This window comes from Helianthus annuus, chromosome 2, assembly GCF_002127325.2.
Source record: "Helianthus annuus cultivar XRQ/B chromosome 2, HanXRQr2.0-SUNRISE, whole genome shotgun sequence".
Taxonomy (NCBI): Eukaryota; Viridiplantae; Streptophyta; class Magnoliopsida; order Asterales; family Asteraceae; genus Helianthus; species Helianthus annuus.
Genome location: NC_035434.2, coordinates 30,250,761 through 30,322,849, shown reverse-complemented (window position 1 = coordinate 30,322,849; position 72,089 = coordinate 30,250,761).

Genomic DNA, 72,089 nt, shown 5'->3' with positions numbered 1-72,089 from the left:
CCGCCAATATGGATTCACATTTGGAATTCCAAATTCGAATCCTTCAGGAGGTAACACTTTGAATAACTTTTATAATACTAACCATGGGTCAATGCAGGATACATGTATCAACCAAGCTATAGCTAGGGAGTTACAGAAACTGAAGGATATGATATCCAGTGTACCAGGAGTGGTGAAACCCATTCCTGAAATCCCAGATGGAAGTCACAAGATATCTCGTTTTGCACCACCTATTTATGATGCAAAAATTCCAAAGAGGTTCCAAATACCAACCATGAAGCTATATGATGGTTCAACAGATCCAGAAGAACATGTAGCTCAATACAGAGAGAGGATGGAGATCAATCCCATCCTGGAGAGGTTAAAAGAAGCAAGTCTATGCAAGGGTTTCGGATCCACATTAACAGGATCAGCTCTTAAATGGCTGCTAAGTCTTCCCCCTTACTGTATTACTTCATTTGCTAATTTAGTTAATCTGTTTAATAGTCAATTCTCAGGTAGCAGAAAATTTGAATGATTAACTAGTGATCTATATAGGGTAACACAAGGTCAAAATGAATGACTTAGAGATTATATCACTAAGTTTAGTAAAGAATCCTTTTATATTCCTAATTTGGATATTGCTACGGCTGTAGAAGCCTTCAAAATGGGTTTACTTAGGGATTCATTGTTCTATGATGATCTTGTCATGACCCCTTGCAGGAATCTTGATGAAGTAAGAACCAGGGCCCTTAGATTCATCCGATTAGAGGATGATAAAAGGATCCAGGAAAGACTGGCAGGATCCTCGAAGCAGGAAAAGCAAGGATCCTACTTCAGGAACAACAAGTCCAAGTCTTACAACAAGTCTGATAATCAGAACGTGCATGCAGTAGAACAGGAAGAGGATGATGAGGATTATCCTCCAATTTATGAATATTGTTTTTCTGTTGATAACAATGAACTAATCCTTGCAATGCAGAACTTAGGTGAAAAAGCAAGATGACCTAGAAAAAGTGACAAGCCAGCTGCAACAAAAGACAAATCCAAATGGTGTGCATATCATGAAGATTTCGGTCGTCTCACTGAAGAATGTATTGCACTAAGAAAAGAGATTGGTTACTTGTTGAGCAAAGGGCACTTGAAGGAACTGTTGGGAAGAAAAAAGTCAAGGGTTCAGGATCCTGAAAAAGTTCCAGAGAGAGCTCCTGCTCCCCCCGCTAATGCACAAGTTATCAACTTTATATCCGGAGGATCAGATATATGTGGCACTTCCTTTTCAGCAGCTAAGAGGCATGCAAAGGAGACCAAGATGGATAATGGGGATAGACCCATCCGAACCTCTACAGTTACACAGGAAAAAGTTATAACCTTTGATGAGGATGATCGAGTTAATGTCCAGGATCCTCATCATGATGGTCTGGTTATTACCCTGTTTATATCTGACCATTTTGTTCGCAGGGTCTTGATAGATGGTGGAAGCTCTGCAAACATCATTCAGCTTGATGTCCTCAAGAAGATGAACATTCCTGAATCGGACATTGTCCCAAGATCCTCGGTTCTTGTCGGATTCAGTGGAGAAACCAAGAACACATTGGGGGACATCAAACTTCCCATTTACATAGAGGGTCTTCATTCTTATCAAAAATTTTGTGTTATAGATTGCTTATCCTGTTGTAATGTTATCCTTGGCAGGCCATGGATACATGACATGAAGGCAGTCCCATCTACATATCATCAATGTGTAAAGCTTCCTAGTCCATGGGGGGTGGTGAAGATTGAGAGTGATCAACAAGAAGCGAAGAATTGCTACACCTCATCAATGAAGCCAACCTCAAGACCAAGGGAGCAATAGTAATTAAAGCATCCTCCAAGAGATGTCTTGGAGGCAAGGGAACAGGATATGAAAGATATCCTTATGGATCCTTAGGATCCTGAATCCAAGATCTTCATAGGATCAGGGATCCTCAACAACATTGAACAGGATCTAATATCCTTCCTAAGGAAAAGAAAGACTACCTTTGCCTGGAAGCATGAAGACATGACAGGTATCTCTAAAGATATAATTACTCATAAACTTGGCATTGACAGGTCATTCAAACCAATAGATCAAAAGAGGAGGAAGTTTGCACCTGAGAGGAATGCCATTATCTAGGAGGAGGTAGGTAAACTGCTCCGAGCAGGTATAATAAGGGAGGTTAAGTATCCAAGGTGGTTAGCCAATGTGGTCGTTGTTCAAAAGAAAAATGGAAAGTGGAGGGTATGTGTCGATTTTACTGATTTAAACAAGGCATGTCCCAAGGATCCTTTCCCATTACCCCACATTGACTCCACGGTGGATGCTACCGCGGGTCATGAGTTGTTGACTTTTATGGATGCTTCATCTGGATTTCAGCAAATTCAGATGGAACCATTTGATCAAGAGGATACAGCCTTCATGACCCCAACTGGTATATATTGTTATATTGCTATGCCATTTGGACTAAGAAATGCAGGTGCTACTTATCAATGGCTAGTCAATATGATGTTTAAGGAACAAATTGGACACACTATGGAAGTCTATATAGACGACATGGTGGTTAAGTGTCACACCCTGGCTTTGCGGAAGCATGGGTTATTTGGTGTGACTTCTTAATACCATTGCAACAATCATAACAATACTATATGATAAAAACATGAGATATTCATCCGTTAATAAAGTTAAGAAAAATCCCATTTTATACTTGTCTTAAAACCACAACCACAAAATAAGTTACAACCCCTGACTTGATTTAAATGAGTTCATAAAACTCAGCAAAAGACTTTAAACAATACTAGATTTAGAGATATGTAACCCGTCTAGGAAGAGGTTACACCTTCTAAACCCGGGATGACTTCTTTATTCAAACGCAGCTTGAAATATATATGCATACCGTGCCAGATCTGTTAGTTTCCTAGTTTCCTGAGATACATGTAGTTTTGAAAAGTCAACATAAAGTTGAGCGAGTTCATGTGTAAGTGAGTAGGTATAAATCGTTTGAACGTGTCTGTATAGATGTATGTTCTTGGTATGTAGCAATAAGGAAAACGAGATCGATTAATGTGTAGCTAATACATTAATAAGTGACATGGCCTAGGAAGCACTCAAACCTGTAATGCGTATTTCATACCGGTCCTTCCGGCGGAACGACATAGTCACCACATGCAGCCACATGCTGGCCCATGTGTGGGGCTCGCAACACCCGATAGATCTATCACTCATGCCTCTCGGTCCTTATACAAGGATTAATGGTCTTACAATAATAGCCTATCCATTCACGTGATCTAGCAACAAATTCCTTAGCTAATCATACCATGTATAAAAGCATTTGTAAACAGTACGTAACATGTATTTCACCCCCGAAGTTGTAAAACTGAAAATAGTTAAAAGAAAAGGGGGGACATGAACTCACAGTATTGCGTCTTCGTACTCGTAACCCAAATCTCCGCGGCAAACACGACTACCTACAATGGTCTAATGCCTATTAGACGAACGGGTAGTGTCTTGTCTTAGTATGTATGATTCTGAGTTACGATTCTGATATTATTCCAAGTTATAATAATTGTATTTAGTTCTGGAATAATAGTTAGACAACTATTTTATAGTTATACTTCTCAAGTATTGTATATGCGTATTTCCTTCCCAAGGATGGGGGTATTTATACATGTATGCTTTATAATTCCGAAAATTTACTTTAAGTCCCACTTATCTAAAATATTCTGTCTCCAAAAGATACGTATTTTTCCCAAAAATATTATATTTTACTTCACATAATTTCCCCAAAATAATACTTTGTCAAAATACACCATTAAGAGTATTTTCCGAAAACACGCGCGTTACATTTTAGAGTTCGCGTTGTAAAAACAATACCGATGTAACTTAAATATTTATTGTGAAGGCGTTGGTATTATTTTGGAGTCGTTACTTCTCAGTGTATTCGGGTTATATTATTTTTACTCTAAAAATAATATACATAGTTCACAGAATAATCATAAACTCGCACAAGCGTTTTATTATGAAATATATATTCTCAATATATATTTAATAAGTTTCATTTATGAAAATCCACCTCCGACACTTGGTTATTTTGTAATAAAATCATGGCGAAATTTATTTGGAAAAACAAGTTAAAAAGGTATTTTTAACCACTTGTCATGAAAATACTCTAAGTGTTATTTTATGGAAAAATTTCGCCAGGGTTTCCTCTGTAAATGGAGGTGTCCACGCTTACAAGCGTATCATTTTCTTTTCTAAAATCATGTTAGGTCGTTCTCAAATAACCATCCCGACATTTAGACATGCTAAATACTACTTATATCGTTACAGTTTTAATATACAAAACTGGGCTGTTTTCTGTTATTTTAATAAAATAGTTACCTTATTCCATAAATTCCAAATTTTGATAGAATGTCTGCTATGACCTGAGTATTACTGTGTAAAAATATCGTGGTCCAACTCACCATCAATATTTTGTAGAAATTCATTTTCCGGACTGCATTCAGATTTACCTTTTTCTGACTGCAGTTCACGGAATATTTTATTTAAAATTCACCGAGAGTCCGAATTCAAGTTGGAGGATCACGGCGACAACAGTGACCATCTACAGTATAAATTTTATGATCTAACTCTACACAGAATTCAAGTTATGACTGAAAATATGACTCTCATTTACTGCTGTAAAAATGCAGCTTTAGCTGCTGTTACAAATCGACGCTTTAAAAATAGTAAACGAAGTCCAAAAATTATGATTCCGGTGCCATTAGAACCGTATTTCACAGTACATAAATCCAGACTTCAGAAAACACATTTTTGTTAAGTTATGACTTGTTTACAGCCAGTTAAAGTCGGCTGAATGTGCAAATCAGCATGCTGTTTCATGGTTAAATGTTACTTAAACGCACACATACGATTACCATTTATTCTAATATGATTAACATCAGACCCTAAGTCATTTACAACAGATTTTGTTCATTTAAATCAGATTTATCATGTATTATCACATTTCATCTCATGACCTTCATGTAAAGTTCTTATGTTCGTGATCTTGTTCATGTTTTTTTTTTTAGAGTTTCTTATGTTGTTGATCTCTAAATATCTTTAACCACTTAAATAACAAGTAAAATGCAAGGATCTAGTGCTTACCACTAGCACAAGGCTTGGAGAGTTCAAGTGAAGGAATGTGGTGGTTAAAAGAAAATGAGAGAGGTCCTTGAGCTTCCGAACACACCACGCTTCATTGTATGATCCCTTGCACCTTTGTGTATGTAGAAAATGGTTGAACAAGACTTTGATGGTGGTGATATGGTGGTGGTATGATGGCAGCCGAATGGTGGTGTAGAGGGAGAGAAAAACTGTGTGGATGTTGTGAATGGACAATTAGAAATGAAGAACTAGAGGTTATATTTATAATCCTCCACCAATGCTTTAACCCTTAGGTCTTGTGTCTCATTAGTACCATACAAGTTAACTAAATAATTTAAGATAATCAAGGGTGGGGTACCACCCTTGTTACCGGTTTTGGGGGGTATAGGGTTGGTTTCCAATGGATGGTTACTAGTTTGGTTAGTGATCTAGTTAAGTTCTAAAGATCTTTAGTTAGGAAATTCACGTGTTATGAAATATAAAGGGTGTTAGGGTGTTCGGGGACCCTAACTGGCTCAGAAAAGTATAAACAACGTCATTGACAATATTTATATGTTCCGGGTAAAGTCCGGTTGTTCGGTTGGATTTCGATCCGTTAAAGTGCATAATAAGCATTTAGAGTGCTTTAATATCATTTTTAGTGACACAATGAATTCCTGACACTTTGGAAAGTGTCTAGTATTACTTTCCCATGTTTTTGCACTTTTACTAGTTAGATTAAATGCTGAAGTTTGTTTTAAAGTGCAGAATTTTGTACTTAGAGCATGTTTTAGGCACATCCGGTCACTATAACTAGCACCTAGTGACGCAGTTTTACAATCCTCACCTCCCTACACTCACTACTAGTGTAGTAATCTATTCCCGGCTCATAATGGCCTCAGAGACAGTATCTGTCTAGTGCTGGTAATGTCAGCATGTTTACGGGTTATCCATTCATTGTGCTACTGTGCTTTTATGCATCAAGGTTGTCACTATAGTTTTGTGTGTAGTAAGTGGAGTGACAATAAATAAGTATGATGTAGGAACATGTATGTATCAGAAATCAAATAGCAGTTTAACCACAATTTAAGCAAGCACAGTAATTAAGCATTAGTTAAATATTAATTAACTTGTACGGATACCTGCTTTGGTGAGGGTTGTCACATTCTCCCCCGTTAGAAAAATTTCGTCATCGAAATTTGTACTACCTCAACCCCCTTATGGTTTCGTCACACGTGTATGTATATGAATAATATCAAGGTAGATAATCTTCAATCCGAATCAAACCTTGCTCACATTTGGTGAGTCCAAGAATATATATCAACCCGAATCCCAGGGTTAAAAAGGTGGGTGCTCATAGCAGTTGATGTCATGGGTACAAGACGTACCTGACATATAGCCTAGTGTAATCCAGCTAGCAGGGGGTCCACAAAAGAGGAGTTTGACTAATAAGATCCTCATACGGTCGATTGCAATATGCAAGCGAGTTTTCATGAAACATAGCACCCGCTATATGAATTCAAAATCAACAACTCAAATGAAGTAGTAAAATGATCTGTCAACTCCCGAGTAAAAGAATGGTAAGATTCACTATGTTGAACATTTTGAATTGCGAGAATACGCCGAGTGAACACAAGCGAATCTGGTGTATCCTTGCCTTGATTTGTAGTTGCATCAGAAATGTTTAAATGACAAGTCAACAAAAGTTGATGCAGTTTTGGTGAAAGGGTTGACCATGATTAGCATAAGCTACAAGTTTGTAATGACACCACAAGGTGTCGCAATAGCATAATTCCATAATAGCGGTGACTGAACAAGTTCACCGTGTTTGAGACCAGATGAAGGTGTACCGAAACAAACCGGAAGATTTGATTTACTCAATGTCATACAGTTTTTTTTTTGGTTGAATACGGAATCATCAAAGGGTCGTCGTTTATATTTGAAGGTGAGAAAGCACTAAGTGCCGCACGGCATTCGATTGACTACAAAAGAATCGTTAGGAGGTACACCGTGATATGAAATGAATTTATGTACCTTTGATTCAGCACGCAATTGTGTCGAGAGTGATTTAATTGTGATAAACAAAACTGATTTAGGGCAAGTTGCCAATTAATTAAATCCGTGTACGAAGTGAGTAACCAAATAAGTGCAAGCTTCAATTCTGTGAAAGTATCACTGCATGGTATCGAAATCTATCAACGATTTAATGGAGTCATTGACCAAACAAGTCTACTACGACTTGAAACCAAAGAATCTGTGCCAAAGTATTAGAATATGATGCTCTCAATACATCATATGGCGTCTCAAATCAAACATGTGAACTGGATAAGTTTAAGCAATCGAACTTAGTTTCAGCGTAACCCGACAATAAACGTACATATCAACAAGGGAATCTTGGCATGATAGCAAACATGTAACTTGAAAGAAAGCGGTTTCAAGAACGTGTGTTGACTTGATAACAAAAGAGTCAACAATGACAATACGTAGGTCATTCGAATCACAAACCAGTAATTACATTTAGCCACGTAACTTTTGAACTTTAATGAAGCGTTTATTCGAAATGAAACCGCATGCGTAGCAAAAGGTGCATGGGTTATGTATAAGTTTTCAAGTGATGAAGCGATGTGTTTCCACCAAAAGGGAGAAGTGACCGAGTATACGAAGCAAACGTGTGTTCGCTCTCAGCGAATGAAATCAGCGTGATGCAACTACTTTGAGGGGAGTAGAGATGCAAATATCTACTTGTTAGAAGTAAAAGTGAAGACTTCCACGGAAGCAAATTTAAGTACTTTCGGTTTTGCTAACTGAAGTGACAAGTTTGTCAAGTTGATGTCGTTTGATTGAGTTGACAGATATGGTTTCTAAGTAAAACCCTCACGAGTTTGGTCCTGGGTTCCCAAAGGTCCTAGATATAAGTTTTCTAGATTCTCCGGATTTTGTATCCCGTGTAGATCCGGTTTGTACCTTGTGTAGGAAACACCGTTTTGTCTACGTCTAAGATCAAGCCATTGTCCCACAATTTCGCCCTGGTATACTTTCTTCCTGGAGTCACAGCTAATCACACTCGATCATCGGCCAGTAGTGAAATAGTAGTTGAATCCTCACAGTAAGTTAAATAATTCGTTACTTCTTAGCAAGAGTTATCAACCCCAGTTGGTTAGGTCGTTCGGCTCCTGGTAGTTTGATGTCAGTTCAGAAGGTATCGTCCTCCCTATTGACGAGTAGAATTAGGATTACCCAAAAGGGAATCTTGGTCTGTTATCTTCCTTCTTTAGCAACCACTGAGGTTACACTGGCAATCCTTGCATCTCCGAAGGTGTATGTCGCTAAAGTGCATCAACAGCAGACGCTACGTCTGGAATTAAATTGATGCGAAATTCAACTTGTCGTTGCGGAGATAATTCTGGTTAGTCTTCGAGGAAGACTTCAGGATATTCTCCGATCACGGGGGTATCTTCGAGTTTTGGTTCTTCGGCTCCCTTGTCCCCGACATGAGCTGAAGAACAACACATCCTTCCCACAACAACTTTCATGCCTTCAAACAATTCGTGATCTGTGGAGGTGTATCCTACTTCGTGAGTCCCGATCATTTCTTCGTTCGTCATTTGGATGCGAATATCAATCTTTGATCGATCGCTTGGCAACTAACCCATCTAGTTACCACGTTGCAGCTTCCCAGCTCAACTGGCAATAGATCTAGCGTAAACCTACGCTCTCCAAGTTCTATCTTGCCAATTCCACCTACTTCGTTGGCTTCCACTAGCTTCCCGTTAGCTAGTACTATCGTGTGCGGGTTATCTAACTTACTTGCTACTAAACCAAGTATACTCTTACTCTAGAGATACGCAGCTAAAATTTACAGCAGTATCAAGTAGCGCAAATGCATAGCATTAAGTAATATGGGACGTACCGATATCCATGCTTGGATTCCTGGCGTGCTTCCCTAGCTCTGATGTTAGATATCTTTTCCATGATTTTGTTTAATCTCCCTTAGGCAATCTTTCCTATAGTGCCTCATATCCCCGCAGTTATAACATCCCTTATCTTTCCCTTTTCCTTTCTTTCCACGCTTCGTCTCATGCCAACACGTTTCCCTGTTGTGTTCCACTTTGCCACAGTTGTCACACTTCCAATTTTTACATCGTCCGGTATGATGACGTCGGCACCTGTCACATTTAGGTAGTTTACCCATGTACTATTTCTCTTTTTGGCCTTGTTGTTGCTACTCGTCTGGGTACCCTGTTTGAAATTTGCTAACTTTCTCTTGTTATCCCTATATGACTCTACATGAGTCTCCTTCTTCTCCTCAGAGGTTGAAAATTTGTTCATCCTAATTGCCTCTTCAGTCAAGGCCACACTTAGATTGATGGCCTCAGCGATCGTTGCAGGTTTAGATGTCGTCACCATGCTCATGATTTGAGGTGCCAATCCCTAAATGAAACTCTCAATCTTCTTAAACTCTGGATCTACCATGTATGGAACAATACGCGACAGAACTTGGAACTTCTCCACGTACTCAGCTATTTTTGGACCTTCCATCTTCAAGTTCCAAAACTCAGTTTCCACCTTCTGGCTTTTGGTTCTCGAACAGTACTTTTTATGCATTAGCTCTTTCAGTTCGTCCCATGATAAGGCATACGCAGCAGCCTCACCCATCGTCTGAACCTGAAGTTTCCACAATGACAGAGCCCCATCTCGGAACAGCCCGGAAATGTACGTGACCTGATCCTCTGGGGCGCATTTGCTCGCACGCAAATCAGAATCCGTCTTCTCAACCCAGCGCACGAAGGCTACGGCACCCCCAGTGCCGTCGAAATGTAGGGGCTGGCAGCCCAAGAACTGCTTGTAGGTGCAGCGTGCGATATAAGCAGCATTATTCGCATAAGGTTTTAGCAAAGCACTCGTGGAAATGTCCAAACATTTGGTAATGTGTCTTAAAGGACTAAACATTACCGTTGGGTGGTTTATTTCCTGAGGTACCTCCGCAGCGCTCGGAGCGAAGGGCCTCGTACTGTGCGATGAACTGTAAGAGGCGTTCTTGAAATTCCGCCTCTGTCGTCGGCAGAGGGTTGTTGGTATCGGTGTTCTCTCGAGTCGACATCTTCCTAGAAGAAAGTCGGTTAGGTCGGGTCTTGGTAAGGACACGAACACACAAGTCTCTATTTAACGAATAAGACCTCAGAGGTATATTACATTTACGTAAATACGCAGTTGTTTAACAATTAATCACATATCATCACAGTTATAGCACAACTTGTGAATAGGAACGTAGCAAGTAAACATGTGGAATTATAGTTACAGCACAAATATGTAGATCATCAACGTGCCTAGTGAGAGCATAGCGACGATGTTTTTCGTCAGTCATTAGTCATAAGTATTGTCGCGTGTTTAAAGATGATCGGGCTTTCATTATCCTCCGGCCACAATCACTGTGTCTTACAAAATGCATCACATCAGAAGGGACACAGGGTCACCCTACCCTTGTCCAACAAGTATATTAGTGCATCAAAATTACGTGGTCAGAAGTGGTTCTCAAGAGTCTCCGCAATCCCAGCTTATCATTAGCGTCTTTTCCCAAGCGTAATGCAATCCGCATAATCCAGAAATCAACCATACTGGTGACTGAGGTGGAGGAGGAAAGAAAAGTAAGTTGTTAACATGCGTGAGTCCCTCCTCGAGCTTGTATATATGTTGAAGTAATTATCTGCTCTGCCGCTCGATTGTATAGAAATGAGCATCAGGATCCCGGGAATGGCGAAAGGACAAAGGTCAAGAGCACAAAGAAGTCTTGATGTATGCGGCGGATCAAAGCATGCTGGTGATAGACAGGGTGGAGAACGTGGTATTTTGCATAAACTTTTCAGACAATATGCTGTCTTGTGATGTAGACACTCAAATCATGTTTTCGGTTAGGTAATGTTTTGCATTTGAAGTTGCCAATTGTGGCGTCAGCTCAAGCTCCAACATTTTGCGACTCATATCCTTAAACTGTAGTTGATGTTACAGGAGCAACTCATCTCGTATATGGCTTCCATAACGTGAGGGATGGTAAAGGTCTAAAGTTAGCATAGTGTATTATAGGAACCATCGAATCGGCTCGTCCAGCGATGTCAAAGCAAACGTAGTACACGGTGCAACCTGTAACGTCGTAGAAAATGCTGCAGTAGCAAGAGGGTCGTTACGCGGGTACTGACCTGGAGTACCTTTTCGGGGTGCAGGTATCTCTTGAAGGGAAGCGATAGGCACGAAGGCGCAATGGAAGTCGGTCTTCATAGGGAAAGGAGCAATGTCAGCGGTTGCGGATGTAAAAACAAACGTCTCAACAAATGAGGAGATTGCCCGATGCAGGTGGACATAAGGGGTGCAATGTCTGGCAGACCAAAAGAAGCAGGATCGTGATCACGTGAAGGTGTAGGTTCAACAAGCGCAACATCAAGTTGACCCAAAAGGTGTAGAAGCTAGCTCAAGAGCAGACTCTAGGCCGTGTAACGGTGTGGTGTCTCGAGCAGGTGATAGGGCATCAGCCATGTCATCGTCGTCTTATGTCAGTAGTAGAATGCCGTAATCCAGCTGTTTGTAAGGTTGCAGGTATCACAGACTCAAAGGAGTCTGAATGCATGCTAGAATCGGAGGATGGCTTGTTAACAGGGGTCTTAAGAAGTGAGGTTAGTAACAGTGTTCTTGTCTAATTTTCTATTGTTATGGGCGTTGGCAGGAGGACCATAGATAAGCATGCCAACGTAGTCATATATCATTTGTCGAGTAGCCAACCTTCAGTAGAAATATCCTCAGGAGGCGCATCATCGAGGATTGGAGCCATGGTGTGTCCATCATCAGGATGACCAGTGATGGTGTGGTCATGGATTGAAACAAGAGTGGCAGAAAGATCCTTGTCAGAGAAGCCATCAGCAAGGGTAAAGTATCACCAGAATCTGGTAGCGCGGACTGTTGGAAGTCGTCCTCGTCCTTGGTCGGCATATCAGGATCACTCTCAGTGTCTGCCGTAAATATCTCTGGCGCAGATGCTGCCTCCTTATCCGTGGCAGTGGCCATAGGGTTATTAATGCCTGATAACTCGCCTTCTAAATAGTGTGACATGTGTGCCGGTACATAATAGTCATAGCATGTATATCCGTAGAAATTATTAACAATTAGTGTATGCAAATACTCACCTCATATGCACGTATATCAATAATCAGCAATTAAGCGTGTAAGTAATAACAATGTAGGCATGTAATCATCCTAGTCTTCCCCAGAATATCCTACCCAGTCTCTCAGACTAAACTCCCTAGTCTCTCAGACTAACTTCCTCAGTCTCCCCGACTGAACTCCCTCAGTCTCCCCGACTGAACTCCCTCAGTCTCCCCGACTGAACTCCCTCAGTCTCCCCGACTGAACTCCCTCAGTCCCCGACAAAACTCCCTCAGTCTCCCCGACTGAATTATAAATTTTTGAAAAGTGTACTTGTGCCTTTTTGTTTTTAAAAAAGTTTGTTCCCTGGATCTGGACGTTTTGTGTATGCAATGAAAACATGTTGTGAAAACATTTTCGTGAGAGCCCTGATGATCATAGTCTAGACTCGAGAAAGAATCCTAGTCCGCTATGATCGAGGCTGTGATACCAAGCTGTCACACCCTGGCTTTGCGGAAGCGTGGGTTATTTGGTGTGACTTCTTAATACCATTGCAACAATCATAACAATACTATATGATAAAAAACATGAGATATTCATCCGTTAATAAAGTTTAGAAAAATCCCATTTTATACTTGTCTTAAAACCACAACCACAAAATAAGTTACAACCCTTGACTTGATTTAAATGAGTTCATAGAACTCAGCAAAAGACTTTAAATAATACTAGATTTAGAGATATGTAACCCGTCCAGGAAGAGGTTACACCTTCTAAACCCGGGATGACTTCTTTATTCAAACGCAGCTTGAAATATATATGCATACCGTGCCAGATCCGTTAGTTTCCTGAAATACATGTAGTTTTGAAAAGTCAACATAAAGTTGAGCGAGTTCATGTGTAAGTGAGTAGGTATAAATCGTTAGAACGTGTCTGTATAGATGTATGTTCTTGGTATGTAGCAATAAGGAAAACGAGATCGATTAATGTGTAGCTAATACATTAATAAGTGACATGGCCTAGGAAGCACTCAAACCTGTAACGCGTATTTCATACCGGTCCTTCCGGCAGATCGACATAGTCACCACATGCAGCCACACGCTGGCCCATGTGTGGGGCTCGCAACACCCGATAGATCTATCACTCATGCCTCTCGGTCCTTATACAAGGATTAATGGTCTTACGATAATAGCCTATCCATTCACGTGATCTAGCAGTAAATTCCTTAGCTAATCATACCATGTATAAAAGCATTTGTAAACAGTACGTAACATGTATTTCACCCCCGAAGTTGTAAAACTGAAAACAGTTAAAAGAAAAGGGGGGGACATGAACTCACAGTATTGCGTCTTCGTACTCGTAACCCAAATCTCTGCGGCAAACACGGCTACCTACAATGGTCTAATGCCTATTAGACGAATGGGTAGTGCCTTGTCTTAGTATGTATGATTTGAAGTTACGATTCTGATATTATTCCAAGTTATAATAATTGTATTTAGTTCTGGAATAATAGTTAGACAACTATTTAATAGTTATACTTCTCAAGTATTGTATATGCGTATTTCATTCCCAAGGATGGGGTATTTATACATGTGTGCTTTATAATTCCGAAAATTTACTTTAAGTCCCACTTATCTAAAATATTCTGTCTCCAAAAGATACGTATTTTTCCCAAAAATATTATATTTTACTTCACACAATTTCCCCAAAACAATACTTTGTCAAAATACACCATTAAGAGTATTTTCCGAAAACACGCGCGTTACATTTTAGAGTTCGCGTTGTAAAAACAATACCGATGTAACTTAAATATTTATTGTGAAGGCGTTGTTTTTTTTTATTTCGGAGTCGTTACTTCTCAGTGTATTCGGGTTATATTATTTTTACTCTAAAAATAATATACATAGTTCACAGAATAATCATAAACTCACACAAGCGTTTTATTATGAAATATATATTCTCAATATATATTTAACAAGTTTCGTTTATGAAAATCCACCTTCGACACTTGGTTATTTTTTAATAAAAATCATGGCGAAATTTATTTGGAAAAACAAGTTAAAAAGGTATTTTTAACCACTTGTCATGTAAATACTCTAAGTGTTATTTTCTGGAAAAATTTCGCCAGAGTTTCCTCTGTAACTGGAGGTGTCCACACTTACAAGCGTATCATTTTCTTTTCTAAAATCATGTTAGCTCGTTCTCAAATAACCATCCCGACATTTAGACATGCTAAATACTACTTATATCGTTACAGTTTTAATATACAAAACTGGGCTGTATTCGGTTATTTTAATTAAGTAGTTACCTTATTCCGTAAATTCCCAAATTTTGACAGAATGTCTGCTATGACCCAAATATTATTGTGTAAAAATATCGTGCTCCAAAACATCACCAATATTTTGTAGAAATTCATTTTCCGGACTGCATTCAGATTTACCTTTTTCTGACTGCAGTTCACGGAATATTTTATTTAAAAATCACCGAGAGTCCGAATTACGAAATTCCAGTTGGAGGATCACGGCGACAACAGTCACCATCTACAGTATAAATTTTATGATCTAACTCTACACAGAATTCAAGTTATGACTGAAAATATGACTCTCATTTACTGCTGTAAAAATGCAGCTTTAGCTGCTGTTACAAATCGACGCTTTAAAAATAGTAAAGAAGTCCAAAAATTATGATTCCGGTGCCATTAGAACCGTATTTCATAGTACATAAATCCAAACTTCAGAAAACACATTTTTCAAAGTCGGCTGAATGTGCAAATCAGCATGCTGTTTCATGGTTAAATGTTACTTAAACGCACACATACAATTACCATTTATTCTAATATGATTAACATCAGACCCTAAGTCATTTACAGCAGATTTTGTTCATTTAAATCAGATTTATCATGTATTATCACATTACATCTCATGACCTTTATGTAAAGTTCTTATGTTCATGATCTTGTTCATGTTTTTTTTAGAGTTTCTTATGTTGTTGATCTCTAAACATCTTTAACCACTTAAATAACAAGTAAAATGCAAGGGTCTAGTGCTTACCACTAGCACAAGGCTAGGAGAGTTCAAGTGAAGGAATGTGGTGGTTAAAAGAAAACGAGAGAGGTCCTTGAGCTTCCGAACACACCACGCTTCATTGTATGATCCCTTGCACCTTTGTGTATGTAGAAAATGGTTTAACAAGACTTTGATGGTGGTGATATGGTGGTGGTATGATGGCAGCTGAATGGTGGTGTAGAGGGAGAGAAAAACTGTGTGGATCTTGTGAATGGACAATTAGAAATGAAGAACTAGAGGTTATATTTATCATCCTCCACCAATGCTTTAACCCTTAGGTCTTGTGTCTCATTAGTACCATACAAGTTAATTAAATAATTTAAGATAATCAAGGGTGGGGTACCACCCTTGTAACCGGTTTTGGGGGGTATAGGGTTGGTTTCCAATGGATGGTTACTAGTTTGGTTAGTGATCTAGTTAAGTTCTAAAGATATTTAGTTAGGATATTCATGTGTTATGAAATATAAAGGGTGTTAGGGTGTTCGGGGACCCTAACTGGCTCAGAAAAGTATAAACAATGTCATTGACAATATTTTTATGTTCCGGGTAAAGTCCGGTTGTTCGGTTGGAATTTGATCGGTTAAAGTGCTAAATAAGCATTTAGAGTGCTTTAATATTACTTTTAGCGACACAATGAATTCCCGACACTTTGGAAAGTGTCTAGTATTACTTTCCCATGTTTTTGCACTTTTACTAGTTAGATTAAATGCTGAATTTTGTTTTAAAGTGCAGAATTTTGTACTTAGAGCGTGTTTTAGGCACATCCGGTCACTATAACTATCACCTAGTGACGCAGTTTAACAATCCTCACCTACCTACACTCACTACTAGTGTAGTAATCTATTCCCGGCTCATAATGGCCTCAGAGACAATATCTGTCTAGTGCTGGTAGTGTTAGCAAGTTTATTGGTTATCCGTTCATTGTGCTATTGTGCTTTTGTGCGTCAAGGTTGTCACTATTGTTTTGTGTGTAGTAAGTGGAGTGACATTAAATAAGTATGATGCAGGAACATGTATGTATCAGAAATCAAGTAGCAATTTAACCACAATTTAAGCAAGCACAGTAATTAAGCATTAGTTAAATATTAATTAACTTGTACGGATACCTGCTTTGGTGAGGTTTGTCACATTAAGTCCAAGAGAGCTAAGGATCACCTACGAGACTTGGAGGAAGCATTCGATATCCTTGATAAATTTAACATGAAACTGAATCCTTCAAAGTGTCATTTTGGTGTTAAAGCAGGCAAATTCTTAGGCTATATGGTGACAAAAAGAGGCATTGAAGCAAGTCCAGAGCAAATCAAGGCAATTGTGAATATAAAATCTCCTGCCAATGCCAAGGATGTGCAAAGGTTGACAGGGAGGATCGCAGCCTTGAAGAGGTTCATATTAAAGTCATCAGAAAAGTGCAAGGAATTCTATGACATTTTGAGAATGAACAAGAAATTTGAGTGGACTGATAAGCATGAGAATGCTCTCAAAGCCCTTAAGGATTACCTATCCTCAGCTCCTGCCTTAATGAAACCAGAAAAGGGGATATATTATCCTTATATTTGGCAGTCTCTCCCAAAGCAGTAAGTGCAGTCCTTGTTAAGGATCATGAAGGTACACAACACCCTGTCTATTATGTAAGTAAGAGTTTGCTTGATGCTGAATCCAGGTATTCACATTTAGAAAAACTTATTCTTGCTTTAATTATGGCATCTACTAAATTAAGACATTATTTTGAAACTCATGCCATTATTGTTAGAACTAATTTCCCAATTAAGAATGTTCTCAGGAAACCTGAGATGTCAGGAAGGATAGCCAAATGGGCAGTGAAGGTCAGTGCTTATGATATAAGATATGAGCCAAGAACTACCATTAAATCTCAAGCCTTAGCTGACTTTGTGGCAGATTTCAGTAGTGATTTACAAAGGGAAGCTGAGTTAGAAGTTCAGCAGCTTGAGGAGACCAAGGATCCTTGGATACTCTTCACAGGTGGAGCCTCTAATGTCAAGGGATTTGGACTTGGAATACTACTAAAATCGCCACAGGGGGACATAATACTCCACTCAATAGCTTGTGAGTTTCAAACTACTAACAATGAGGCTGAATATGAAGCCTTGATAGCTAGTTTGCAAATTGCCAAGAATATGAGGATCAGGTATCTTGAGGTACATGTAGATCCATTGTTAATTACTAATCACTTTAATGGATCCTATGCTGTTAAAGGTGAAAAGCTAATCAAATATTTAGAGATAGTCAAAGAATTGGCACTCTCTTTTGTTTCCTTTAGTCTGACACAGGTACCTAGAGAAGAAAATGCAAAAGCTGATGTATTGGCCAACCTAGGATCATCCTTGAAGATTCCCGAGGACATCAAAATCCCTATTATTCATATCCTAACTCCTGCTATTGAGGATCATGTAGCTATGGAGATAGGAGAGGATTCTGCAATCATCCCTAGTAATGATACACAATCTTATTCAGGATCATAGATCCTTCCAATCATGAGATATATACAGCATGGAGAGATTCCTACAGGAGAAAACCCCAGGGCTTTCAAAATCAAGGTATCTCAATTTACAATATTGAATAACATGTTATATAAACGATCTCTTGCATGACCATATCTGAGATGCATTGAGGATCCTGAAATCCAAGAAGTCCTAAAGGATTTTCATGAAGGAGATTGTAGAAACCACACTGGGGGCAGGGCACTGTTCTCAAGGATCATGAGGATAGGATATTATTAGCCTACAATGAAGAAGGATGTTGTGGATTATGCCAAGAAATGTGATCCTTGTCAGAGACATAGTAATATCCTTCACCAACAAGCAGAACTCCTGCATCCTATATCCTCTTCTTGGCCATTCATGAGATGGGGAATGGATATAGTTGGCAAACTTCCCAAGGCACCTGGCGGAAAAGTGTTCCTGCGTGCTATGACCGATTACTTCTCCAAGTGGATAGAAGCTGAAGCTTTTACTCAAGTCAGAGAAAAAGAAGTGATATCCTTTATTAAGAGAAATATTATTACCAGATTTGGTATCCCTTCTGAAATTGTTTGTGATAATGGATCCCAATTTATTGGGAGTAGAACTACTAAGTTTTGTGACAGCTGGGGGATTAAGATGATAACATCAACACCAGTCCACCCACAAGCTAATGGTCAAGCATAATCATCCAACAAGATCATCATCAACAATTTGAAGAAGAAGCTTGGATCTAAGAAAGGAAAATCGGCAGAAGAGCTACCTTATGTACTATGGGTTGATAGAACAACCCCTAAGAATGCTACTGGCTAGACTCCATTTTCTTTAGTCTTTGGAGCAGAATCAGTGATCCCTACAGAGATGGTGGTTCCTACTACAAGAACAAGCATCCGTGATCCTGAAGGAAATGCTGAAAACTTGGTTCAAGAATTGGATACTATAGAAGAACTCAGGGATTTGGCAAGGATAAGAATGGCTAGTTATCAACAAAGGATGGCTGGAGCTTATAACAAAAATGTCAGGATCAGGAAGTTTCAAGTCGGTGATATGGTGTTGAGGAAAGCATTCCAAAATACCACCAATCCTGCTGATGGCAAGTTAGCACCTAAGTGGGAAGGTCCTTATCTTATTGAAGCTGAGGCAAGAAAGGGGGCATATCGATTATTAACAATGGAAGGAGATTTGCTATCAAGAGCTTGGAATGCTGTCCATTTGAAGAGATACTTCATGTAATAAGGATTCAGGGTCCTTAGCTATCTTCTCGTCCAATGTGCATGAAGGATCCTCAGAGGATAGATGATCCTCACTCTGGTAATAATCTAACCTCAATGTATCCACTTCTTTAATTAACATGTTTACAAGGAGAAGGATTCTGTATCCTTTATCCTTCCTTCACTTAATTTTGAGTTTTGCAGAAGGTTAATATATCCTTTACGAAGGATCAAGTATCCACATAAGTCTCCTAAGTGTTATGGGCTTGTCCCCAGTATTTGGGCTTGTCCCCAGTGTTTGGGCTTGTCCCCAGTTTTTGGGCCTGTCCCCAGTATCGCCAGTAGCGCACGATGATCGTAGTGCAGTTCAAGGCAATGGGACCAGTACCCGCTTTAGGGGCTGACAATTTCATTGTACTGGCTGTATTCGGGATCCTACGTATAATGGTAGACGTACCATACATCCGTTCCTAAGGTTTCTAACGTTTTCACGTTAGCTAAGTGTTAGGGCTGGATTTTACTGTAGGTGATCCTTACACATGATCCTAACCAGTGATCCTTCTTTCTTTGGCAGACAGTGATCCTCAGCAGAACTTCAGGATCAGGATCATGGGACATTATGGTGATCCTCATACTAACGGCCACTTCCGCTTAATACAATATTGTTTTGCAGGAACATCTAGCAGGATATACTCTAAAGACCATGATCCAGGGACGCGTCTTCACAAATATGGCAAGAGCTAAATCAGAGATAGACGTTGCACAGGATATGGAAACATGGCTTGATTCATGGGCAGCAATTTAGGCTAGATTGTCTTTATTTCTAAAGGGGTAATGAGCTGATATTTAGTCATTTTACCTAAAATAAGTCACCCACACATGTATAAATACCCATCTTCCTCATTCGGAAGGACACACGACATACGACACAACTCTCAAACACTTAGACACTCAGTGATCCTTGTACTCAGCTCATTACTATCCGAAGTTGTAACTACATTTTTATTATATTGAAGTTGGTGATCGGTAGTTGCCATCACCCGAGGTTTTTTATGCCGGAGATCATACATTGATCAAGGGCTTTTTCCTCGTATAAATCATTGTGTCTTTGCATATTTCACATTGAAGTGATCCTTTACTTTTTCTACGAACCAAGCATCATACCCCGTTTACTTAAAGTTTGGTTGCATTATCCTTGTGTGATTTTTGACCAAAACAGTTTGGCGCCCACCGTGGGGCAATTGGTGCTTCATTCATAAGAAAATCTTTTGTTCGAAATCATCTCAGAGAGTAACATGGCTTCATCATTGAAGAACACGTCCACGGCGATGTCTGCGGTCACTTCATCACAGATCACCTTGCCTCCTCCACCGGCAGGATCTCAGAAAAATACTGAAAAGAGATCAACTCCCACTTTCTCTAAACCTCTATCTTCTTCTGCTATGAATTCTTCTATTCCCAGTACTAGTGATGTATTTGCTTTGATTTTGCAGATGAAGGATCGTATGCAGCGGCAAGATGAAACTAACGAAAGGATCCTCAGGGAAATTGGAGATCTTAAAAGACAAAAGAAAGCGGCAGAGGATCATTCTCCACTAATGCCCAAATCCTTGAGCTTTGATACTCCAATGATCACTTCCCAGTCATCAGGGATCCCGGACGTACAAATCACAGGGGAGTCAAGAGGATCACGTCTCAACTCGGCAGCAATGACTCAGACATCAGATTCACATTTTCAGCCAATAGGATCCTATCCTCAGTACATGGGACCCTTCATGAATCCGGGAGCCTATCCGGGGGCACAGCAGTTTCAAGGATCCTACTTTATTCCAGGATCATTCCAGGGCCAAGGATCCTCCTTTGTTCCAGGATCATCCCAGGTTCAAGGATCCTCCTTTGTTCCAGGATCATCCCAGGTTCAAGGATCCCCCTTCGTTCCAGGATCATCCCAGATACCAGGATCCTTACAGATGCCAGGATCCCTAAAAAGTTTGCAAACAGGAAGTCTAGATGTCCATCAAGGGGACTTCATCCCAATGCAGACCATTGCTTCCACTGGTCCCTCCGTTGTTCCAGAATCCCAGCAATATGGATTCCCTAACTTGAACCCAATGGGAGGTAACACTTTAAATAATTATCCTACTACTAACCATGGATTCATGCAGGATACAGGTACCAACCATGCTATGGCCAGGGAATTACAGAAACTAAAGGATATGATCTCAAGTGTTCCAGGGGTAGTCAAGCCTATCCCAGAGATTGCAGATGGAAGCCACAAGGTATCTCGCTTTGCACCACCAATTTGTGATGCAGAGGTACCCAAAAGGTTCCATATCCCTACCATGAAGCTGTATGATGGCACAACGGATCCAGAGGAGCATGTAGCACAATACAGGGAAAGGATGGAAATCAATCCTATCCCAGAAAAGTTGAAAGAAGCATGCCTATGTAAAGGATTTGGATCCACTCTAACTGGATCAGCTCTTAAGTGGCTGCTAAGTCTTCCCCCTTACTCTATTACTTCATTTGCTAATTTAGTTAATTTATTCAATAACCAATTCTCTTGTAGTAGAAAATTTGAAAAATTAACTAGTGATTTGTACAGGATAACTCAAAATCATAACGAATCATTAAGAGATTATATAACTAAATTTAGTAAAGAATCCTTGGACATTCCCAACTTGGATATGGCTACGGCTGTTGAAGCCTTCAAAATGGGACTGCTTAAGGATTCATTATTCTATGATGATCTTGTTATGACACCATGCAGGAATTTAGATGAAGTAAGAACTCGAGCACTCAGGTTTATCCGGCTAGAGGATGACAAGAGGATCCAGGAGAGACAAGTGGGATCCTCAAAACCGGAGAAGCAAGGATCCTCCTTCAAAAGCAACAAGTTCAAATCCTACCATAGGAATGAGAACAAGAATGTGCATGCTGTTGACCAAGAAGAGGATGATGAAGAATATCCTCCAATCTCAGAATATTGTTTTTCCGTTGATAATCATGAACTAATCCTTGCAATGCAGAATCTAGGTGAAAAGGCTAGGTGGCCCAGGAAGAATGACAAACCATCCGGGACTAAAGACAAGTCCAAATGGTGTGCATACCATGAGGATTTCGGGCATCTAACTGAAGATTGCATAGCCTTAAGAAAAGAAATTGGATACCTGCTAAGCAAGGGGCATCTAAAAGAATTGTTGGGGAGAAAAAAGCAAAGGATCCAGGATCCTGAAAGGATCCCTGAAAAGGCCCCAGCACCTCCGGCAAACGCACAAGTGATTAACTTTATATCCGGAGGATCAGACATTTGTGGTACATCCTTTTCAGCGGCCAAAAGACATGCAAAAGAATCAAAAATGGATAATGGAGAAAAGCCTATTAGAACCTCAAGTGTCTCAGAAGGGAAGATGATAACATTTGATGAGGATGATCGCATTAACATTCAGGATCCTCACCATGATAGTTTAGTTATCACTCTCTTTATCTCTAACCATTTTGTCCGCATGATCCTTATTGATGGAGGGAGCTCAGTGAACATTATCCAGCTTGATGTCTTGAAGAAGATGGGAATCCCAGAATCAGACATCACACCAAGATCCTCCGTGCTTGTAGGATTCAGTGGGGAAACAAAGAAAACTCTGGGGGACATCAAACTCCCGATCTACGTGGAAGGATTACATAATTATCAGAAATTTTGTGTTATTGACTGTTTATCTTGTTGCAACGTTATCCTTGGCAGGCCTTGGATACATGATATGAAAGCAGTCCCATCTACCTACCATCAATGTGTGAAGCTCCCTAGCCCATGGGGAATAATCAAGATCGATAGTGACCAGCAGGAGGCTAAGGATTGTTATACCTCATCTATGAAGCCAACCTCGAAGCCAAGGGAGCAATAGCAATTACAGTATCCTCCAAGGAATGTCTTGGAGGCAAGGGAACAAGATGTAGAAGAAATCCTCTTGGATCCTAGTGATCCTGAATCAAAAATCTATATCGGATCAGGGATCCTTGGCGAGATGAAAGAAGACATGATATCCTTCCTCAAGAGAAGAAAATCTACCTTTGCTTGGAAACATGAAGATATGACAGGTATATCTAAGGATATTATTACTCACAAACTTGGCATTGACAGGTCTATCAAGCCAATCCATCAAAAAAGGAGGAAGTTTGCACCAGAAAGGAATGCCATTATCCAAGAAGAAGTAGAGAGACTACTTCGAGCAGGTATGATCAGAGAGGTAAAGTATCCTAAATGGTTAGCCAATGTGGTTGTTGTCCAAAAGAAAAACGGAAAGTGGAGGGTATGTGTCGATTTCACTGATTTGAATAAGGCATGTCCCAAGGATCCTTTCCCATTACCCCACATTGACTCCATGGTGGATGCAACAGCGGGGCATGAACTGTTAACCTTTATGGATGCATCATCTGGGTTCCAACAAATCCAGATGGAACCATCTGACCAAGAGGATACAGCCTTTATGACCCCAACCGGTTTATATTGTTATACTGCCATGCCTTTTGGACTAAGAAATGCAGGTGCAACATATCAAAGGCTGGTAAATATGATGTTCAAAGATCAAATTGGAAAAACTATGGAGGTGTACATAGATGATATGGTGGTCAAGTCAAAGAAAGCTGAGGATCACCTAAGGGACTTGGAAGAAGCATTCGATATCCTTGATAGTTACAACATGAAACTTAATCCTTCAAAATGCCATTTTGGTGTTAAGGCAGGAAAGTTCTTAGGATACATGGTAACCCAGAGGGGCATTGAAGCAAGCCCGGAACAAATCAAAGCATTAATAAATATCAAATCTCCTGCCAATGCCAAGGATGTTCAAAGACTAACAGGCAGGATAGCAGCTTTGAACAGGTTCATATCGAAATCCTCAGAAAAGTGCAAAGAATTCTACGATATCCTAAGGAAGAATAAGAAGTTCGAATGGACTGAGAAGCATGAGAATGCTTTACAAGCCCTAAAAGAGTATATGTCCTCAGCACCAGCATTAGCAAAACCGGAAAAAGGAGATGTGTTATCCTTATATCTGGCGGTATCCTCAACCGCTGTAAGTGCTGTCCTTGTTAAGGATCACGAAGGTACACAATATCCTATCTACTATGTAAGTAAAAGTCTACTTGATGCCGAATCCAGGTACTCACACCTCGAAAAACTCATCCTTGCATTAATCATGGCATCCACTAAGTTAAGGCATTATTTTGAAACCCATACTATTGTTGTTAAAACTAATTTTCCAATTAAGAATGTCCTCAGGAAACCGGATATGTCAGGGAGAATGGCTAAGTGGGCAGTGAAGCTTAGTGCCCATGATATAAGATACGAACCGAGAACAGCCATTAAATCTCAAGCACTAGCAGATTTTGTGGCTGATTTCAGTAGTGATCTACAAAAGGAAGCAGAATTGGAGGTCCAGCAGCTGGATGAGACCAAGGATCCTTGGATCCTGCACACTGACGGATCCTCAAATATCAAAGGCACAGGGTTAGGGATCCTACTAAAATCGCCACAGGGGGACATAATACCCCACTCCATAGCCTGTGAATTCCAAGCAACTAACAATGAGGCTGAATATGAAGCCTTAATTGCTGGCTTACAGATTGCTAAGGATATGGGGGTAAAGTATCTTAAAGTATATGTAGATTCATTATTGATCACCAATCACTTTAATGGATCCTATGCTGTTAAAGGTGAAAAACTAACCAAATATTTAGAGATAGTCAAAGAATTGGCACTCTCTTTTGTTTCTTTTAGCTTAACACAGGTACCAAGGGAGGATAACACGGAAGCTGATGCATTGGCCAACCTAGGATCATCCTTAAAAATTCCAGAAGACATAAGTATCCCTATCATCCATATCCTGGCTCCTGCTATCGAAAATCAAGTAGCCATGGAAATAGAAGAGGATACTGCAGTAATCCCTAGTGAAGAAGCTCAATCTTATTCAGGATCATGGATCCCACCAATCATGAAATACTTGCAAAACGGAGAGATCCCAATGGGAGAAAATCCTAGAGCTTTCAGGATCAAGGTATCTCAATTTACAATCTTAAATAATATGCTATATAAACGATCCCTTGCAGGACCATATTTAAGATGTATTGAGGATCCTGAAATTGAAGAAGTGTTGAGAGACTTCCATGAAGGAGATTGTGGAAACCACACTGGGGGCAGGGCATTATTCTCAAGGATCCTTAGAACAGGATACTACTGGCCAACCATGAAAAGGGATGCCGTAGAGTATGCTAAGAGATGTGATCCTTGCCAAAGACATAGCAATATCCTTCACCAACCAGCTGAAGTACTACACCCCATACCATCCTCTTGGCCATTCATGAGATGGGGGATGGATATAGTTGGCAAGCTCCCTAAAGCACCTGGTGGAAAAGTATTTATGCTTGCCATGACTGACTATTTTTCCAAGTGGATAGAAGCTGAAGCCTTCGCTCAAGTCAGAGAAAAGGAAGTCATATCCTTCATTAAAAGAAACATTATAACTAGATTTGGCATTCCCTCTGAAATTGTATGTGATAATGGCTCCCAATTCATTGGAAGTAGAACCACTAACTTTTGTGACAGTTGGGGAATCAAGATGATCACATCAACACCAGTTCACCCACAAGCCAATGGTCAAGCAGAATCATCCAACAAGATCATCATCAACAATCTGAAGAAGAAGCTAGGATCCAAGAAAGGGAAATGGGCAGAAGAATTACCTTATGTGCTATGGGCTGATAGGACAACTCCCAAGAATGCCACCGGTCAAACACCCTTCTCTTTAGTATTTGGGGCAGAAGCAGTGATCCCAACAGAGATGGTGATCCCAACTGCTAGAACGAGTGCTCGTGATCCTGAAGAAAATGCTACAATCCTAGCTCAGGATTTGGATACTATTGAGGAAAACAGGGATCTAGCTAGGATAAGGATGGCAAGCTACCAACAAAGGATGGATGGTGCCTACAACAAGAATGTCAGGATAAGGAAGTTCCAAGTCGGAGATATGGTGTTGAGAAAAGCATTTCAAAATACCATCAATCCTGCTGACGGGAAGCTAGCACCAAAATGGGAAGGTCCCTACTTGATTGAAGCTGAAGCAGGAAAGGGGGCATACAGGTTGCTAACCATGGAAGGAAACTTGTTACCAAGAGCCTGGAATGCTATTCACTTAAAGAAATATTTCATGTGAACATGATCCTTCCTGCATGTGATCCTTACATTGAAGTATCCTTGAAGGATCCTGGAGATATCGGTGATCCTTACTCTGGTAATATGCTTATCCTAAAACTATTGCATTTTCTTACTTTTTTCCTAAGGATAAGGATCATGTATCCTTCATCCTCTACTCACAAACCATTTGAGTTATGATAGTTCAGGTATCTTCAGCAAATCGTCAAAGATCCCCAAGAGCACCACAGATCCTTGGGTCCAACCCCAGTTATCCTTGGGATTATCCCCAGTTTTCGCCAGCAGCGCACGATGATCCTGGTATAGTTCACGTCTTTGGGACCAGTACCCACTTTCGGGGCTGACAACCTCATTGTACTGGCTATATTTAGGATCCTACGTATAATGGTGGACGCACCATACATCCGTTCCTAAGGTTTCTAACGTTTTCACGTTAGCTAAGGTTTTGACATTTTCATGTCACTAAGTTTGGATAGTTGCCAGAAAGGGCCATACTCCAGTTTACATACGATCCTTTGGGCTTGTCCCCAGTTATCCTATGGGCTTGTCCCCAGTGATCCTCCGGGATCATCCCCAGTTATCCTTTGGGCTTGTCCCCAGTGATCCTCTGGGATCATTCTCAGTTATCCTTTGGGCTTGTCCCCAGTTACTAACTTATCTTTTATATTGGCTTAGTCCCAAGTTATATTCCATTTTTTCAGGTTTTCGAAGTTAAACAATTAAGGATCCTTAATCCTTATTATCCATTAAAGTTTTACCTATGGTGATTCCGATTAAAGGTTAGGATCCTAACTTGGATCCTCAGGTATGATCCTTAACTATTTTTAATTTCATTATTCATTATCCTAACCAACCCTTATACTTTGACAACCAAACCTATGATCCTTGAACTAAAATACTTTGAATAATTTCAATTTGAGGATATTTGATCTAGGATCATATCCTAAGTTTATTAAACACTTTTTCAACTCTCGTTATTTTAACAAATATAGCAATTGAGAAATAAGAGGATTATTGAAGGATAACAACACAAGATAAGCCAGAAAAGTTAAGTTATATTATTAAGCAAAAGGATCATTAACCCTTTCAAAAAGATTGTCAAAATTGCCAACCCACATTTCTACCAGCAAAACGTGGCCCATCCACATGGGTTGGCAAAGGGTGTCCATTGTCTATGCGGTCTTAGCATTTTGCAGGAAATAAAAGCGGCAGGATCACAAAGGCTTCATCCCCCAAACAGAGGATCCCTCCACCTTTTGTAATCCTACCTATTGTTCAAAGGATCCAGGATCCTTAACCCTAAGAAACTATTGTTCAGAAATTACAAACCATAATTGTTCACAAACACCACTACCACGAAAAACCACTACCAATCCTAAAAAATTGGGCTCCGGCCTAGTCTCGAAATATCCATCATCGCCCAATCATGCAGCCTACACCTTCGCTGCTTCATCACCACCAGCATCTCCACCTTGATCCTTCTCAGCATCACCACCTTCCAGCATGGGGATCTCCTCAGCATCATCCTCATCCTCCAGGTCTGCCAGCCTTGCCTTCCAACCTTCAACATCCCACGAGCTTTTGTCAAAGGTAGGATCCTGAGCCTCCTCGGCCATCTGAAGTTGTATCTTATACATAGCGATTGCCGCGGAGACCTTAGCATCTTGGGTGATCTCCTGCTTCTCGTTATCCATATCAATCAACCTTTGAGCAGCCTCAGTCTTCATGGCCCGGAGTTCCTTCTCAAGATCTGCTATCTTGAGATCCTTGAGCACGCCCATTTGTTGAAGGTCAGCAATCTGGCTCTCTTGATCCTCAACATGGCCTAGATAGGTCTCGATCTCGGCAAGTTTCTGCAAAGAAGGGAATAAGGTAAGTACAGAACCGGATGATCCTCGACACACAAACAGGATATTCAAAACGGATGACCAACAGGGGCAGTGATCCTTACCTCATTCACGTAATCAAGGAATTGCTGACGGAGGAGGGGAAATCCTTGGAGATCTTCAGAGGTTTTCCTCTTTTTTCCCTTGCCCCGGATAGACGCTTTGGGAGCGGATGCTGAAGGACTGGCAGCAGGAGCCTTCTTCTTCTTAGAAGACGTGACATTGGCAAGATCACTTATCCCAAATATGGAGGCGGATTTGACAGACCTGGCAGATTTTCCAGCACCTACGCAATTCAAAAACAAGATAAGTTCCCTTATTTAATTAAATACTTTTACATAAAACTTACTTTTTATGAGGATACTTACTTGACATTGTGGCAGATGCAGAGGATATCTCTTGAGAATCTGGGATGGTGATTTGGAAGCTTCTAACTTCAGGATCAAGCTTTTTAAAAGCTAACACTCTTTCTCTTGCAGCAGGGGTCAATTTTAGGTGAGCAACGGAAATAGCTGCATAAAAGACAAAGGAAAAAAGGCATTAGTGATCCTCATCATATGAGACAGGACTGATAGTGATCCTTCGAGGATCCTCTACCCTACCATGAGTGGCCCATTCCTTGGGCAGATCCTTCCCATCCGGAATGGAATCCCTCTTAACAAAGAAAAACCGACGTTTCCAGTTTGTATCATTCTTGGTAACTTTGAAGATAGGGTGATCCTCCCCAGCTTTCCGTTTCAGCAGATACCGATGTGATCCAAACGTAGTAAGATCATAGAGCTCAGCTAGCTCCGCCATCCCCAGGTCAATTCCTTCCTGCTCAATGATCCTCTCGAAGGTATACAGAACCCTCCAGATCATCGGCATAGCTTGGATATAAGAGATGCCGGTTAGAGAAAAGAAGGATTGGGTGAAGGATGGAAAAGGATATGAATACCCTATGGTGAAGGGAGTAGCAGGAAAAGCCACCCAGGTATTCGAAATAGAGTCGCTCAAAGTACTAGGATCAAAGGACTTGAAAACAACATTCGCCGGAAAGCAATGACGAATTTTATCTATGTGGGCATCAGTAAAGCAGCACCTCTCCGTAGGAGAATCCTTAATAATCCCCTGGCTTTTTAAGGGACTATCCTTCTTGGAATCCTTGTGCGGAGAATTCCGAAGCAGCATGTTTGGAACAGAAACAGGGTAGAAGCAGAAAACAGAGCAAAGAAAAATAGAGAGAAGAAGAAAGAGAAGAGTAGAATACCTGATCAATCTTCGAGTGCAGAATATAAAGGGAAGTATCCTGAATTTAAATACAAACTGATCCTCACCCTATCTCCTATTTATAATCATGATCTGCAGGATTGTCACATCTCTGACGTAATGATCACAACGGCTAGTCCGAACATAACGGCTAGTTTCTTGGAGTCGCCCGTTAGAGATAAGATCGAAACAAAATATAACTCGTTTATTTACAATTAACTCCTTATATTTTGGGGGCAATTGTTAGGGCTGGATTTTACTGTAGGTGATCCTTACACATGATCCTAACCAGTGATCCTTCTTTCTTTGGCAGACAGTGATCCTCAGCAGAACTTCAGGATCAGGATCATGGGACATTATGGTGATCCTCATACTAACGGCCACTTCCGCTTAATACAATATTGTTTTGCAGGAACATCTAGCAGGATATACTCTAAAGACCATGATCCAGGGACGCGTCTTCACAAATATGGCAAGAGCTAAATCAGAGATAGACGTTGCACAGGATATGGAAACATGGCTTGATTCATGGGCAGCAATTTAGGCTAGATTGTCTTTATTTCTAAAGGGGTAATGAGCTGATATTTAGTCATTTTACCTAAAATAAGTCACCCACACATGTATAAATACCCATCTTCCTCATTCGGAAGGACACACGACATACGACACAACTCTCAAACACTTAGACACTCAGTGATCCTTGTACTCAGCTCATTACTATCCGAAGTTGTAACTACATTTTTATTATATTGAAGTTGGTGATCGGTAGTTGCCATCACCCGAGGTTTTTTATGCCGGAGATCATACATTGATCAAGGGCTTTTTCCTCGTATAAATCATTGTGTCTTTGCATATTTCACATTGAAGTGATCCTTTACTTTTTCTACGAACCAAGCATCATACCCCGTTTACTTAAAGTTTGGTTGCATTATCCTTGTGTGATTTTTGACCAAAACACTAAGGTTTTGGCATTTTCATGTCACTAAGTTTGGATAGTCGCCAGTGAGGGCCATACTCTAGTTTACACAAGATCATTTGGGCTTGTCCCCAGTTTTTTGGGCTTGTCCCCAGTTTCTTTTTTGGGCTTGTCCCCAGTTTACTGGGCTTGTCCCCAGATTGTTGGGCTTGTCCCCAGTTGTTAACTCTTCTCTTATGATTGGCTTAGTCCCAAGTTATATTCCATTTCAGGTTTTTGAAGCTAAACAAATAAGGATCCTTGATCCTAACCTTTTATTAAGGTTTGTCTTATGGTTATTTTGATTAAGAGTTTAGGATGCTAACTGGATTCTCAGGTATGATCCTTATTTACCTTCACTTTATTCTTTATTTATCTAAGTGACCCTTATTCTTTGACAACAGTATACATGATCCTTAAGTGACATCACTTTTTGAATTTTTCGATTATAGGATATTTGATCCTTGATCATATCCTAAACTTTTTGACATAATCTACTAAACTTTTGTTCTTAACTCAGGAATTCAAGCAAAATGTATCATAACAATTGAAAGGTAAAGTATTCACAAATATAACAACACATGAGATAGCCTAAATATTAAGGTATTATTTATTTATAAAAAGTTAAACCCTTTAAAGGTTGTCAAAATTGTCAACCCAAGTTTCTACCAGCAAAACGTGGTCCGTCCACTTGGGTTGGCAAAGGGTGTCCATATTAACGAGGTCTAAGTGCAGGAATAAAAAGACGGTAGGATCACAATGGCTTCATCCCCCAAACAGAGGATCCCTCCACCATTTGTTGTCCTACCTATTGTCTGAAGGATTAGTGATCCTTAAACCTAATTACTATTGTTTAAGTACAAACCAACCATTGTTCTAAAAACATCGTCAAACATTAAAAAAAATGGGCTTCGGCCGCGTCTAGATAAATCCATCATCGCCCATTGTTGCAGCCTACACCTTTGCTGCATCACCATCACCTCCAACCTCTGCATCACCAGCCTGATCCTTCGCCCCGCTACCGTTTGCCTCGATTGCCAGAACCTCTTCAGTCTCCTCTTCATCCTCCAGCTCAGCTAGCTTGGTCTTCCAACCTTCCTGGTCCCAGGTAGCCTTGTCAAAGCTAGGATCCTCAGCCTCCTTCGCCATCTGAAGCCTGATCTTGAGCATAGCAATGGCGGCAGAAAGCTTAGCACCCTCCATCACTTCAGCCTTCTCATGATCAGCATTGATGTGGGCCATGACCAGCTGATTTTTCGCCAAGTTAAGCTCCTTCTCGAGGGTAGAGATGGTCTCATCCTTTGCCAGGAAGATCTTCTGAAAGTCCAAGTGCTTCTGCTCAGCCTCTTCAACATACGCATCAAAGAGCATCTGGATCTCAGCAAATTTCTGCAAAATAGGAAAGATACAATTCAGGATCCGTTATCCTCAAATAGGCAGGATAGAATTAAGGATCAGGGATCCTCACATCAGAGAAGTATTCTTCAAACTGATGCCGGATGAGGGGCAGGCCTTCAATATCGTCAGCGGTCTTCCTCTTCTTTCCGCCATTGCCCTTGGAGGTGACAGGCTTAGGAATTGGGACGCTAGGGCTAGTAGCAATTCGTTTCTTGCCGGACCGGGCAGTGACAGCATCAAGATCACTGACGCTGAAGTGAGAAGATGATTTCGAGGACTTTCCAGCACCTACAAACGGCAAACAACAGATAAGTATCCTTGATCTAAATCTATTTAATCATACATAAATGTAAATACTTACTTGACATGGTAACTGATCCAGAGGATACTTCTTGTGAATCCTTTGTGTTGGCCTGGAATGTTCTAACTGCAGGATCAAGGTCCCAGAAGGCAGCGATTCTTTCTTTTGCTGCAGGGGACTGAATGAGATGAGAAACTGAGATAGCTGCACAAAAAGACATAAAAGGATCAGTTATCCTCAACAAAAACAGAGTCATCCTATGATCCTTCTATAAGGATCCTAAATCCTACCATGGGTGGTCCACTCTTTGGGGAGATCTTTCCCGTCTGGAATAGAATCTCTCCTAACAAAGAAGAAGCGGTTTTTCCAGTGGGTATCATTCTTTGTGGTTTTAAGGATTGGATGAGGATCACCAGGGTTATGTTTGAACAAGTAACGGTGTGAACCATGGCTCACAAGATTATACAGCTCAGCCAGTTCCGACATTCCTATCTCTATCCCTTCCTGCTCTATGATGTTTTCTAAGGTATGCAAAACCCTCCACATCATCGTCATGGCTTGGATATAGCACATACCGGTGAGTGCAAAGAAAGATTGGGTAAAGGCAGGGCAAGGATAGGAGAATCCTATTAGGAATGGGGTGGCCGAAAAAGCAACCCAAGTATCAGAGACAGAGTCGCTTTTCGCAAAGGAATCGAAGGGTTTGAAAACGGTATCCGTTGGAAAACAGTGGCGAATCTGATCAATCTCCGGGTCAGTGAAGCGGCATAGCTTAGATAAGGGATTTTTGATGATCCCTTGGCTTTTCAAGGAATCATCCTTCTTTGGATCCTTGGCTGGTGAGGATTGAAGAACCATCTTCGCCATGGGTGGTGATAAAAGAAGAAGATCAGAGTAAGAAAATGAAGAGAAAGGGAGAAAGAGAGATACCTGATCGGCCTTTGAATGAGGATTTAAAGGGAAGTATCGCTCGAATTTAAATGCAAATTGATCCTTATCTCTAACCTATATATAATGATGATTGTGCAGGTTGTCACTTCGCTGACGCATGATGTGTAACGGCTGGTCCTGCTCTAACGGCTATATATACGTTATTTAGTTTGTTGCAGATAAGATCGAAAATATGACTCATTAAGTAGTATTTTATTCCTCATATTTTGGGGGCAATTGTTAGGGATAGATTTTCTAAACCTAAGGATCAAGGATCCTCAAGTGCAGCCAGGATCATGGATCCTCAATTCTGTTTGAATTAAGGATCCTCAGAAGACGTTGCAGAATTAAGGATCCGGGATCCTCATTGTTATCCTAACACTAACGGTTGTTTCCATTATATTTAAGCTTGTTTTGCAGGAATGAACGAGTGGGACTTGGTCTTGCCGATATTCTTGGGGAATATGCTCTCAATATTCCGCACGTGCATAGCTTGGTGACCGTTTTAGAAGTCATGGGTAGCTTGCACATTTCGCGGATAGTTAGTTTTTAGATTATTTCTATTTTAAAAAAAGGGATAACAGCTTGAATTAGAACAGTTAGCAACATACTTACACACTTAAAAAGCTCTCGGCAACTATTGGCGATTACATACACATTACACACTAGTGATCCTTGTAACGAGGTTGTTATCATCCCGAGTTGTAACCATCATTTGTTTAATTATAGTTGGTGATCGGTAGTTTCCATCACCTGAGGTTTTTTATGCCGGAGATCATCTCTTGATCAAGGGCCTTTTCCTCGTATAAATCCTTGTGTCATTTGTTCATTTCATTTGAAGTTTGTTCATACATTCGCAATTCAATTCAAGCATCACACCTCACAAAAGAAGATTTGGTTGCATTATCCTAGTCTGATTTTTGACCAAAACAGCTACTAAGTCTTCCCCCTACTCTATTACTTCATTTGCTAATCTAGTTAATTTGTTTAATAGCCAATTCTCATGCAGTAGGAGATTTGAACGATTAACTAGTGATTTATATAGGGTAACACAAGGTCAAAATGAATCACTTAGAGATTATATCACTAAATTCAGTAGACAATCCTTAGAGATTCCTAATTTGGATATTGCTACGGCTGTAGAAGCCTTCAAAATTGGTTTACTTAAGGATTCACAATTTTATGATGATCTTGTCATGACCCCTTGCAGGAATCTTGATGAAGTAAGAACCAGGGCCTTAGATTCATCTGTTTAGAGGATGATAAAAGGATCCAGGAGAGACTGTCAGGATCCTCTAAGCAGGAAAAGCAAGGATCCTATTTTAGGAACAACAAATCCAAATCATATAACAAGTCTGATGATCAAAATGTGCATGCAGTGGAGCAAGAAGAGGATGATGAAGATTATCCACCCATTTCTGAATATTGCTTTTCTGTTGATAATAATGAACTAATCCTTGCAATGCAGAACTTAGGTGAGAAAGCAAGATGGCCCAGAAAGAATGATAAGCCAGCTGCTACAAAAGATAAATCTAAATGGTGTGCCTATCATGAAGATTTCGGTCATCTCACTGATGAATGCATAGCACTCAGGAAAAACATTGGTTACTTGTTAAGCAAAGGACATTTGAAGGAGCTGTTTGGAAGGAAAAAGTCAAGGATCCAGGATCCTGAAAAGATTCCAGAAAGAGATCCTGCTCCTCCAGCTGATACACAAATTATCAACTTCATTTCTGGTGGATTAGATATATGTGGCACTTCCTTTTCAGCAGCCAAGAGGCATGCCAAAGAGACAAAGATGGAGAATGGGGATAGGCCCATTCGAACCTCAACCCTTACACAGGAGAAAATTATATCCTTTGATGAGGATGATCGTGTGGATATTCAGGATCCTCATCATGATTGTCTTGTCATTACTTTGTTTATTTCTAATCATTTTGTTCACAGGATTCTAATAGATGGAGGAAGCTCAGTGAACATCATTCAACTTGATGTCCTCAAAAAGATGAACATCCCTGAGTGAGAAATTATCCCAAGATCATCAGTTCTTGTGGGATTCAGTGGGGAAACCAAGAACACATTGGGGGACATTAAACTTCCCATTTACATAGAGGGAGTTAATTCTTTTCAAAAATTTTGCATTATAGATTGCTTATCCTGTTGCAATGTTATCCTTGGCAGGCCATGGATACATGACATGAAAGCAGTTCCATCTACGTATCATCAATGTGTGAAACTCCCTACTCCATGGGGTGTGGTGAAGATAGAAAGTGACCAATAAGAAGCCAAGAATTGTTACACCTCATCCATGAAACTAGCCTCAAGACCAAGGGAGCAATAACAATTAAAGTGTCCTCCAAGAGATGTCCTGGAGGAAAGAGAACAAGATGTGAAAGATATCCTGATGGATCCTCAGGATCCTGAATCCAAAGTTTTCATAGGATCCGGGATCCTCGACAATGTTGAACAGGATCTAGTATCCTTCCTCAAGAGGAGAAAAGATACCTTTGCCCGGAAACATGAGGATATGATAGGTATTTCTAAAGATATTATTACTCATAAACTTGGCATTGACAGGACATTCAAACACATACATCAAAAGAGGAGAAAGTTTGCACCTGAGAGGAATGCCATCATCCAGGAGGAGGTAGATAAACTGCTCAGAGCAGGTATGATTAGAGAGGTTAAGTATCCAAAATGGTTAGCCAATGTGGTTGTTGTTCAAAAGAAAAATGGAAAGTGGAGGATATGTGTGTCGATTTCACTGATTTAAACAAGGCATGTCCCAAGGATCCTTTCCCGTTACCCCACATTGACTCCATGGTGGATGCTACCGCGGGTCATGAGTTGTTGACTTTCATGGATGCTTCATCTGGATTCCAACAAATTCAGATGGAACCATCTGATCAAGAGGATACAACCTTTATGACCACTACTAGTGTTTTGGTCAAAAATCACACAAGGATAATGCAACCAAACTCTCTGTTACGGGGTATGATGCTTGGTTAATTGTATGAACAACAAGTATATGAAATCAACGATGAACACCGAGATTTATACGAGGAAAAAGCCCTTGATCTTTAGAAGATCTCCGGCATAAAAAATCTTGGGTGATGGAAACTACCGATCACCAAATATATTGCTGAAACAATAGTGATCCTTGTACAACTTCGGAAGAAAACAAGCTCGATACAATGAATTTCTAATGTAAGTGTGTGTTTTTTGCTAAGTGTTTGCAGAGAATTCGTGTGTTAAGTGTTTTTTTGTGGTGTGCATGAATTGTGTCTCTAATGAGCTTGTTTCCTCTCAAAAAAGATAAGAAAAAACAACTAACTAACTTCCCGAAAAAGGTGGAAGTCACCCATGACCACCACTAACGGTTATTTCTTCAATATGCACGTGCCTAAAAGCATATTCCATGAGATTCCACCAAAGAAGTGGTCCACTACATCCATTACCTGCATTTACACATTAAAAACGTGCAAAACATAAGTTCTGTTAAGGATCCTGATCCTCAGACTCGTGATCCTCAGACGCGTGATCCTCAGACGCGTGATCCTCAGACTCTGGATCCTCAGACTGTCTGCATCATCCATTAAGGATCCGTGATCCATGCCCAAACTCAGGATAGATGATCCTTAGCATAAAATTCATGCCCTAACAATTGCCCCCAATATGGCAGTTGTGATATGGATTCACAGCTGTCATATTTCCGTCAGAAGCGGATTAGCCGTTGCTGCTGGTAACTAGTTGTTACACTGCCTGTCGTCACTCATATGACTTGCTATAATCATCATTGCAGAATATAGAGTTAGAGATAACTCCTCAAGTGCCTTTACAGACAAGAAGATCCCTCTGTTTGTGGAGAATGAATCCTTCTTCAGCGTTCGTTACAAACCTTCCTGCATTTTAATTTCTGCATAGACACTTTAACTGTTAGATAGCCTTGTCCGGCCTGGATGGATGGTCCACGGTTTTGCTGGTGAAATCCAGGCCAGATGATTTTGATACATAATGAGTAGGTAATAACATTAAACTTTTTTGGCTACATCTATAGTTGTTTCTTCCCTTTTTATTTTTCATGTATGCTTTCTATTTTCAAAAATATCATCGCCAAACAACTGGAAAGTTTTTGGAAATCTGATGATAATGTTAAACTTTTAACAGAAAACTTGAAGTGTTCGAATAAATGTGGATCAATGACCCTTAACCAAAAAGGATAAGAGACAACTTACAGCTTCGAAAAAGTTAGAATATAACATACCAGATGTTTTGGTCAAAAATCACACAAGGATAATGCAACCAAACTTTATGTAAACGGGGAATGATGCTTGGTATGATGAACAAAGTGAAGGATCACTTAAATGTAAAATGCACAAGTGACACAAGGATTTATACGAGGAAAAAGCCCTTGATCAATGAATGATCTCCGGCATAAAAAACCTCGGGTGATGGAAACTACCGATCACCAAACTTCAATATAACAAATAAAGGTTACAACTTCGGATGGTAACGAGCTAAGTACAAGGATCACTATAGTATCGTGTGTCAAAGCATGAGGGAAGTGTGTTGTGTCTTCCGAATGTGGAAGAGTGCTATTTATACAAGTGTGAGTGGTCGTATTTTAGGTAAATAACCTAACTATTAGCTCGTTACCCCTTTAGGAATAGAAGTAAATCTAGCCTAAACTATCGCCCTTAAATTATGCTGAGTTTCCATATCGTCCACAACGTCCATCTTTGATTGTGCTTATGCCAAAGTTGTAAAGACGAGTCTTTTGTTTACGTTGCTAAGAGCGGATCCTTCTCGAAATTCCTGCAAGACAACATTAAATCCAAAGAGAACAATCGTTAGTATGAGGATCCCTAGGATACTCCGTGATCCTGATCCTGGAATTCTTCTGAGGATCACTATCTGCCAGAGAAACAAGGATCACTGGTTAGGATCACATATAAGGATCACATGTAAGGATCATAGGTCATAAAAATTCAGCCCTAACAATTGCCCCCAAAATATAAGGAGTAATATTTGTAAATAAACGAGTTGTATTTTGTTTGATCTTATCCGCAACAAGTTAACGGATAACTAGCCGTTAGAGACGGACTAGCCGTTGCAGACCCTTACGTCACAGAAGTGACAGCCCTGCAAATCATCATTATAAATAGGAGTTAGAGATAGGATCAATTTGCATTTAAATTCAAGAGAGACTCCCTTTATATTCTCGTCCGAAGATCAATCAGGTATCTCTTTTCCCCTTTCTTCCTTCTCTTACTCTGTTTTTCTATTCTCTTTCCATCATTCTGCAAAGATGTTGCTCCGGAACTCTCCGCATAAGGATCCTGAGAAGAATAGTCCCTTGAAGGGTCAAGGGATCATCAAAGATTCTCCCGCCGAGAGGTGCTGTTTTACCGATCCTCAGGTCGACAAAATTCGTCATTGTTTTCCGGCGAACACCATCTTTAAGTCTTTTACTTCTACCGCTTTGAGTGATTTTATCTCTGATTCTTGGGTAGCCTTTCCTGTTACTCCGTTCTTGATAGGATATTCGTATCCTTTCCCACAGTTCACTCAATCCTTCTTCTCTCTCACCGGCATCTGCTATATCCAGGCTATGCCCATGATCTGGAGGGTGTTGTATACCCTTGAGGGGATCATTGAGCAAGAGGGGATTGACCTCGGTATGGCGGAGCTGGCTGAGATGTATGATCTTACCACTTTCGGACCCCATCGTTATCTGTTTAAGCGAAAAGCTGGAGAGGATCATCCTGTCTTCAAGGTCACCAAGAACGACACAAACTGGAAGCGTCGGTTCTTCTTTGTTAGGAGAGATACCATCCCAGATGGGAGGGATCTGCCCAAAGAGTGGGCTACTCATGGTAGGATAGAGGATCCTGGAAGGATCACCATAAGATTTGTTCCTTAGGATGAGGATCACTAATATTTTCTTGTTTATTGTGCAGCTATCTCCATCTCTCGTCTGAAGTTGACACCTGCTGCAAAAGAGAGACTTTTGGCCTTCAAGAAGCTTGATCCGGAGACAAGAACTTTCCAGGTTGCTACCCAAGATTCCCAAGAAGTATCCTCTGCCTCTGTCACAATGTCAAGTAAGTATCCTCATTTAGAAAGTAATTCTATGTAGGATTTTCAAGTTTAATTAGAATACTTATCTTATTTTGGTTGTGTAGGTGCTGGAAAATCTTCTAAGTCTGCCTCAAAGTTTGGCATTGATGATCTTGCTAATGTCAAGTCTGCGAGGAAGAAGACTCCCGCTGCTAGCCCAACTACTTCAGCCCCTAAAGCACCTATTAGGGGTAAAGGAAAGAAGAGAAAGGCCTCTGAGGATCTACAAGGCCTGCCCCTGCTCCGCCAATAGTTTCTGGACTACTTCAACGAGGTAAGGATCACTGCCCCTGCTTGTTATCCTGACAGTTTTGAGGATCACTTGTTTCTGACGTTATGTCTTGTTTTCCTTGCAGAAATTTGCTGAAATAGAAACTTATGTTGGCCACGTCGAGGATCAAGATCGCCAAATTGCTGACCTCCAACAGATGGGTGTGCTGAAGGATCTCAAGATTGCTGATCTTGAGAAGGAGCTCCGGGCTACCAAGGATGAAGCTGCCAAAATGCTGATCAACTTTGATTATGAGAAGCATGATATCACCCAGGATGCCAAGGTCTCTGCTGCGATAACCATGTATAAGATCCAGCTGCAGATGGCTGCGGAGGCTCAGGATCCTTCCTTCGACAAGAGCACATGGGACGTGGAGGGCTGGAAGGCGAGGCTGGCAGAGTTGGAGGATGATGAGGAGGCTGAGGTGATACCGATGCTTGAAGGCAAGGATCATGCTGGGGAGGCTAGTGGAGCTGGTGGTGATGGTGCAGCCAAGGATTGAGCTGCAGGATTGGGCGATGAAGGAAACTTCTAGACATAGCCGGAGCCCAATTATTTTTTTGTGTTTGTTGATGTTTTAAACGATGATGGTCTGTAACTTTAAACAATAGTTTAAGGATTGAGGATCCAGGATCCTTTAGACAATAGGTAGGATTGCAAATGGTGGAGGGATCCTCCGTTTGGGGAATGAAGCCATTGTGATCCTGCCGCCTTTTCCCTGCATTACTTTTGAACCTATTATCATGGACACCCTTTACCTACCCCAGCGGACGGGCCACGTATTGCTGGTAGATGCTTGGGGTAGGTAATTTTGACAACCTTTGAAGGGTTAATCCTTTTGTTAATAAATAAAATCTTAAACTTTTGTCGCTTATCTTGTGTTGTTATCCTTTTAATTTCCAATTGTTTCGATACATGTTTGTTTGAGTGAGAAAAGTTGAGCAAATTATGTTTAAGAATTTTAGGATATGATCCTGGATCAAATATCCTATAATCGAGAATTTTCAAAGTAGTTTATTTTAAGGATCATAGGTTCAGTTGTCAAGGTCTAAGGGTTATTCAAATGAATAATGAATGAAATTAAAAATGGTTAAGGGTCATACCTGAGGATCCAAGTTAGGATCCTACCCTTTAATCAGGATAACCATAAGTAAAACTTAAATGGAAAATAAGGATTAAGGATCCTTGATTATTTAACTTCGAAAACCTAAAAAAAAATGGAATATATCTTGGGACTAAGCCAATATAAAAGACAAGTTAGTAACTGGGGACAAGCCCAAAGGATAACTGGGGACAAGCCCATAGGATCACTGGGGACAAGCCCGAAGGATAACTGGGGACAAGCCCAAAGGATAACTGGGGACAAGCCCAAGGATCGTATGTAAACTGGAGTATGGCCCTTACTGGCGACTATCCAAACTTAGTGACATGAAAATGCCAAAACCTTAGCTAACGTGAAAACGTTAGAAACCTTAGGAACGGATGTATGGTACGTCTACCATTATACGTAGGATCCTAGGTATAGCCAGTACGATGAGGTTATCAGCCCCTGGAGTGGGTACTGGTCCCAAAGACATGAACTATACCAGGATCATCGTGCGCTACAGGCGAAAACTGGGGACAAGCCCAAGGATAACTGGGGTTGAACCCAAGGATCTGAGATGCTTTTGAAGACTATCAATAATATGCTGAGGATACCTGGACTATCAAAACTCAAATTCTCGTGAGAGGAGGATGAAGGATACATGATCCTTATCCTTTGGTAAAAATAAGAAAATGGAATAGTTTAGGATTAGGATATTACCAGAGTAAGGATCATTGACATTATCGGGATCCTTCAAGGATGCTTTCAATGTAAGGATCATATGTGCCAGGAGGATCCTGTTCACATGAAATATTTCTTTAAGTGAACAGCATTCCAGGCTCTAGGTAACAAATTTCCTTCCATGGTTAGCAATCTATATGCCCCTTTTCCTACTTCAGCTTCAATCAAGTAAGGGCCTTCCCACTTTGGTGCTAATTTCCTGTCAGCAGGATTGATGGTATTTTGGAATGCTTTTCTCAATACCATATCCTCCACTTGGAATTTCCTTATTCTGACATTTTTGTTGTAAGCACCAGCCATTCTTTGTTGGTAGCTAGCCATCCTTATCCTAGCCAGATCCCTGATTTCTTCAATAGTATCCAAATCCTGAGCCAAGTTTGCAGCATTCTCTTCAGGATCACGAGTACTTGTTCTAGCAGTTGGAACCACCATTTATGTTGGGATCACTGCTTCTGCCCCAAACACCAAAGAGAAGGGTGTTTGACCAGTAGCATTCTTGGGAGTTGTCCTGTCAGCCCAAAGCACATAAGGCAATTCCTCTGCCCATTTCCCCTTCTTGGATCCAAGTTTCTTCTTCAGATTGTTGATGATGATCTTGTTGGATGATTCTGCTTGGCCATTGGCTTGTGGGTGGACTGGTGTTGATGTTATCATCTTAATCCCCCAACTGTCACAAAAGTTAGTAGTCCTGCTCCCAATAAATTGGGAACCATTATCACATACAATTTCAGAAGGAATGCCAAATCTAGTTATAATGTTTATTTTAATAAAGGATATCACTTCCTTTTCTCTGACTTGGGCAAAGGCTTCGGCCTCTATCCACTTGGAGAAGTAGTCAGTCATGGCAAGCATGAATACTTTTCCACCAGGTGCCTTAGGGAGCTTGCCAACTATATCCATCCCCCATCTCATGAATGGCCAAGAGGATGGTATAGGATGTAGAAATTCAGCCGGCTGATGAAGGATATTGTTGTGTCTTTGACAAGGATCACACTTCTTAGCATACGCCACAGCATCCCTCTTCATGGTTGGCCAATAGTATCCTGTCCTAAGGATCCTTGAGAACAATGCCCTGCCCCCAGTGTGGTTTCCACAATCTCCTTAATGGAAGTCTGTTAACACTTCTTGAATTTCAGGATTCTCAATACATCTTAAATATGGTCCTGCAAGGGATCGCTTATATAATACATTATTTAAGATTGTGAATTGAGATACCTTAATCCTGAAAGCCCTAGGATTTTCTCCCATAGGAATCTCCCCGTGTTGTAAGTATCTCATGATTGGTGAGATCTATGATCCTGAATAAGATTGAGTATCCTCGCTAGGGATCATTGCAGTATCCTCTTCTATTTCCATGGCCACCTGTTTTTCAATAGCAGGAGCCAGGATATGGATGATGGGGATACTTATATCCTCTGGGATCTTTAAAGATGATCCTAGATTGGCCAATGCATCAGCTTCTGTATTTTCCTCCCTCGGTACCTGTGACAAACTGAAAGAAACAAAGGAGAGTGCCAATTCTTTGACTATCTCTAGATATTTGGTTAGTTTTTCACCTTTCACAGCATAGGATCCATTAAAGTGGTTAGTAATTAACAATGAATCTACGTATACCTCAAGATACCTGATCCCCATATGCTTAGCAATTTGTAAGCCAGCGATTAAGGCTTCATATTCAGCCTCATTATTAGTGGCTTGGAACTCACAAGCTATGGAATGGGGTATTATGTCCCCCTGTGGCGATTTTAGTAGTATACCAAGCCCTGTGCCTTTGACATTTGAGGATCCGTCAGTATGTAGTACCCAAGGATCCTTGGTCTCATCCAGCTGCTGGACCTCCAATTCTGCTTCCTTTTGTAGATCACTACTGAAATCAGCCACAAAGTCTGCTAGTGCTTGAGATTTAATGGCTGTTCTAGGCTCATATCTTATATCATGGGCACTAAGCTTTACTGCCCACTTAGCCATTCTTCCGGACATCTCTGGTTTCCTGAGGACATTCTTAATTGGGAAATTAGTTCTAACAACAATAACATGGGTTTCAAAATAATGTCTTAGTTTAGTAGATGCCATAATTAATGCAAGGATAAGTTTTTCAAGGTGTGAATACCTGGATTCAGCATCAAGTAAACTCTTACTTACATAATAGACAGGATATTGTGTACCTTCATGATCCTTAACAAGGACTGCACTTACTGCTTTTGAGGATACCGCCAGATATAAGGATAACACATCTCCCTTTTCTGGTTTCATCAATGCTGGAGCTGAGGACATGTATTCTTTGAGGGCTTGTAAAGCATTCTCATGCTTTTCAGTCCACTCAAATTTCTTGTTCTTTCTTAGGATATCATAGAATTCTTTACACCTTTCTGAGGATTTGGATATAAATCTGTTTAGAGCTGCTATCCTGCCTGTTAGCCTTTGCACATCTTTAGCGTTGGCAGGGGATTTGATATTCACCAATGCTTTGATTTGTTCCGGGCTTGCTTCAATGCCCCTCTGAGTTACCATATATCCTAAGAATTTGCCTGCTTTAACACCGAAGTGACATTTTGAAGGATTAAGCTTCATGTTATAATTATCAAGGATATCAAATGCTTCCTCCAAGTCCCTTAGGTGATCCTCAGCCTTCTTGGATTTCACAACCATATCGTCTATGTATACTTCCATAGTTTGTCCAATTTGATCTTTGAACATCATATTCACCAGCCTTTTATATGTTGCACCTGCATTTCTTAATCCAAAAGGCATAGCAATATAACAATATAAACCGGTTGGGGTCATAAAAGCCGTATCCTCTTGGTCAGATGGCTCCATCTGAATTTGTTGGAATCCAGATGATGCATCCATAAAGGTTAACAGTTCATGCCCTGCCGTTGCATCCACCATGGAGTCAATGTGGGGTAATGGGAAAGGATCCTTGGGACATGCCTTATTCAAATCAGTGAAATCGACACATACCCTCCACTTTCCGTTTTTCTTTTGAACAACGACCACATTGGCTAGCCATTTTGGATACTTTACCTCTCTAATCATACCTGCTCGAAGTAATCTTTCTACCTCTTCCTGGATAATGGCATTTCTTTCTGGTGCAAACTTCCTCCTTTTTTGATGGATTGGTTTGATTGACCTGTCAATGCCAAGTTTATGAGTTATAATATCCTTAGATATACCTGTCATATCCTCATGTTTCCATGCAAAGGTAGACTTTCTTCTTTTGAGGAAGGATACTAGGTCTTCTTTCATCTTGCCAAGGATCCCTGATCCTATATAGATTTTTGATTCAGGATCATTAGGATCCAAAAGGATTTCGTCCACATCCTGTTCTCTCGCCTCCAAGACATTCCTTGGAGGATACTGTAATTGATATTGCTCCCTTGGCTTCGAGGCTGGTTTCATGGACGAGGTGTAACAATCCTTAGCCTCCTACTGATCACTGTCGATCTTGATTATTCCCCATGGGCTAGGGAGCTTCACACATTGATGGTAGGTGGATGGGACTGCCTTCATATCATGTATCCAGGGTCTGCCAAGGATAACATTACAACAAGACAAACAGTCAATAACACAAAATTTTTGATAATTATGTAATCCTTCCACATAAATTAGGAGTTTGATGTCCCCCGGGGTTTTCTTAGTTTCGCCACTGAATCCCACAAGTACGGAGGATCTTGGTGTGATATCTGATTCAGGGATACCCATCTTCTTCAGAACATCAAGCTGGCTAATATTTACTGAGCTTCCTCCGTCAATAAGGATCCTGCGGACAAAATGGTTAGAGATAAAGAGAGTGATGACTAGACTATCATGATGAGGATCCTGGATGTTAATGCGATCATCCTCATCAAAGGTTATCGCTTTTCCTTCCGAGACACTTGATGTTCGAATAGGCCTTTCTCCGTTATCCATTTTAGCTTCCTTTGCATGCCTTTTAGCTGCTGAGAAGGATGTACCACAGATGTCTGATCCTCCAGAAATAAAGTTGATCACTTGGGCATCTGCCGGAGGAGCTGGAGCTTTCTCAGGGATCCTTTCAGGATCCTGAGTCCTTTGCTTTTTTCTTCCCAACAACTCTTTTAGATGCCCCTTGCTTAGCAGATATCCAATTTTCTTTCTTAATGCGATACATTCTTCAGTTAAATGCCCAAAATCCTCGTGGTATGCACACCACTTCGATTTGTCTTTAGTTCCAGTTGGTTTGTCGTTTTTCTGGGCCATCTGGCTTTTTCTCCTAGATTCTGCATTGCAAGGATTAGTTCATGATTATCAACGGAAAAACAATATTCAGAAATCGGAGGATAATCCTCATCATCCTCTTCTTGGTCAACGGCATGCACGTTCTGGTTGTCATTCCTATTGTAGGATTTGAATCTGTTGCTTTTGAAAGAGGATCCTTGCTTTTCTTGCTTTGAGGATCCTGCTTGTCTCTCCTGGATCCTCTTGTCATCCTCTAGCCGGATGAACCTGAGTGCCCGAGTTCTTACTTCATCTAGGTTCCTGCATGGTGTCATAACAAGATCATCATAGAACAATGAATCCTTAAGCAATCCCATCTTGAAGGCCTCAGCAGCTGTGGCCATATCCAAGTTAGGAATGTCCAAGGATTCTTTACTAAACTTGGTTATGTAATCCCTTAATGATTCATTATGACCCTGAGTTACCCTATATAAATCACTAGTCAATCTTTCAAATTTTCTACTACAAGAGAATTGATTATTGAATAAATTAACTAAATTAGCAAATGAAGTAATAGAGTAAGGGGGAAGACTTAGCAGCCATTTAAGAGCTGATCCAGTAAGAGTGGATCCAAATCCTTTGCATAAGCATGCTTCCTTTAACTTTTCTGGAATTGGATTGATCTCCATCCTCTCCCTGTATTGTGCTATGTGTTCCTCAGGATCCGTTGTACCATCATACAGCTTCATAGTAGGGATATGGAACCTTTTGGGTATCTCAACATCACAAATTGGTGGTGCAAAACGAGATACCTTATGGCTTCCATCTGCAATCTCCGGGATAGGTTTGACTACCCCTGGAACACTTGATATCATATCCTTCAGTTTTTGTAGTTCTCTAGCCATAGCATGATTGATACCTGTATCCTGCATGAATCCATGGTTAGTGGTAAGAGAAAAAGTGTTACCTCCCATCGGGTTCAAGTTAGGAACATTGGGTGTGAATCCATATTGCTGGGATTCTGGGATAATGGATGGACCAGTGGAAGCAATGGTCTGCATTGGAATAAAATCTCCTTGATGGACATCTAGGCTTCCTGTTTGCAAATTCTTCAAGGATCCTGATATCTGAAGGGATCCCTGAATATGGGATGATCCTGGAATGAAGGAGGATCCTTGAACCTGGGATGATCCTGGAACGAAGGAGGATCCTTAAACCTGGGATGATCCTGGAACGAAGGAGGATCCTGAATTCATGAAGGATCCCATATGTTGAGTATAAGATCCTGCCGGTTGGAAATATGATCCTGATGCCTGAGTTACTACTGCTGAGCCGAAATGCATTCCTCTTGATCCACCCACATATTGAATGTCTGGGACCTCTGATAGCTGAGAAGTAATTATTGGAGTATCAAAATTCAAAGATTTGGGCATCAGTGGGGAATGATCCTCTGTCGTTTTCTTTTGTCTTTTGAGATCTCCAATTTCTCTGAGGATCCTGTCATTAGTTTCATCCTGCTGCTGCATACGATCCCTCATCTGCAAAATCAAAGTAAATATATCACTAGTACTGGGAACAGAAGAAGTTAGAGCAGAAGATGATGGTTTAGAGGAGATAGAAGTTGGTCTCTTCTCAGCATTTTTCTGAGACCCGGCTGGTGGTGGAGGCAAAGGTGGAATGCCAGTAGACGAATTGATTGCCGACATCGCTGTGGAGGTATTCTTCAACGACGAAGCCATGCAACACTCCGGAATGGTCACCAACAGAAAAACTTTTTATGAATGAAGCACCAATTGCCCCACGGTGGGCGCCAAACTGTTTTGGTCAAAAATCACACAAGGATAATGCAACCAAACTTTATGTAAACGGGGAATGATGCTTGGTATGATGAACAAAGTGAAGGATCACTTAAATGTAAAATGCACAAGTGACACAAGGATTTATACGAGGAAAAAGCCCTTGATCAATGAATGATCTCCGGCATAAAAAACCTCGGGTGATGGAAACTACCGATCACCAAACTTCAATATAACAAATAAAGGTTACAACTTCGGATGGTAACGAGCTAAGTACAAGGATCACTATAGTATCATGTGTCAAAGCATGAGGGAAGTGTGTTGTGTCTTCCGAATGTGGAAGAGTGCTATTTATACAAGTGTGAGTGGTCATATTTTAGGTAAATAACCTAACTATTAGCTCGTTACCCCTTTAGGAATAGAAGTAAATCTAGCCTAAACTATCGCCCTTAAATTATGCTGAGTTTCCATATCGTCCACAACGTCCATCTTTGATTGTGCTTATGCCAAAGTTGTAAAGACGAGTCTTTTGTTTACGTTGCTAAGAGCGGATCCTTCTCGAAATTCCTGCAAGACAACATTAAATCCAAAGAGAACAATCGTTAGTATGAGGATCCCTAGGATACTCCGTGATCCTGATCCTGGAATTCTTCTGAGGATCACTATCTGCCAGAGAAACAAGGATCACTGGTTAGGATCACATATAAGGATCACATGTAAGGATCATAGGTCATAAAAATTCAGCCCTAACACCAGAGAATCCAAGTTAGGATTCTATATCATTGTAAACTATTGCTGAATAAGCAAACTATGAAAAGTAAAGCTTCTAGGATCAAGGATCCTTATCATCAGAACTTGTATAACTTTAGACAATAGTTTCTAGGGTGAAGGATCATGGATCCTTGAACAATAGGCAGGATAATGGGTGGTGGATGGATCCTCTGTTTGGGGGATGAAGCCACTCGTTATCCTTCCGTCTTTTATTTTCTGCACTACAAAGACTCGTAAACAATGGACACCCTTTGCCATCCCATGTGGACGGGCCACGTTTTGCTGGTAGAAACGTGGGTTGGCAATTTTGACAACCTTAAAAGGTTTAATGTTTTGTTGATAAATAAAACTTTTAACTTTTTGGCTATTTCCCGTGTTGTTATCCTTGTATATCCTTTTAATTTTCAATTGTTTTAACATACACTTGTCTGAATAAGAAAAGTTGAACAAATTAGATAAAAAAATATTTAGGATATGATCCAGGATCAAATATCCTATAGTTGAAAATTTCCAAAAAGTAGTATATTTTAAGGATCATAAGTTCAGTTGTCAAGGTATAAGGGTTATTCAAATGAATAATGAATAAAATCAAAATAGTTAAGGATCATACCTGAGAATCCAAGTTAGGATCCTAACCTTTATCATTATAAACAAGATAACCATAAAACAAACCTTAATGAAAGGTAAGGATCAAGGATCCTTGGTTGTTTGTCTCCAAAAACCTGGAATAGGATACAACTTGGGACTAAGCCAATATAAGATAAGAGTTAGTAACTGGGGACAAGCCCAACAAACTGGGGACAAGCCCAAATAAACTGGGGACAAGCCCAAATAAACGGATGTAAACTGGGGTCAAGCCCATATAAACGGATGTAAACTGGGGTCAAGCCCATATAACTTGTGTAAACTGGAGTATGGCCCTCACTGGCGACTATCCAAACTTGAGCGACATGAAAATGCCGAAACCTTAGCTAACGTGAAAACATTAGAAACCTTAGGAATGGATGTATGGGTACGTCTACCATTATACGTAGGATCCTAGATATAGCCAGTACAATGGAATTATCAGCCCCTAAAGCGAGTACTGGTCCCACTGCCTTGAACTATACCAGGATCATCGTGCGCTACTGGCGAAACTGGGGACAGGCCCAAACTGGGGACAAGCCCATAAACTTTGGAGAGTTGGCCAACCAATTTGATCTTCTGTAAAATGATAACAACTCTGCAAAAGCTTAAACTTTGTGAAAATAGATGTTAACTGATTAACATCTTTAACTTATGATAGGTAATAAGTATAAAATGAATGAAAATGAAAATGAAAGTAATGTGTTACCAAATGTAGAATCATATATCCTTTGAGGATCCTGGATCCTTAATCAGAATACCGGTATCGCTGAGGATCCCTGATCCTTCTTACTTAAAGTATTTTTTGAGATGAACAGCATTCCAAGCTCTTGGTAGGAGATCACCATCCATTGTTAACAAATGATATGCCCCCTTTCCTGATTCAGCTTCAATTAGATAGGGGTCTTCCTACTTTGGTGCTAGCTTGCCATCTGAAGGATTTGTAGTGTTCTGGAATGCTTTTCTTAGCACAAAATCACCAACTTGAAATCTTCTAATCCTGACATTCTTGTTGTATGCTCCAGCCATTCTTTATTGATAACTGGCCATTTCCTTTTTTCTGACTTTGAGCAAAAGCTTCTTCTTAGGATGCAGATGTTATGTTGGTTGGTGTAGAATATTACTGTGTCTTTGACAAGCATCACATTTCTTTGCATAATCCACAACATCCTTCTTCGTGGTAGGCCTATAGTATGATGTTCTAAGGATCCTTGAGAATAGTGCTCTGCCCCTAGTGTGGTTTCCACAGTCTCCTTGAATTTGAAAGCTTTAGGATTTTGTCCTGTAGGGATCTCTCCATGTTGTATATATCTTAGGATTGGAAGGATCCAGGATCCTGAATTCGACTGTGCAGGATCACCAGGTATGATTGCAGAATCCTCTGCTATCTTCATAGTGTGATCTTCAATAGCAGGAGTTAAAACATGGGTGATGAGTAATTTTCACATCTTCTGGCATCTTTAGGAATGATCCAAGGTTAGTTAAAGCGTCAGCTTCTGCATTTTCTTCCCTAGGTACCTGTGGTAGACTGAAAAAAGCAAAAGAATCTGCCAGTTTCCTGACTATTTCTAAGTACTTGATTAGCTTTTCACATTTGACAGTGTAAGAACTGTTATAATGATTAGTAATTGATAGAGAATCTACATATACTTGAAGATACCTGATCCTCATATTATTAGATACCTGATCTTCATATTATTAGCTAATTGCAAACCTGCTATCAAGGCCTCATACTCTGCCTCAGTATTAGTGGTTTGGAATTCACATGCAATGGATTGGGGTATAATGTCCCCCTGTGGCGATTTTAGTAGTGTGCTTTGTCTAGTTCCTTTAACATTTGAAGCTCCATCCGTGAAGAGTGTCTAAGGATCCTTGGTCTTCTCAAGTTGTTGAACTTCTAATTCAGCTTCCCTTTGTAGATCACTACTGAAATCAGCCACAAAGTCAGCTAAAGCTTGGGACTTGATGGCAGTCCTGGGTTCATACTTAATGTCATATGCAATAAGCTTGATTGCTCACTTTGCCATTCTACCTGACATTTGAAGTTTCCTGAGAACATTCTTGATAGAAAGGTTAGTTTTCACAATAATGGTGTGAGTTTCTAAATAATGTCTATGTTTAGCAGAAGCCATAATTAAATCAAGAATTAATTTCTCTAAATGAGAATACCTGGCCTCAGCATCAAGTAGAATTTTACTTACATAGTATACCGGATGTTGAGAGCCTTCATGATCCTTAACTAGGATCACACTTACTGCTTTAGCTGAATAGCTAAGTATAAGGATAACGATTCTCCATTTTCTGGTTTCATCAGGGCTGGTGCTGAGGATAGATAATCCTCAAGAACCTTGAGTGCAGCTTCATGCTTATCAGTCCACTCAAACTTGCCTTGAGCAATTTGTCTACCTCTTCTTGGATAATGGCATTCCTTTCAAGTGCAAACTTTCTTCTGTCATATCTTCATGTTTCCAAGCGAAGGTAGATTTTCTTCTTCTCAAGAAGGATACTAAATCCTGCTCAATACTGTCTAGGATCCCGGATCCTAAAAAAATTTTGGATTCAGGATCCTCTGGGTTCAACATAATATCCTTGACATCTTGCTCTCTTGCCTCCATGATGTCTTGCTCCTTGGAGGCTGGCTTCATTGAAGAAGTGTAATAGTTCTTTGCCTCCTGCTGATCACTTTCTATCTTCACCATATCTCATAGAGTTGGGACCTTGACACATTGATGATATGTTGAGGGGGACTGCCTTCATATCGTGTATCCATGGCCTGCCAAAGATAACATTACAGCAAGATAAGCAATCAATAACATAAAATTCTTGAATAGAATTCACTCCCTCTATATAAATAGGAAGTTTAATGTCCCCCAATGTAATCTTTGTCTCTTCACTGAATCCCACAAGGACAGATGATCTTTGGACAATATTGGATTCAAGGATGTCCATTCTATTGAGGACATCCAACTGGATTATGTTCACTGAGCTTTTCCCATCAATGAGAATCCTGCGAACAAAATGGTTAGATATAAATAATGTAATAACTACACCGTCGTGATGAGGATCCTGAATGTCCGCACAGTTATCCTCATCATATAATATCACTTTCTACTGGGTAAGGATGGAGGTCCGAACAGGTCTGCCCCCGTTCTCCATCTTTGTTTCTTTTGTATGTCTCTTAGCTGCTGAGAACCTCCGAAGATGAAATGGATGATTTGAGCATCAGCTGGTGGAGGAGGAGCTTTTTCAGGAACTTTCTCAGGATCCTTGATCCTTGACTTTTTCCTTCCAAGCAATTCCTTCTAGTATCCTTTGCTCAAAAGATAACCTTTCTCCTTCCTTAATGCAATGCACTCATCTGTGAGATGACCAGAATCCCCATGGTAAGCACACCATTTCGATTCGTCTTTGGTGGCAGGCGGTTTGTCATTCTTCCTTGGCCACCTAACCTTGTCACCTATACGCTGCATAGAAAGGATTAGTTCATTATTATCAGCAGAAAAACAAGATTCAGAAATAGGAGGATAATCCTCATCATCTTCCTCTTGTTCCATAACATGAATATTCTGGTTGTCATGCTTGGAGTATTGCTTGGATCAGTTATCCTTGAGATAGGATCCTTATTTGTCTTGCTTTGAGGATCCTAACAATCTCTCGTGGATCCTTTTGTTATCCTCTAAACGGATGAACCTAAGGGCCCTGTTTCTTTCCTCATCTAAGTTCCTGCAAGGTGTCATAACAAGATCATCATAGAACTGAGAATCCTTAAGTAAACCCATTTTAAAAACCTTTACAATTGTGGCAATACCTAAGTTAGGGATTTCTAAGGATTCTCTACTAAATTTAGTTATATAATCTCTAAGTGATTTATTATGACCTTGGGTGATCCTATATAAGTCACTAGTTAATCGTTCAAATCTCCTACTGCATGAGAATTGGCTATTAAACAAATTAACTAGATTAGCAAATAAAGTAATAGAGTAAGGAGGAAGACTTAGCAGCCATTTTAACGCTGATCCGGTAAGTGTGGATCCAAAGCCCTTGCACAAGCAACCAGATTTGGTGTCTGAAACCTCTTCGGTATCTCTGCATCACAAATAGGTGGTGCAAAACGAGATATCTTGTGGCTTTCATCAGGAATTTCAGGAATGGGCTTAAGCACTCCCGGAACGTTGGATATTATATCCCTAAGTTTCTGCAATTCCTTAGCCATAGCTTGGTTGATACCTGTATCCTACACAAAGCCATGGTTAGCATTGCAAAAATTATTCAAAGTGTTGCCTCCTGAATGATTCAAGTTTGGAGTTCCAGATGTGAATCCATGTTGGCGGGATTCTGGCATAACCGAGGACCAGAGGAAGCAATGGTCTGCATTGGTATGAAGTCTCCTAGATAAACATCTGAACTTCCGGGTTGCACACTCCTTAAGTATCCTTGATCCTGGAAGATGTTAGATCCTTGAAGTGCTGTGAACGTAGGTCTTGGAGGATAATCCATGGATCCGGAAACCCGAGATGAAGATCCTTGAACCTAGAAGGAGGAACCTTGAACCTGAGAGGATCCTTGAACCTGAGAGGATCCTTGAACCTGGGAGGAGGATCCCTGAACCTGAGAGGATCCTTGAACCTGAGAGGATCTTTGAACCTGAGAGGATCCTTGAACCTGAGAGGATCCTTGAACCTGAGAGGGTCCTTGAGCCTGAGAGGATCCTTGAACCTGAGAGGATCCTTGAAACTGAGAGGATCCTTGAACCTGAGAGGATCCTTGAACCTGAGAGGATCCTTGAACCTGAGAGGAGGATCCCTGAATTGGCTGCGTCCCCATGCATCCTCCTAAACTGGTGAAGAATCCCTGATGCTGAAATGAGGATCTTGAAGGCTGGAAAGAGGATCCTTGAGCCTGAGACATTGCCGTGATCCAGAACATATTCCTGTTGATCCAACCTGGTATTGGACATGTGGAGCTGCAAAGTGCTGGGAAGTTATGACCGGAGTGTCGAAATTCAGCGACCTCGACATCAAAGGGGAGTGATCCTCTGCTGATTTTATCAATTTCACGAAGGATCCTACCATTAGTTTTGACCTGCTGCTGCATGTGATCCTTCATCTGCACAATCAAAGCATAAAAATCACTGTTAGTAAGTGTAGAGGAAGAAACAACAGTTGGTTTTGTGAAAACGGGGGTTGTCTTCTTCGGAGAATTCTCAGCATTCTTCGGGAATGCAAGGGGGAGATTGTTAGGGCTGGATTTTTATAATACATGATCCTTACATGTGATCCTAACCAGTGATCCTTATTTCTTTGGCAGATAGTGATCCTCAGCAGAGTGTCAGGATCAGGATCACGGACCATCATAGGATCCTAGTGCTAACAGTTGCTTCCATTGAATTTAATGTTGTTTTGCAGGACATCTAGCAGGATCCGCTCTTAAGCATCACAATCAAAGGACGCGTCTTTACAACTATAGCATGTGCTTAATCAGAGATGGACGTTGTTTTGGTCAATAATCACACAAGGATAATGTAACCAAACTTTATGTAAACGGGGTATGATGCTTGGTTAATTATGAAAGTAAAAGATCACTTTTATGAGAAATATGCAAAGACACAATGATTTATACGAGGAAAAAGCCCTTGATCAATGTATGATCTCCGGCATAAAAAACCTCGGGTGATGGCAACTACCGATCACCAACTTCAATATAAGAAAAATATAGTTACAACTTCGGATGATAATGAGCTGAGTACAAGGATCACTATAGTTTCGAGTGTCTAAGCGTGTGAGAATTGTGTTGTGTGTTCTTCCGAATGAGGAAGAGTGTTATATATACAAGTGTAGGTGACCTATTTTAGGTAAAAAGACTAATAATCAGCTCATTACCCCTTTAGAAATAAAAGTAAATCTAGCCTAAATTATCGCCCTTAAATCATGCCAAGTTTCCATATCCTTCACAACGTCCATCTCCGATTAAGCTCATGCCATAGTTGTGAAGACGTGTCCTTTAATTGTGATGCTAAGAGCGGATCCTGCTAGTCATTCCTGCAAAACAACATTAAATTCAACGAAAGCAACTGTTAGCATGAGGATCCTATGATGGTCCGTGATCCTGATCCTGGGAGTCTGCTGAGGATCACTATCTGCCAAAGAAACAAGGATCACTGGTTAGGATCACATGTGAGGATCATGTATTGTAAAAATCCAGCCCTAACAATTGCCCCCAAAATATAAGGAGTTTATTGTAAATTAACGAGTTATATTTTGTTTTGATCTTATCTCCAATGGGCAACTCCGAATAACTAACTGTTACAACCGGACTAGCCGTTGCGATCATTACGTCACTGAAGTGACATCCCTGCAAATCATGATTATAAATAGGAGATAGGGTTGGGATCGATCCTCATTTAAATTCAAGATATCTTCTCTTTATAATCTCCACCGAAGGTTGATCAGGTATTCCCTTCCCTTATCTTCTCTTTCTTTCTTCTATTACTCTGTTTTCTACTCCCCTGTTTCTATTCTCCCGCAAGGATGTTGCTCCGAAATTCTCCTCATAAGGATCACAAGAAGAGTAGTTCCCTAAAAAGCCAAGGGATCATCAAGGACTCTCCTACTGAGAGATGCTGTTACACCGATGCTCTCATTGATAGGATCCGGCACTGTTTTCCGGCGGATACCGTCTTTAAATCTTTTTCTCCTATCGCCCTAAGTGATTTTATCTCCCACACCTGGGTGGCTTTTCCTGCAACTCCGTTCTCCATAGGATATTCGTATCCTTTTCCAGCCTTCACAAAATCTTTCTTTTCCTTAACCGGCATCTCTTATATCCAAGCTATGCCGATGATCTGGAGGGTTCTGTATACCTTCGAGAGGATCATCGAGCAGAAAGGGATTGACCTAGGGATGGCGGAGTTGGCCGAGCTTTATGATCTTACCTCGTTTGGCTCTTATCGATATTTGTTGAAACGGAAAGCTGGGGAGGATCACCCTGTTTTTAAGGTTACAAAAAATGATACAAATTGGAAGCGACGCTTCTTCTTTGTCAGAAGGGATACCATCCCTTATGGGAAGGATCTGCCCAAGGAGTGGGCCACTCATGGTAGGATAGAGGATCCTCGAAGGATCACTATCAGACTTGTCTCTTATGATGAGGATCACTAATGTCCTTTTTATCTTTTGTGCAGCTATATCCATTGCTCATCTTAAATTAACCCCTGCCGCAAGAGAAAGAGTTTTAGCCTTTAAAAAGCTTGATCCTGAGGTTAGAAGTTTCCAAGTCACCGTCCAAGATTCACAAGAAGTATCCTCCGCATCTGCCACTATCTCAAGTAAGTATCCTTGTAAAAAGTAAGTTATATGTGAGATTGTTTGATTAATAAGGGAACTTATCTTGTTTTTTGATTGTGTAGGCGCTGGAAAGTCTGCTAAATCTGCCAAGTCTTCCTCCAAGTTTGGGATAGATGATCTCGCCAACGTCAAGTCTTCGAGGAGGAAGACTTCTGCTGCCAGTCCCTCCGCTTCAGCCCCTAAAGCACCCATTAGGAGTAAGGGAAAGAAGAGGAAGACTTCTGAAGATCTCCATGGATTTCCTCTGCTTCGCCAACAGTTTCTCGACTATGTTAATGAGGTTAGGATTACTGCCCCTGTTGGTTATCCTTCTTGAATATCCTGCTTGCATATCCTGCTTTTTTGTGGATCATCTGATCCTGAATCTACCTTATTTCTCTTTTGCAGAAACTTGCTGAGATCGAGACCTATCTTGGACATGTCGAGGATCAGGAAAGCCAAATCGCCGACCTCCAGCAAATGGGCGTGTTGAAGGATCTCAAGATTGCAGATCTTGAGAAGGAACTCCGGGCTACAAAGGATGAGGCTGCTCAAAGGCTGATTGACGTGGATGGCGAGAAGCAGGAGATCACCCAGGATGCCAAGGTTTCTGCAGCAATTGCCATGTACAAGATACAACTACAGATGGCTGCGGAGGCTCAGGATCCTGCCTTTGACAAAAGCACATGGGATGTTGAGGGTTGGAAGGCAAGACTAGCGGAACTGGAGGACGAGGATGAAGCCGAGGATATCCCAATGCTGGAGGGTGGTGATGCTGACAAGGATCAGGGCGGAGAAGCTGGTGGTGATGGAGCAGCAAAGGTGTAAGCTGCATGATTAGGCGATGATGGATATTTGTGACTAGGCCGGAGCCCAATTTTTTAAGCTTGGTAGTGGTTTGTGGTTGTGGTATTTGAAACAATTGATGGTCTGTAATCTTTGAACAATAGTTTTTAGGTTTAAGGATCCTGGATCCTTTGGATAATAGGTAGGATTACAAAAGGTGGAGGGATCCTTTGTTTGGGGGATGAAGCCTTTGTGATCCTGCCGCCTTTAATTTCTTGCACCTGCTAAGACCGCATAGACAATGGACACCCTTTGCTAACCCATGTGGACGGGCCACGTTTTGCTGGTAGAAATGTGGGTTGGCAATTTTGACAACTTTTTAAAAGGGTTTAAGATCCTTTTGTTAATAAAATAACTTTAATCTTTCTGGCTTATCTCGTGTTGTTATCCTTTATCTTCTTATTTCCCAGTTTTTAGAAACATATTTGTTAGAGTAACAAGAGTTGAGCAAACCATGTTTAATAAATTTAGGATATGATCCTAGATCAAATATCCTATCATTGAAAATTTTCAAGGATCATAGTTTTAGTTGTCAAAGTGTACGGGTTGTTTAGTATAATCAAAATAGTCAAGGATCATACCTGAGGATCCAAGTTAGGATCCTAACCTTTAATCAAGATAACCATAAGTGAGACTTTAATGGATGATAAGGATTAAGGATCCTTATTTGTTTAACTTCGAGAACCTGAAAAATGGAACATATCTTGGGACTAAGCCAATGTAAAAGATAAATTAGTAGCTGGGGACATGCCCAAAGGATAACTGGGGATGATCCCAAAGGATCACTGGGGACAAGCCCAAAGGATAACTGGAGATGATCCCAAAGGATCACTGGGGACAAGCCCAAAGGATAACTGGAGATGATCCCAAAGGATCACTGGGGACAAGCCCAAAGGATAACTGGGGACAAGCCCAAAGGATAACTGGGGACAAGCCCAAAGGATCGTATGTAAACTGGAGTATGGCCCTTACTGGCGACTATCCAAACTTAGTGACATGAAAATGTCAAAACCTTAGCTAACGTGAAAACGTTAGAAACCTTATGAACGGATGTATGATACGTCTACCATTATACGTAGGATCCTGGGTATAGCCAGTACGATGAGGTTGTCAGCCCCGGAAGTGGGTACTGGTCCCAAAGACGTGAACTATATCAGGATCATCGTGCGCTGCTGGCGGAAACTGGGGATAATCCCAAGGATAACTGGGGTTAGACCCAAGGATCTGCGTTGCTTTTGAAGATCTTTGACGATATGCTGTAGATACCTGAACTATCATAACTCAAATGGTTCGTGAGAAGAGGATGAAGGATACAGGATCCTTATCCTTTGGTAAAAAGTAAGGAAATGTAATAGTTTTAAGATAAGGACATTACCAGAGTAAGGATCACTGACATCACCGGGATTCTTTGAGGATACTTCAATGTAAGGATCACATGCTTGAAGGATCATGTTCACATAAAGTATCTCTTTAAGTGAACAGCATTCCAGGCTCTTGGTAACAAGTTTCCTTCCATAGTTAGCAATCTGTATGCCCCCTTTCCTGCTTCAGCTTCAATCAAGTAAGGGCCTTCCCACTTTGGTGCTAACTTCCCGTCAGCAGGATTAATAGTGTTTTGGAATGTCAACACCATATCTCTGACTTGGAACTTCCTTATCCTAACATTTTTGTTGTAAGCACCAGCCATTCTTTGTTGGTAGCTTGCCATCCTTATCCTGAGCCAGGATTGCAGCATTTTCTTCAGGATCACGAGCACTTGTTCTAGCAGTTGGGATCACCATCTCTGTTGGGATCACTGCTTCTGCCCCAAATACTAAAGAAAAAGGTGTTTGACTAGTGGCATTCTTGGGAGTTGTTCTATCAGCCCATAGCACATAAGGTAACTCCTCTGCCCATTTTCCCTTCTTGGATCCTAGCTTCTTCTTCAGATTGTTGATGATGATCTTGTTGGATGATTCTGCTTGGCCATTGGCCTGTGGATGAACTGGTGTTGATGTTATCATCTTGATTCCCCAACTATCACAAAAGTTAGTAGTTCTGCTTCCAATGAATTGGGAACCATTATCACATACAATTTCAGAGGGAATGCCAAATCTAGTTATAATATTTCTTTTGATAAAGGATATAACTTCTTTTTCTCTGACTTGAGCAAAAGCTTCAGCTTCTATCCACTTAGAGAAGTAGTCAGTCATGGCAAGCATAAATACTTTTCCACCAGGTGCTTTAGGGAGCTTGCCAACTATATCCATCCCCCATCTCATGAATGGCCAAGAGGATGGTATAGGGTGTAGCAGTTCAGCTGGTTGATGAAGGATATTGCTGTGTCTTTGACAAGGATCACATTTCCTAGCATATTCTACAACATCCCTTTTCATGGTTGGCCAGTAGTATCCTGTTCTAAGGATCCTTGAGAACAATGCCCTGCCCCCAGTGTGGTTTCCACAATCTCCTTCATGGAAGTCTCTCAATACTTCTTCAATTTCAGGATCCTCGATGCATCTTAAATATGGTCCTGCAAGAGATTGTTTATACAATACATTATTTAAGATTGTGAATTGAGATACCTTAATCCTGAAAGCTCTAGGATTTTCTCCCATCGGAATCTCCCCGTATTGCAAGTATCTCATGATTGGTGAGATCCATGATCCTGAATAAGATTGAGCTTCTTCACTAGGGATTACTGCAGTATCCTCTTCTATTTCTATGGCCACCTGATTTTCAATAGCAGGAGCCAGGATATGGATGATAGGGATACTTATGTCTTCTAGAATTTTTAAGGATGATCCTAAGTTGGCCAATGCATCAGCTTCCGTGTTATCCTCCCTTGGTACCTGTGTTAAGCTGAAAGAAACAAAAGAGAGTGCCAATTCTTTGACTATCTCTAAATATTTGGTTAGTTTTTCACCTTTAACAGCATAGGATCCATTAAAGTGATTGGTGATCAATAATGAGTCTACATATACTTTAAGATATTTTACCCCCATATCCTTAGCAATTTGCAAGCCAGCAATTAAGGCTTCATATTCAGCCTCATTGTTAGTTGCTTGGAACTCACAGGCTATGGAGTGGGGTATTATGTCCCCCTATGGCGATTTTAGTAGTATCCCGAGCCCTGTGCCCTTGACATTTGAGGATCCATCAGTGTGTAGTATCCAAGGATCCTTGGTCTCATCTAACTGTTGGACTTCCAATTCTGCTTCTTTTTGTAGATCACTACTGAAATCAGCCACAAAGTCAGCTAGTGCTTGGGATTTAATGGCTGTTCTTGGCTCATATATTATATCATGGGCACTAAGCTTTACTGCCCACTTAGCCATTCTTCCTGACATCTCTGGTTTCCTGAGGACATTCTTAATTGGAAAGTTAGTTCTAACAACAATAGTATGGGTTTCAAAATAATGCCTTAGCTTAGTTGATGCCATGATTAATGCAAGAATAAGTTTTTCGAGGTGTGAGTACCTGGATTCGGCATCAAGTAAACTCTTACTTACATAGTAGATAGGATATTGTGTACCTTCGTGATCCTTAACAAGGACATCACTTACAGCGGTTGAGGATACCGCCAAATATAAGGATAACACATCTCCTTTTTCGGGCTTTGATAATGCTGGTGCTGAGGACATATATTCTTTAAGGGCTTGTAAAGCATTCTCATGTTTCTCAGTCCATTCAAACTTCTTGTTCTTCCTTAGGATATCGTAAAATTCTTTACATTTTTCTGAGGATTTTGATATGAACCTGTTCAGAGCTGCTATCCTGCCTGTTAGCCTTTGCACATCCTTAGCATTGGCAGGGGACTTGATGTTTACTAGTGCTTTAATTTGCTCCGGACTTGCCTCAATCCCCCTCTGGGTTACCATATATCCTAGGAATTTACCTGCCTTAACACCAAAGTGGCACTTTGAAGGATTAAGCTTCATGTTATAATTATCAAGGATATCAAATGCTTCCTCCAAATCCCTTAGGTGATCCTCAGCTTTCTTTGATTTGACTACCATATCATCTATGTATACTTCCATAGTTTGTCCAATTTGATCTTTGAACATCATATTCACCAGCCTTTGATATGTTGCACCTGCATTTCTTAATCCAAAAGGCATGGCAATATAACAATACAAACCTGTTGGGGTCATAAAGGCTGTATCCTCTTGGTCAGATGGTTCCATCTGAATTTGTTGGAATCCAGATGATGCATCCATAAAGGTTAACAGTTCATGCCCCACTGTTGCATCCACCATGGAGTCAATGTGGGGTAATGGGAAAGGATCCTTGGGACATGCCTTATTTAAATCAGTGAAATCGACACATACCCTCCACTTTCCGTTTTTCTTTTGGACAACGACCACATTGGCTAACCATTTTGGATATTTTACCTCTCTGATCATACCTGCTCGAAGTAGTCTCTCTACTTCTTCTTGGATAATGGCATTCCTTTCCGGTGCAAACTTCCTCCTTTTTTGATGGATTGGTTTGATAAACCTGTCAATGCCAAGTTTGTGAGTAATAATATCCTTAGATATACCTGTCATATCTTTATGTTTCCAAGCAAAGGTAGATTTTCTTCTTTTGAGGAAGGATATTAAGTCTTCTTTCATCTTGCCAAGGATCCCTGATCCGATATAGATTTTTGATTCAGGATCACTAGGATCCAAGAGGATTTCGTCCACATCTTGTTCCCTTGCCTCCAAGACATTCCTCGGAGGATACTGTAATTGCTATTGCTCCCTTGGCTTTGAGGTTGGCTTCATGGATGAGGTATAACAATCCTTAGCCTCCTGCTGTTCACTGTCGATCTTGATTATTCCCCATGGGCTAGGGAGCTTCACACATTGATGGTAGGTGGATGGGACTGCTTTCATATCATGTATCCAGGGCCTGCCAAGGATAACATTGCAACAAGATAAACAGTCAATAACGCAAAATTTTTGATAATTATGTAGTCCTTCCACGTAGATTGGGAGTTTGATGTCCCCCAGAGTTTTCTTCGTTTCTCCACTGAATCCTACAAGCACGGAGGATCTTGGTGTGATGTCTGATTCTGGGATACCCATTTTCTTCAGAACATCAAGCTGGATAATGTTTACTGAGCTTCCTCCATCGATAAGGATCCTGCGGACAAAATGGTTAGAGATAAAGAGAGTAATAACTAAACTATCATGGTGAGGATCCTGGATGTTAACACGATCATCCTCATCAAACGTTATCATCTTTCCTTCTGAGACACTTGATGTTCTGATAGGTCTTTCTCCATTATCCATTTTTGATTCCTTTGCATGCCTCTTGGCCGCCGAGAAGGATGTACCACAGATGTCCGATCCTCCGGAAATGAAGTTGATTACTTGTGCATTTGCCGGAGGTGCTGGAGCCTTCTCAGGGATCCTTTCAGGATCCTGAGTCCTTTGCTTTTTTCTTCCCAACAATTCTTTTAGATGCCCCTTACTTAGCAGGTATCCAATTTCTTTTCTTAAAGCTATGCAATCTTCAGTTAGATGCCCGAAATCCTCATGGTATGCACATCATTTTGACTTGTCTTTGGTCCCGGATGGTTTATCACTCTTCCTGGGCCACCTAGCTTTCTCCCCTAGATTCTGCATTGCAAGGATGAGTTCATGATTGTCAACAGAAAAGCAATATTCTGAGATGGGAGGATATTTTTCGCCATCCTCTTCTTGGTCAACGGTATGCACGTTCTGATTGTCATTTCTATGGTAGGATTTGAACTTATTGCTTTTGAAGGAGGATCCTTGCTTCTCTTGTTTTGAGGATCCTACTTGTCTCTCCTGGATCCTCTTGTCATCCTCTAGCCGGATGAACCTGAGTGCCCGAGTTCTTACTTCATCTAAGTTCCTGCATGGTGTCATAACAAGATCATCATAGAACAAAGAATCCTTAAGCAGTCCCATTTTGAAGGCTTCAACAGCCGTAGCCATATCCAAGTTGGGAATATCCAAGGATTCTTTACTAAATTTAGTTATATAATCCCTCAATGATTCGTTATGATTTTGAGTTATGCTGTATAAATCACTAGTTAATCTTTCAAATTTTCTACTGCAAGAGAATTGATTATTGAATAAATTAACTAAATTAGCAAATGAAGTAATAGAGTAAGGGGGAAGACTTAGCAGCCACTTAAGAGCTGATCCAGTAAGAGTGGATCCAAATCCTTTACATAGGCATGCTTCCTTCAGCTTTTCTGGGATAGGATTGATCTCCATCCTCTCCCTATATTGTGCTATGTGCTCCTCTGGATCCGTTGTACCATCATACAGCTTCATAGTAGGGATATGGAACCTTTTGGGTACCTCTGCATCACAAATTGGTGGTGCAAAGCGAGATACCTTGTGGCTTCCATCTGCAATCTCTGGGATAGGCTTGACTACCCCTGGAACACTTGAGATCATATCTTTTAGCTTCTGCAATTCTCTGGCCATAGCATGATTGACACCTGTATCCTGCATGAATCCATGGTTAGTAGTAAGATGATTATTTAAAGTGTTACCTCCCATTGAGTTCAAGTTAGTGAATCCATATTGCTGGGATTCGGGGATAACGGAGGGACCAGTGGAAGCAATGGTCTGCATTGGAATGAAGTCCCCTTGATGGACATCTAGACTTCCTGTTTGCAAACTCTTTAGGGATCCTGGCATCTGGGAGGATCCTGGTATCTGGAAGGATCCTGGTATCTGAGATGATCCTGGAACGAAGGAGGATCCTTGAACCTGGGATGATCCTGGAACAAAGTAGGATCCTTGAAACTGCTGCGCTCCCGGGTAGGCTCCTGATTTCATGAAGGATTCCATATGCTGGGGATAGGATCCTGCCGGCTGAAAGTGTGAGCCTGATGTCTGAGTCATTGCTGTTGATCCGAGGTGCAATCCTCTTGATTCTCCCATAATTTGCACGTCTGGAATTTCCGATGGCTGAGAAGTGATCATTGGAGTATCAAAGCTCAAGGATTTGGGCATCAGTGGGGAATGATCCTCTGTCGTTCTCCTTTGTCTTTTGAGATCTCAAATTTCCCTGAGGATCCTTTCATTAGTTTCATCCTGCCGCTGCATACGATCCTTCATCTGCAAAATCAAAGTAAATACATCACTAGTACTGGGAATATAAGAATTCATAGCAAAAGAAGATGGAGGTTTAGAGTTAGTAGGAGTTTGTCTCTTCTCAGCATTCTTCTGGGATCCTGCCGGTGGAGGAGGCAGAGTGTTCTGAGACGAGGTGACTGCAGACATCGCCGTGGACATGTTTTTCAATGATGAAGCCATGTAATTCTTTGAAATGATTTCGAACAGAAAGTTTTCTTATGAATGAAGCACCAATTGCCCCACGGTGGGCGCCAAACTGTTTTGGTCAAAAATCACACAAGGATAATGTAACCAAACTTTATGTAAACGGGGTATGATGCTTGGTTAATTATGAAAGTAAAAGATCACTTTTATGAGAAATATGCAAAGACACAATGATTTATACGAGGAAAAAGCCCTTGATCAATGTATGATCTCCGGCATAAAAAACCTCGGGTGATGGCAACTACCGATCACCAACTTCAATATAAGAAAAATATAGTTACAACTTCGGATGATAATGAGCTGAGTACAAGGATCACTATAGTTTCGAGTGTCTAAGCGTGTGAGAATTGTGTTGTGTGTTCTTCCGAATGAGGAAGAGTGTTATATATACAAGTGTAGGTGACCTATTTTAGGTAAAAAGACTAATAATCAGCTCATTACCCCTTTAGAAATAAAAGTAAATCTAGCCTAAATTATCGCCCTTAAATCATGCCAAGTTTCCATATCCTTCACAACGTCCATCTCCGATTAAGCACATGCCATAGTTGTGAAGACGTGTCCTTTAATTGTGATGCTAAGAGCGGATCCTGCTAGTCATTCCTGCAAAACAACATTAAATTCAACGAAAGCAACTGTTAGCATGAGGATCCTATGATGGTCCGTGATCCTGATCCTAGGAGTCTGCTGAGGATCACTATCTGCCAAAGAAACAAGGATCACTGGTTAGGATCACATGTGAGGATCATGTATTGTAAAAATCCAGCCCTAACAGACGTTATGAAGGATATGGAAACTTGGCATGATTTAAGGGCGATAATTTAGGCTAGATTTGCTTTTATTTCTAAAGGAGTAATGAGCTGATTATTAGTCTTTTTACCTAAAATAGGTCACCTACACTTGTATATATAACACTCTTCCCCACTCGGAAGAACACACAACACAATTCTCACACGCTTAGACACACATTACGATAGTGATCCTTGTACTCAGCTCATTATCATCCGAAGTTGTAACCATTTTTCTTATATTGAAGTTTGGTGATCGGTAGTTGCCATCACCCGAGGTTTTTTATGCCGGAGATCATACATTGATCAAGGGCTTTTTCCTCGTATAAATCATTGTGTCTTTGCATATTTCACACTGAAGTGATCCTTTACTTTTTCTATAAACCAAGCATCATACCCCATTTACATAAAGTTTGGTTGCATTATCCTTGTGTGATTTTTGACCAAAACAGTTTGGCGCCCACCGTGGGGCAATTGGTGCTTCATTCATAAGAAAACCTTTTGTTCGAAATCATTTCAAAGAATTACATGGCTTCATCATTGAAAAACACGTCCACGGCAATGTCTGCAGTCACCTCGTCTCAGAACACTCTGCCTCCTCCACCGGCAGGATCCCAGAAGAATGCTGAGAAGAGACCAACTCCTACTAACTCTAAACCTCCATCTTCTTCTGCTATGAATTCTTATACTCCCAGTACTAGTGACGTATTTACTTTGATTTTGCAGATGAAGGATCGTAAGCAGCGGCAGGATGAAACTAATGAAAGGATCCTCAGGGAAATTGGAGATCTCAAAAGACAAAAGAAAACGGCAGAGGATCATTCCCCACTGATGCCCAAATCCTTGAGCTTTGATACTCCAATGATCACTTCTCAGCCATCGGGAATTCCAGACGTGCAAATTATGGGAGAATCAAGAGGATTGCACCTCGGATCGACAGCAATGACTCAGGCATCAGGGTCACACTTTCAGCCGGCAGGATCCTATCCCCAGCATATGGGATCCTTCATGAATTCGGGAGCCTATCCGGGAGCACAGCAGTTTCAAGGATCCTACTTTGTTCCAGGATCATCCCAGGGTCAAGGATCCTCCTTTGTTCCAGGATCATCCCAGGTTCAAGGATCCTCCTTCGTTCCAGGATCATCCCAGATACCAGGATCCTTCCAGATGCCAGGATCCCTAAAGAGTTTGCAAACAGGAAGTCTAGATGTCCATCAAGGGGACTTCATTCCAATGCAGACCGTTGCTTCCACTGGTCCCTCCGTTATCCCAGAATCCCAGCAATATGGATTCACTAACTTGAACTCAATGGGAGGTAACACTTTAAATAATTATCTTACCACTAACCATGGATTCATGCAGGTTACAGGTATCAATCATGCTATGGCCAGGGAGTTGCAGAAGCTAAAAGATATGATCTCAAGTGTTCCAGGGGTAGTCAAGCCTATCCCAGAGATTGCAGATGGAAGCCATAAGGTATCTCGCTTTGCACCACCAATTTGTGATGCAGAGGTACCCAAAAGGTTCCATATCCCTACTATGAAGCTGTATGATGGTACAACGGATCCTGAGGAGCACATAGCACAATACAGGGAAAGGATGGAGATCAATCCAATCCCGGAAAAGCTAAAGGAAGCATGCCTATGTAAAGGATTTGGATCCACTCTTACTGGATCAGCTCTTAAATGGCTGCTAAGTCTTCCCCCTTACTCTATTACTTCATTTGCTAATTTAGTTAATTTATTCAATAACCAATTCTCTTGTAGTAGAAAATTTGAAAGATTAACTAGTGATTTGTATAGGGTAACTCAAAGTCATAATGAATCATTAAGGGATTATATAACTAAATTCAGTAAAGAATCCTTGGACATTCCCAACTTGGATATGGCTACGGCTGTTGAAGCCTTCAAAATGGGACTGCTTAAGGATTCATTATTCTATGATGATCTTGTTATGACACCATGCAGGAATCTAGATGAAGTAAGAACTCGGGCACTCAGGTTCATCCGGCTAGAGGATGACAAGAGGATCCAGGAGAGACAAGTAGGATCCTCAAAACAGGAGAAGCAAGGATCCTCCTTCAAGAACAATAAATTCAAATCCTACCATAGAAATGACAACCAGAATGTGCATGCTGTTGACCAAGAAGAGGATGATGAAGATTATCCACCAATCTCAGAATATTGTTTTTCCGTTGATAATCATGAACTAATCCTTGCAATGCAGAATCTAGGAGAAAAAGCTAGGTGGCCCAGGAAGAATGATAAACCATCCGGGACTAAAGACAAGTCGAAATGGTGTGCATACCATGAGGATTTCGGACATCTAACTGAAGAATGCATAGCTTTAAGAAAAGAAATTGGATATCTGTTAAGCAAGGGGCATCTAAAAGAATTGTCGGGAAGAAAAAAGCAAAGGACTCAGGATCCTGAAAGGATCCCTGAAAAGGCACCAGCCCCTCCGGCGAATGCACAAGTGATCAACTTTATTTCCGGAGGATCAGACATCTGTGGTACATCCTTCTCGGCGGCCAAAAGGCATGCAAAGGAAGCAAAGATGGATAATGGAGAGAGACCTATTCGAACATCAAGTGTCTCAGAAGGAAAGATGATAATGTTTGATGAGAATGATCGCATTAACATCCAGGATCCTCATCATGATAGTTTAGTTATTACTCTCTTTATCTCTAACCATTTTGTCCGCAGGATCCTTATCGACGGAGGAAGCTCAGTGAACATTATCCAGCTTGATGTTCTGAAGAAAATGGGTATCCCAGAATCAGACATCACACCAAGATCCTCCGTACTTGTAGGATTCAGTGGTGAAACGAAGAAAACTCTGGGGGACATTAAACTCCCAATCTACGTGGAAGGATTACATAATTATCAAAAATTTTGTGTTATTGACTGTTTATCTTGTTGCAATGTTATCCTTGGCAGGCCCTGGATACATGATATGAAAGCAGTCCCATCCACCTATCATCAATGTGTGAAACTCCCTAGCCCATGGGGGATAATCAAGATCGACAGTGATCAGCAGGAGGCTAAGGATTGTTATACCTCATCCATGAAGCCAACCTCAAAGCCAAGGGAGCAATAGCAATTACAGTATCCTCCGAGGAATGTCTTGGAGGCAAGGGAACAAGATGTGGATGAAATCCTCTTGGATCCTAGTGATCCTGAATCAAAAATCTATATCGGATCAGGGATCCTTGGCAAGATGAAAGAAGACATAATATCCTTCCTCAAAAGAAGAAAATCTACCTTTGCATGGAAACATGAAGATATGACAGGTATATCTAAGGATATCATAACTCATAAACTTGGCATTGACAGGTCTATCAAACCAATCCATCAAAAAAGGAGGAAGTTTGCACCAGAAAGGAATGCCATTATCCAAGAAGAAGTAGAGAGACTACTTCGAGCAGGTATTGTTGGGGCTGGATTCTACTATAAATGATCCTTATACGTGATCCTGACAAGTGATCCTTGTTTCTTTGGCAGATAGTGATCCTCAGCCAGACTTCAGGATCAGGATCATGGGACGATATGGTGATCCTTACACTAACGGTCACTTCCACTTATTACAAAATTGTTTTGCAGGAACACCTAGCAGGATATGCCCTACACATCATGATCCAGGGACGCGTTTTCACAAATATGGCAAGAGCTAAATTGGAGATAGACGTTGTACCGGATATGGAAACTTAGCTTGATTAATGGGCAGCGATTTAGGCTAGATTATCTTTATTTCTAAAGGGGTAATGAGCTGATTAGTGGTCTATCTACCTAAAATAAGTCACCTACACATGTATAAATACCCATCTTCCTCATTCGGAAGAACACACACAACATACGACACAACTCTCAACACTTAGACACTCAGTGATCCTTGTACTCAGCTCATTATCATCCGAAGTTGTAACTACATTTTCGTTATATTGAAGTTGGTGATCGGTAGTTGCCATCACCCGAGGTTTTTTATGCCGGAGATCATACATTGATCAAGGGCTTTTTCCTCGTATAAATCATTGTGTCTTTGTATCTTTATCACAGAAGTGATCCTTTACCTTCATAGCTAACCAAGCATCATTCCCCGTTTACATATAGTTTGGTTACATTATCCTTGTGTGATTTTTGACCAAAACAGTTTGGCGCCCACCGTGGGGCAATTGGTGCTTCATTCATAAAGAAAATCTTTTGTTCGAAATCATTTCAAAGAGTTACATGGCTTCATCATTGAAGAACACCTCCACGGCGATGTCAGCAGTCACCTCAGCACAAGCCACTCTACCTCCTCCACCGGCAGGATCCCAGAGAAATGCTGAGAAGAGACCAACCCCTTCTTTCTCTAAACCTCCATCTTCTTCTGTTATGAATTCTTCTACTCCCAGTACTAGTGATGTGTTTGCTTTAATTTTGCAGATGAAGGATCGTATGCAGCAGCAGGATGAAACTAATGACAGGATCCTCAGGGAAATTGGAGATCTCAAAAGGCAAAAGAAAGCGGCAGAGGATCATTCCCCACTGATGCCAAAATCCTTGAGTTTTGAGACTCCAATGGCCACCTCTCAGCCATCAGGGATCCCAGACGTACAGATCACAGGGGAGACGAGAGGATTACATCTCAAGTCAGCAGCAATGACTCAGACATCGGGCCCGTATTTTCAGCCAGCAGGATCCTATCCTCAGTACACGGGATCCTTCATGAATCCGGGAGCCTATCCGGGGGCACAGCAGTTTCAAGGATCCTACTTTATTCCAGGATCATTCCAGAGCCAAGGATCCTCCTTTGTTCCAGGATCATCCCAGGTTCAAGGATCCTCCTTCGTTCCAGGATCATCCCAGATACCAGGATCCTTACAGATGCCAGGATCCCTAAAAAGTTTGCAAACAGGAAGTTTAGATATCCATCAAGGGGACTTCATTCCAATGCAGACCATTGCTTCCACTGGTCCTTCCGTTGTTCCAGAATCCCAGCAATATGGATTCCCTAACCAGAACCCAATGGGAGGTAACACTTTAAATAATTATCCTGCTACTAACCTTGGATTCATGCAGGATACAGGTACCAATCATGTTATGGCCAGGGAATTACAGAAACTAAAGGATATGATCTCAAGTGTTCCAGGGGTAGTCAAGCCTATCCCAGAAATTGCAGATGGGAGCCACAAGGTATCTCGCTTTGCACCACCAATCTGTGATGCAGAGGTACCCAAAAGGTTCCATATCCCCACCATGAAGCTGTATGATGGCACAACGGATCCAGAGGAGCATATAGCACAATACAGGGAAAGGATGGAAATCAATCCTATCCCAGAAAAGTTGAAGGAAGCATGCCTATGTAAAGGATTTGGATCCACTCTAACTGGATCAGCTCTTAAGTGGCTGCTAAGTCTTCCCCCTTACTCTATTACTTCATTTGCTAATTTAGTTAATTTATTCAACAACCAATTCTCTTGTAGTAGGAAATTTGAAAAATTAACCAGTGATTTGTACAGGATAACTCAAAATAATAATGAATCATTAAGGGATTATATAACTAAATTTAGTAAAGAATCCTTGGATATTCCCAACTTGGATATGGCTACGGCTGTTGAAGCCTTCAAAATGGGACTTCTTAAGGATTCATTATTCTATGATGATCTTGTTATGACACCTTGCAGGAATTTAGATGAAGTAAGAACTCGAGCACTCAGGTTTATCCGGCTAGAGGATGACAAGAGGATCCAGGAGAGACAAGTAGGATCCTCAAAACAAGATAAGCAAGGATCCTCCTTCAAAAGCAACAAGTTCAAATCCTACCATAGAAACGAGAACAAGAATGTGCATGCTGTCGACCAAGAGGAGGATGATGAAGAATATCCTCCAATCTCAGAATATTGTTTTTCCGTTGATAATCATGAACTAATCCTTGCAATGCAGAGTCTAGGTGAGAAAGCTAGGTGGCCCAGGAAGAATGATAAACCATCCGGGACTAAAGACAAGTCCAAATGGTGTGCATACCATGAGGATTTCGGCCATCTGACTGAAGATTGCATAGCCTTAAGAAAGGAAATTGGATACCTGCTAAGCAAGGGGCATCTAAAAGAATTGCTGGGGAGAAAAAAGCAAAGGACCCAGGATCCTGAAAGGATCCCTGAAAAGGCTCCAGCACCTCCGGCAAACGCACAAGTGATTAACTTCATATCCGGAGGATCAGACATTTGTGGAACATCCTTCTCAGCGGCCAAAAGACATGCAAAAGAATCAAAAATGGATAATGGAGAAAGGCCTATTAGAACCTCAAGCGTCTCAGAAGGAAAGATGATAACATTTGATGAGGATGATCGCATTAACATCCAGGATCCTCATCATGATAGTTTAGTTATCACTCTCTTTATTTCTAACCATTTTGTCCGCAGGATCCTTATCGATGGAGGGAGCTCAGTGAACATAATCCAGCTTGATGTCTTGAAGAAGATGGGAATCCCAGAATCAGACATCACACCAAGATCCTCCGTGCTTGTAGGATTCAGTGGAGAAACGAAGAAAACTCTGGGGGACATCAAACTCCCAATCTACGTGGAAGGATTACATAATTACCAAAAATTTTGTGTTATTGACTGTTTGTCATGTTGCAACGTTATCCTTGGCAGGCCTTGGATACATGACATGAAAGCAGTTCCATCTACCTACCATCAATGTGTGAAGCTCCCTAGCCCATGGGGGATAATCAAGATCGACAGTGACCAGCAAGAAGCTAAGGATTGCTATACCTCATCCATGAAGCCAACCTCGAAGCCAAGGGAGCAATAGCAATTACAGTATCCTCCGAGGAACGTCTTGGAGGCAAGGGAACAAGATGTAGATGAAATCCTCTTGGATCCTAGTGATCCTGAATCGAAAATCTATATCGGATCAGGGATCCTTGGCAAGATGAAAGAAGACATGATATCCTTCCTCAAAAGAAGAAAATCTACCTTTGCTTGGAAACATGAAGATATGACAGGTATATCTAAGGATATTATTACTCACAAACTTGGCATTGACAGGTCTATCAAGCCAATCCATCAAAAAAGGAGGAAGTTTGCACCAGAAAGGAATGCCATTATCCAAGAAGAAGTAGAGAGACTACTTCGAGCAGGTATGATCAGAGAGGTAAAGTATCCTAAATGGTTAGCCAATGTGGTTGTTGTCCAAAAGAAAAACGGAAAGTGGAGGGTATGTGTCGATTTCACTGATTTGAATAAGGCATGTCCCAAGGATCCTTTCCCATTACCCCACATTGACTCCACGGTGGATGCAACAGCGGGGCATGAACTGTTAACTTTTATGGATGCATCATCCGGATTCCA